Below are 54281 nucleotides of genomic sequence, written 5' to 3'. Positions count from 1 at the left end.
CAGTTACTATGTGACACTGTGAAAAGCAAAACATAAACGTTTCCAAAACGTAGAAATCAAATATAGTTTTCAGCTCGGCCATGATGTATTTCCTGGGTTTGTTAATGAGGTTTTAAAGGGATAATTCACCCCAAAATCCCAAATCCATGCTTTGCCTCCTGTTGTGCTATTTATCAATTAAGATCATTTTTGTGTGAGCTGCAGAGTGTTGAAGTTAATAAGGACAACACACATTAGTTACCCTGTGAACCCTACAACCTGCCAGCAAGTAAAAAAAAAAAGCATGTTAAAAAACAAGAAAAATCGCCAAAATCACACCATTCATTTTAGCCAGAAAGTGTAAAAACAGAAATTTTTGTTGGATTTTTTACAATTCTGACACTTTCAATGAATCGTGTGACAAATGTTTTGGTTAAGAAAAATAACTAAGGTTTAAATAATGATATTTAATCTTAATCACTTAATTCTACATGCCTCTTTTTAAATTTTGCTTAAAATAAACAGATTGCACTAATCAGATCCTGTAAAAAAACATTGAATTCTTCACTCCTCTGTGCCCGTTTCTCAAACATAATAGAAATTGATGGTTCTCATGAACAGTTCCAGCATTCTCCAACCTAAATGACAGAGTGGGTTTATTGTCAATATCACCCATAATGACCAATATAAGCTTTTGTCAGAGTGACACTTATGATCATTTCGCGGCTCAAGGTACAGAGCGGAGCGGAGTGTTCTAAAAACAATAGGAGGACAGACTGAAACATAAATATGAGTTGTATTTTGTAGTTTTTGAGGGGAAACCAGTCCGAAAGTTAAGTAATGCACCAGAGTTTGTATGTAATCAATGAAAGTTTGACTGACGATGAAGCAACGTAATGCTGCAAAATTTGTTCAGTTGCATTTGACAAAGTCACACAAAAAAACTAACCAATGGAGGCAGCTGCGAGCTGTGAGATTATTCTAAATATATAGTGTAAACTTAAACTAATATTGTTTTTTTTAAGGTAGCTAAAATACATTTTGCTGCTGCTACCGTCCACAGAAGTACATTGCTTACTTTCTGTGCTGGTACTCCTTTCTGCTTCTGCAAAAATAATTAAGTATCTCATACAATCCCACTTAAATCAGAACTCCCATAAAATTAAAAATATTGCACTCTTCTGTCTAAAACGGTGAAAGCATGGAAGAAATGTGTTACAAGATCGTAGAAAATAGTTTAATTTCACTTTTTCTAATGAAATACAAAAGTGGAAACAGGCAGGAGAAAAAAAATCTCATTCCATTTTATTGATATGATCATCATTATAAATATCATTACCATTATCATTGTTATTTACTAAATCAATTCACCTTCAATTTTGATTTGTGTGTAAAAAAAAAAAAAAAAAAAAAAAAAAAAAGAAATCATTGAGCACCATCAAAGTTCATAAATAGCTTGTTATTCTGTGCCAACATCGCTGTATTTTCGGTTGTTTCAGAGTAAAAAGAAACTCCCTGAACTCACATTTCCTCCCCTGATCTGATCTGATTCATCACACGCTTTACGAGTGTAAACTGGGATTCATTTCCACCATTGTCACGTTACGCCTCTGTCCAGCAGGACTCCAAATGACAATGTACAAAAAGACAAAAAAAAAAAGAAGAAAAAATCATTATATCTTTACCAGGAGAACAATAATAACAATAACCATACTTATAATAACAACAATTTCCCATAACAACGATAATAATTAAAAAAAATTGCACCATATTGTTGGAAACCGTACCGCTTACTGACACGTTGGACAAGCAGCTCTGCTCCTGTTCGACAACAAATGCACTGGAATGTTTGAAAACTGTCTTTCGTGAGTTTTTAAGAAAATATTTTTCCCGTCTGACTGCTTACACTGAGAAAAGAGTTTTGCTTGTGAATCAAGTTGCATTAAAAACACATAAAAAATGATTCTAGTTCATTTTTTTAGATGTTTTTTTGCCTCTAGCAACCTTATCTTGAGTCTTGCTTTTATGGAAATAATCCTGGATTTATAAGAAAAATACTAATCATACATCTCATGTGTGCATGTTAAAATAAATCTGCATCAATCAATCATAACACTGTGCATAAAGGACATGCTGCTATACTTCAGTCCAATCCATCCAACTGGGGGCAGGTGATAATTAACACAAGCATGGTCATATTTAGCATTTCAGGGAAATTTTTAAGGGTATTTTTAAACATTTTCCCACGTTTTTGCATCCCTTTTTCAAAAAACTGGGTGAGTGCTGCAGCTTGAAGCCACAAAACGAGCAAAACGACAATCGTGCAGCATTAATGTTGCATTTTGTCCTCCAAAAGTGCTTGTTTTTGCCGCCAACAGGCTCAGAATATTATTATAAGTGTTGAAAAGAACCCAGCAGAGATATTATGTCTGACTTGTCCCGTGACATTTTTTTATTGTGTCAAAGTCTTGTTAAAGGAGAAGTCTCCGTCTGAAATCTTGCAGCCTTGCAGCAGCTGCTTCATCCGTAAAGTTTGGCTCAGATAAATCCTGGCAAGTTTCATCCACATTGTAGAAATCAATCTAAATATTGACATGACATTTACATTTTTTTAGATAACAGCTTCACTTTTCAGAAACATATTTCAGAAGGAGAGTTCTCCATCTTTCCATAAAATTGGCAGATACTTAAAATAACAATCTGAGCCTTTCTGCGTCAAAAACAAACACCTTTAGTGGACGTACATTGACAGTAGTTGAGTTCTATCAACAAATTTCTATGTGCACTTTGAAGATTTGCATGAGAAAAGCTTGATGGAAACACCAAAATTTGATAAAATATTTGAAAAGTTTTTTTTTAGCTCGTTTTGTGGCTTCAGGCTGCATCGCTTTCACCCAATACTGGATTAATTTTAGTCCCTAAAACAACAATAACATGAGAAAATAGAATCCAGGTGGAAAAATAACAAGATTTCCCTTTAAACCAATTGGAGAGAATCCTTATTGTAACAGGGCTGGGGGTCGCTTTAAAATGTTCTGTATTTGTGCTTTTATGAAAGAAAATATCAGTACTTTAGTTTGAGAAATATTTGCATTTTTGTTGCTTTAAGAACATGAGCACTGTACAAGAACTTTGCCTTAAGAAAAACATCTTAAATTATCAGAATTTTGCTTTAAATCTGGAATTAGGAAAGAGGTTGTGTGCAGTAGACACATTTCAAGCAGTTATAAAGAACTATAAAGTCCGACACCCAGCCCTTCTTAGTGGTAGAAGTAAGAAAATGTAAGAAATACAGGAAACACCGCATAGTCGGATATCAAAGCTTGGTGAAAACTGTGGATTAACGAGCAAAAATGCCATGTCAATGTCAAATGAGTGAATTTCAGAAAACTCCCCCCCAAAAAAACAAACAGCAAATGTATTTCCGAGCAAAAAACTCTTAACAGAGATGATGAATTTCAGACAGCAGTTCAGCTGGAGTCGTCCAGTTAAAGGAGAGGAAGGAGGGAGGGATGTTTCTTTGGGAGAGGCGGGAGGAAGTTGTTGATGAGTCTCTTTGTATATTTCCCTTCTCTATGTGAGATGGTGGGTAAATCTCTGAACAGTACATGTAAATACTTAACATACAAATACACATTTTCCTGATTTCAGTTTCTAGGGCCTTTTTTCTCTCTTTTTGTGGCAGATACAAACCACCGAACACTTAACACATCGTCCCCCTCCAACCCCCCGTCTTTAATCCGATGGCTCTCCTCTCCTCTTCCATGTCTTCCTCCTCTCAGTTTCCATCTTCACCCGGCCCTCGTTCTCTCCCGCTCTCTTTCTGTCCCTCTGTGGCAGTCTGTGAATCCCCCTCGCCGCTGCTCTTCTTACACCTTGTCCAGGAGGGATCTCTGGCAGTAGAGGAGGCGTCGGGGCGTGCCGTACTTCCTGAAGAACAAAAGCGCTCCCAGGGTGACCACGACGAGCACCAGGAGCAGCAGAGGGATGACCACGGCGGCCGGCCCCGCCCCGCTCTGCGATTCGTCCACCTCGATGATGATCACCTCCTCTTCCCGACCCTTCTTGGGCTCGTCGCTCTCGCAGCCCATCCAGTCGCTGAGCACGGACTTGGGGTAGCCGGACTCCACCTTCATGTACTGGTTGTTAAACTTCCAGTACTTGTTGGCTTTGTAGAAGTAAGTGTAGGCTGAGGGAAGCGGAGAGAAAGAGATTTGTTTTAATTCAAAACACAACGACACAGCTGTTAAACTGTGGACGTAACCACCATGATGTCATTTATCAAGGTATCCACGCCCTAATAAATCCTGCTTTATTAAAATGTGACCATCATTTACGAAATAAACATCATGCTGTATTGAAGAAGATTTAAACTAACAATTGAGACCATAAACTCATTCGGAAAATGTTTATTGAGGTATAAATTAAGTGAGAAGTATGGTAATTTTCTCATAGAGTTGCCAGTTTAGTCGCCCCCTGCTGGCCATTAGAAACAATGCAGATTTACAATACCTTTGTATGTCATATACATTAAAATTAAATATTGTGGATCATTAAATTCTAAATTAGAAAATCACATTTACTTCATTGAGGTTTATTTAAAAATAGGTAATTTGAGTTAGGTTGAGTTTTTGCACAAAGCACACCTCTTATTATATGTGTTTACATGATGTCATTTAACCCTGCTTTATCTAAATGTGACCATTATTTACAAAATAAACACCATGCTGTATTGAAGAAGACTTGAACTAACAATTAAGACCATAAACTCATCAGGAAAATGTTTATTAAGGTATAAATCAAGTGAGAAGTATGGCCATTTTCTCATAGACTTCTATACAATCTGACTTCTTTTTGTAGCCAGTGTAGTTGCCCCCGCTGGCCATTACAAACAATGCACATTTAAGGCAGCAACATTTCTGCACATGATTTTTAAAAAATTGTTGATACTTTAAGTCTATTTTGATGCTGATACGTTTGTATGTCATATAATATATGTACATTAAAATTCTTAAATATTGTGGATTATTAAATGATATATTAGAAAATCACTGTTTAAGTAACAGTAGGTCCATTGAATAGGTTAGGAGTGTTTGCACAAAAAGCACCAGTTATTATATAATGTTTACCTATGCAAATAAATGGTTATGTTCAGGTGGGATTCATCATTCAACACACTTGCGTTAGAACAGATTTGGATGGTAAATTTTTGTTGCATCTGGAGTTAAACTCTATTTTTCTTTTAACAGAAATTTAAGAGCAAGTTGCTGCATGAGGCCCAATGTTTCGGTTCTGACTGTCTTGAAATATTAACATATATTTGTTCAGTTTAATGGAGGAAAACTTACATCCATCTTCGCTCATGATGGTAGCTTTGATGTTTTCTGGTGCGCCGGTCCACATGCTGATGGGTTTTGGATAACCGCTGTCCACGGTGCGAGTCTGCTCGTTGAAACGGTAATACCTGCAAATTAAAAATGAAGACACAAAATTATTAAACATCTATGGTGTGGGGCGTCCCGGTGGCTCACACCGGTAGAGCGCTAACCATGTATGCCGTGTGCTGCGGCGGAGCCGGGTTCGAATCTGGCCTGAGCTCCCTTTGCTGCATGTCTTCCCCTCTATCACCCCCTTTCTATCTCTCACTATCAATAAAGCAACAAAATGCCAAAAAAAATAATCTTTAAAAAAACATCTATGGTGTAGAGAAGAAACATCTTTGGGGGTTAAATCCTAAATCAGAGGTTGTTGGGGTTGATTTTTGGCAATGTTGAGGTGTTCTACCACTGATTCTGACATATTGTATTCTTAATGTCTTTAAATTTAGAGAGAAATATTTAATAAGACCTGATCTAATGATTGAGACCATAAACTCATCGGAAAAATGTTTATTGAAGTATTAATCTAGTGAGAAGTAGGGTAATTTTCTCATAGACTTCTATACAATCTGACTTATTTTGTTGCCCCCCCCCCCGGCCATTAGAAACAATGCAGGTTTAAGTCACATTTGCATTGGCAGAGAAATTATACAGTAAAAAGATAATTTTACTGCAGTAGTGCTGAACTAAAGACGGGAAGAGTGAGTCAGAGACCTGAAATGTGTTTGCAGATAAGCACGACAAAAGCACCAGTTAGAACAAGTTACGACAACTGTATGAAAAGTATGAGCAGTATTTGTTCCGGTCAAAGACAGAAAGATTTAATCCAAGCATGAGTGCTGCAGGAATGCTCACACAATGTTTTTTTTTAAAAAGTGTAAGAAGACGACAAAGAATTGCTCCCAAACTGGAGGAATAACTTGTTTTAACTTCTTTATAGAAAGAAAAACACACTTTTTTTTACTAAAGAAAAGATGCTTGTATCAGAGTCAAGTGCAAGACATACATAACAGATTAAATTGTACAAATAATAACTTCACTATAGTGCGCCACAGAAATTAGTTCTTAAACCAGGATGTAAGTTAGCATGTTAGCGTCCTGGGCTAACCTCTCAAACTCAGTGAGGATTTTGAATGTGTTGGTGGTTAGATGCCTCAAATAAGGTCAGTGGTTGACACAAGCTGAGAAGTTTTGTTGTACAACATAAAATATGTTAGTAAATACCCCAACTTGTGAATTTTGAAGTTTTTACGTGACCTTAAAACAGTTGGTTGCTAACAAGTGGCTAAACATTAAACGTCATCACGCAGGACACAGACACAAACTCTCTCACTAGTCCGCCTCACAGCCTCTAGTCATGTTTTTCAGAGCTCTTGTAAACTCTTGTAGATTGTAGATTATGTTAATAAACTGTTTATTAGGCTATGTATTCGCTAGCTTGTCAAAACAGCTGGTTAGCTTGTCAGAGAGCGTCTGAAGCTAACGTTAGTGAAGTGGAGTAGTTTGCTTTAGCATAACGCTTTTTACTGCTGTCGGCTGCATTAACGCTTCAAACATCATAAGAGTGGTGTTCATTTGTGTCAACCAGCTGAACAAACCGTGTCAGCATCAGAAACGTGTGTTTGCCACAGAGTTTATTTTCTGCAATGGTCCAAAATCCAATGCAAAGATCCCAAAGGCGAATTCTCAAAATCAATGGAGATGCTACTTCCGGGGGTAGCGTGTCTATGTTCCCGGGGTCCTGTGATCCCCTCTTTGTATGGGAATGGGGAACATTGGACCCTTTTTCCCCGCTTTTCCCAAAAAGGGTCCTATGTTCCCCGGTCTGTTACTTATTCCACCATTACTGCCAAATTCCATGGCAAATAGGCCTAACCCTAACCCTAACCCTATTTAAAAAGCCAAAAAATTAACTGCAAAGTAACCAGAAAGTAGCTGCTGTGCAAGTTTTGTGCTGCTTGAGCTAAGGTGGGCCATGCAACGGTAGGCCTGCTGGCCATGCTGAGAGTCTACCGTAAAGATTGATAGATTGCGGTGAACATAGGACCCTTTTTTCAAAAAAAGGGTCCTATGCTCCCCGGTATGCATTGCTACAGGGGAACATAGGACCTTTTTTCTAAAAAACATAGGGGAACATAGGTCCCGGGGAACATAAGGATGACCCCCTTCCGGGTTGGCCGACAAAAATACATTATTTAGTTTCCTCTCTTCACTTGTCAGATGTGTGTGAATAGAGGACGGACTCACTTGTTGCCTCTGAAGAAGTACGTCTGTCCGGTCGGCGTGTAGAAGAGAGCAGCGTCGATCTTGTCTTTGGGCAGACCGGTGCCAATGTCTTTCAGGCTCTTGGGGGAATCCTTGTCCATGCTGGACTCACTGAACACCCAGTACTTATCACCTGGAGCCAAAAAAAACAGAAACAGAAAACATCAGAGGGAAAAGAGATGAAACACAGCTGCAGTGAGTGACTGAATCATCACCAATCTGGTTTCGATCTAATCTCAGATGTACCTTTGAAGAAGACAAATTTCCCGTCATCTCTCTCGTAGGCGGCGTTGATGTTTGACGGCAGGCCTTTCCAGAAGTGACTGATGGTCATCGGGTAGCCTGCAAGCACCTTGTTGTTACGCACACGCCAAAACCACTTGTCCTGCAAACACACACACACACACAGATTAGAAATACAGGAGAATGTACTCCACGGTTTTTGCTTAATTTGTCTGAAATAATGCATATTCCGATCCCTAATACCACACTGTGAAATGAATCCACTACAATTAAAAGTCCTGCATTCAAAACCTTATTGAAGTTAAAGAACATAAGTATCAGCATCAAAATGTACTTAAGGTATCAAAAGTATATTATATTATATATTCCAATGAGCTTAAATATCCTCCACCTGTCATAATGGGACACTTAATGTCATTACTAACACCTGTTTGCTGTGAGAAAGGCCAATAATTTGGTCTCTGAGTACCTTAAATACAAACTTTTCCCCTCTGAGGACGGCGATGGTGTCGAAGTGTCCCTCGCAGATGTCCGGGCCGCTGTCGGGGTACGCCGGCTTCGTGGGACGAGGGCGAGGAGGGGGAGGAGGCGGAGCTCCAGACTTGCTTCCTGTGAGAACGATGTGAGTGTGAAATGGTTAGTAACATATTTCTGGATCTCTTTATTGAAATATGTCAAAAACTTCTGGGCGGATTGCCATGATGTCATTGTTCCTGGACGATTAATCCTACGGACTTTGGTGATCATCTGACGTTTGTGGGAAATCTTTTGGTGAAATCCTGTTTGGTTCGTCTGAATTCAGAGCAAAGTTGATCATTTTGGTTCGTTTTGTATTTAGTCTGGTTCGTTTTCACACTGTATAAATGTCTCACAGTGGAGGGGCATGTACAAAGGTGGAGAGATGATTTGTACCAGGAGCAGCTGATCGTCATCGGTTACTGCAGCAGCTGTTCTCAGAGCAGGAGGTTTTGGACTATTTGGCCATGCTGGGTATCCTGTTGTTTTATTACTTTATGGGTTATTAGACGTGTTTCCATTAGGTCCTTTTCCCTCTAGTGAGCTACTCTGGGTGTGACTTGGGAGAGACGAGCCGACCAACTTCACCAGTTAGCGGCTCAGAAAGTATCTGCCTTGGGTCAGTACTTTCTGAGCCGCTACTGAGCGGCAATTTTGCGCATGTGTGATTCATTTGCAGACTGGTGCAAACTGGACACTGAGGGGTTGACATGTCCTGCTCTGACTGCAGATGCGAGAGTTGTGAGTGCTTTGGGACGGCACCTGCTACTCGTTAAGAAGAGTAGGAATGAGTCTCCGAAAGTCTCCAATAACACCAGAAAAAGTTGGTAGATTTGTTGCTAGTAGCTTAAAAAAAAAGAGTCAATAGAGGGCTCTGAATAGTCGCTAAATATAGTAACAAAGTCGCTAAGTTGGCAACACTGCTTGCCGCATCGGTCTGTTGTCACATTCGGACTCTGTTGGTTAGCTGCTACTAAAGTACCTGTATGGAAACAGAGGGCGGAGCGGGCGGAGCCAAAACACTCAGCCGCTTTCCAAAACGTACTCAGAAAGTACTCAGTGGAAACAGGCCCAACCACTGTCCTTTTAATGTTTATATTTCTGTGGTTAATGTGAGAATCTCATACTATAGAAAATCAAGACGAGTTGTATGATCGAGAGAGAAGAACTATGCTGCGTTCTTCTCTCCACGCTGCATGGAGTTAAGGGTTTTGATGATCAAATAAATGGCGGTAAAGGGGTAAAATGTTGTGGATGTTATAAGAAACCCACCGTAGATGGCCTGGATGCCTCTGCGGTCGTCGTCTGGCAGCTGGAAGTTTTCCGTCTCAAACCACTGGTAGAACGGCGCCATGATGGCGGAGGGGTCGTTGGAGTGCTCCAGCCCCAGAGCGTGGCCCAGCTCGTGGACGGCCACCAGGAAGACATCGTTACCTTCAGAGAGAAGATGAAGTTTAGTTAATGGTAAATGGACCTGCACTTATATATCGCTTTTCTAGTCGCTTTGCGACCACTCAAAGCGCTTTACACTACAGACTGACTCATTCACCCTTTCACACACACATTCATACTGGTGGCAGAGGCTACCCTAAACGGTGCCACCTGCCACCATTGGGAATTCATTCACACACTGATGAACACAGCATCGGGAGCAATTTGGGGTTCAGTATCTTGCTCAAGGATACTTCGACATGTAGGCTGCGATGGTCAGGGATCGAACCACCAACCCTTCGGTTGGGGGCCAACCAACTCTCCCAACTGAGCCACAGCCGTTAATTTATTCATTCCCAGGCCTACATGTGGCCGTCTGTTGGTGCTTCTCTTACCCCCCTGGTCGGTGTTCCCGGTGGTCCACGGCTCAGCCAGGTCAAAGTGCGTGTCTCCCCCGATGCCGTTGCCTGGGAAGTAAGCGTGGGCCAGGAAGCCGCCCTCGCCGTCAAACGGCGTGCTGTCGCCATGGAAGCCTTCTGAGAACGAGAGCATGATGTCTGCGAACTTGTCGACCTTGTCCCTGATCTGGCTGTAGGGGATCTCCCGGAAGGTGAGCGGGATGGCGCTCTCCCAAACCTTGAAGGCTCTGCGGATGGCTTCGTATGTGGCTTGCTCTCCGATCTTGGGGGTGTAGTTCTGTATGCTGTCAGAAAGCACGGAGAGATTTAGCACAGACTCACAATGATATACTTCAGAAAAATAAGGATCAAAGTAAGCAGGTCAAGCAGTTTTCAAAATAAAACGTACTTAGTGCATCACAATAAAAGCCCTTAGTACAAAACGTCAAACATGACAGTTGACTGTAGATCAGTCTGCAGAAAAACGTGCCTGTATTACAATAAAGCTGATCACTCCACTATCATAAACATTTGTGCCTCAATTTGAAAAAGTTGCATTGATGTACTTGGAGGACAAAAATTGTACAAGCCAAAAAACTGCCACAATAACCACCAAATATTGATTTATTTTCAGAATTTTAGCATTTTAAATGCCAGTTTGTTTATATAATGCCAAATGGTTTATTTTAGATTGATAGGAGCTGATGCTAAACTTCCAAATTGGGAATAATTGAAAAAATATTAGAACCATACCTAAATGCATGACATATGCATTAAGACAGCAAGAAATTAAATAAATAAATTAAGTGTTGAGAAATAAGTCTGTAAATTTATAGAATTACATTTTCCAGTGTTTTTCCGATGCCTTTTTTTCATTATTTATTATTATATTATTTTTATTATTTATATATTTTATTTTGTAGACTCTTGATGTATCTTTTAAAGTTTGGATTTTGTGTTTAAGGAGTTTATAATTCGTTAGAGCTAAAAAAAGCAATATAATAATAATAATAATAATAATAATAATAATAATAATAATAATAACTTATTATTAAGAAAATGATAGGCAACAAGTTTGATAATCTGTTTTCAGTTGGCCTGACTTGTAAATTATAAATCTGCTATAATTAAAAAAAAAAAAACAGGATTTCTTTGGGTTTTGGACAACACAGCCAATATTAATATCACAACTTGGAGTCTAGGAAACTGTTATAGGCATTTTTCATATTTTTCGGACTTTTTAAAGCTCAAATGTTCAGTTGATTCATCAAGAAAACAATTCAAAGATGACTTTATATTAAAATAATTAGTTGTGCATCATCACCTGCATACTAATAAATCATATATTCATGTGAAACGTTAGTAGAGAAAGCCAAATTATCATGGGTGTGTACCTGAAGGTGACCTCAGACTTGTCCCACTTTAGACCCTGCACGGCGTATCTCTTCCTCCTCAAGTTGGTTTTCAGCTGCGGGCCGAACTTGTCGGGGACGCCACACCGCGGCCGGCTCATCGCCCTGCAGCAGCACAGGAAACATTTGTAAATGTTAAACTTGCTTTTTAATTCCTCTTTCAGTTCAAATCTCCAGTCATTTGAACCTTTTAAACCAATAAAAGCCCTTGCTGTGAGTCAGGACTCACTCTATCGTGTTGGAGTCGATGGAGCCGGTGACAGTCAAACCGTAAAACCTCTGCATGGCTGATATCGCTGATTCAACAGACTTTGGCGAGCGGATGGCCTGAGCTCTGACATCACCTGGAGGCAGGTAACCATACTGCTGCAGCCAAGCCTGAAACAGAGACAGAGACAGAGAATAAAGACGTCTGTGAAACCTCACAAGTCCAGGAGATTTTGGTTCAAATGTGTCAACTTCTTATGCATTAATTTCTGTCTGTTCAGCATCTTTCAGTCTGTCCTTACATCACATGCATGGCTCCTTTTTCTCCACACAAACTTGGCTATCAGTCAGATTTTTCATTTTATTTTAATTAACAAAGTATAAAGCTGCCAGGAACCCAAAATACAAACAAAAGACAAAGGTGTCTTAAAACCCATTTTTATTCACTGGCTTTTAACTCAACATGAGCCTTTGCACTGTTTTATTTGTTTTTATTTGTTCTTTGTAGTTTAAATTAAGATACATTTTAAAATTGAGATTCATTTTAAAACCCACTTTTATTTACTGGTTTTTACCCAGCATGAGACTCACTTTGTTTTAGTTGTTTTTTGCGTGTTCTCTGTTTTTATTGTTGGTCTGTCCTGCCATGTACAGCACAGCTAACGCTGTCTTAAAGGGCTCTATAAATAAAGTTGATTTGATTTGATTTGTGTCTATGGAAAGTACCTTTTTTTTAATTTTTTTTTTACCATTTATACATAAAAACTTAAAACAGCAGAAACATATAATAAATAATAAAACTGCAAAAACAGTCTATTTGCATATACATTTTAAAAAAGTAATAGTATTCATTGTAGAAAGAAAATTCACATTTAAAAATGGTCTAGAAACATAAATGTCACACTGTGAAAGCTCCTATGATTGAACTTTCAACTGGCTTTCTCAGCTTGTCTACATATCATATATAAATAAAGTTATTACTGTAAATAAAACATGTGTATTTTCAATAAATAGATGTACTCCAGAGGGTTAACAACTCTACAATGTCATTTTAGCAGACGTTTTTATCCAAAGTTACATACATTTGAGAGTTTATACAACAAAAGCAAAGATCAATTCAGTTAAGTTTGTGTCAAACAGGCCGTAGGTGCATGAGGACTGCAAATAGTTATTTTTCCCTCTTTTTTTTCATCCATGTAGATACGTGTGATGCTGTTCACAAAGAGCTGGATCTTTAGTCTCTTCTTAAAGACACATGGATTCAAACTTTGCTTGTTTGGACAGTTATTAAATTTCCTGTTGGACAAAGTTGAACAGAAACTTTAACGTCATGAAGATGATATCATGCTATTATTATTATTATTATTAGGGCTGGGAATTTTGCAATATCAGGTCCTGAACAATACTTTTTTAGAGACCAATATATATATATATATATATATATATATATATATATATATATATATATATATATATACTGTACATGTGACACACACTGTGGCCAAGCCTCTCAAAATAAACATACACAAGCTAGGTGAGGTTACCACTAAGTGAGGTTACCTCTAGGTGAGGTTAGCGCTAGGTGAGGTTACCGCTAGGTGAGGTTACCTCTAGGTGAGGTTACCTCTAGGTGAGGTTACCGCTAGGTGAGGTTACCTCTAGGTGAGGTTACCGCTAGGTGAGGTTACCTTTACGTGAGGTTACCTCTAGGTGAGGTTACCACTAGGTGAGGTTACCTCTACGTGAGGTTACCTCTAGGTGAGGTTACCGCTAGGTGAGGTTACCTCTAGGTGAGGTTACCTCTAGGTGAGGTTACCGCTAGGTGAGGTTATTGCTAGGTGAGGTTACCTCTAGGTGAGGTTACCACTAGGTGAGGTTACCGCTAGGTGAGGTTACCTCTAGGTGAGGTTACCTCTAGGTGAGGTTACCGCTAGGTGAGGTTACCTCTAGGTGAGGTTACCTCTAGGTGAGGTTACCGCTAGGTGAGGTTACCTCTAGGTGAGGTTACCGCTAGGTGAGGTTGCCTGTGTATACTGCAGGAGGGATGTTACACATGTCCTTATTCTCGCGATATAGCCTTTATTTTTAAACTTTTCTATAGTGATTATTCTATTTAAATAAATGAATAAACGTTTAATGTAGCCCTTATTTAGTTGTTTTTGTCCCAGTAATGAATTAAATGCTGACTCATCTATATTTAACACATTCGATTTATTACATCCCTAAAAATCAAGAGGGCTTCGAGACCAACCATGGATCTTTGGTGCCCCCCTGGGGGGGTTGGGCCCCCCCTGTTGGGTATCACTGAGCTAAATGACATGTAATGTAATGTAATATCTTCAAAGTATCAATCCTCTCAGCTGACTCTGAAAGGAAAGTGAATAACGGCACATTTCTCAAAAATGTCAAAGTTTTCCTTTAAGTCCGGGACCACCAGCAGCAGGCAGTGGAAAGAATAGGCTGGCCTTTCATGTGTAAAGATAAATAGTTTTGGTTTTGGTTGACATGAAGGCAGACAGAGAGAGGAGGAGGAGGAGGAGGAGGAGGAGGAGGAGGAGGAGGAGGAGGAGGAGGAGGAGGAGGAGGAGGACAGTCAGAGGCAACTCAAGCTTTGAGGAACTCAAATGTTGCTGAAAATGTTCCTTTTTTCCAGCGCTGTGACCGCCAGTTGTCTTTGGCTGCGATCGTCTAGACAGATTTCTGGGTCATTGTGACTAAAATGACATCAGTGTTTTCAGATTGTGTTTTATTTGGCTCTCGGCTCCTCTGTCGTCCCTCGTTATGACCCCACAACAAACGAGTCCAGCGTAAATCAAGGGGGCATGCGAGGATCTGGCGTTGGTTTTTTTTTAAGAGTTCATAAACGGGATAATGTCACAGTCACATGAAGCAACGACAGTAAATTTAAAGTGCTGAGTTACCTCAGTGTGTGTTGGCTGCTGTGGAGGAGAGCACGCAGTTAACAAGTCGCACAAAAAACCCACACTTTGTTTCTCTTATTCACCAAACAATCTGTGTGCTCCATCAGAGACGCAGGTCCAAACAAGCTCCGAGTAGACAAACAGCCACAAGTTCACACAAGCGGCCAATCCCTTCTTTTCTCTTGACTAAGATGTTTTCAGGTGGTTTTTCTGTTGATTCTGGCACGTCTGACTACGAGTACACTGAGCAACTCACAAAAAAAAGAGTTATTATGTGTTGCAGAACCCCTAATTACAGCCTAGTATAAAATAAAAGCCTCATGTAGGAACAATATTATTGTATTTCAGCTGATGAATGTGTTTTTCCATTTGTTTCCCCTTTTCAGCATGTTTTATTTTATGATAATAAAATGTTTTTAGGAATTATTGTGCTAGGTGGCTCAAAAAATAGAATAAAATACAGTAAAATCAGAAGAACACAACATAAGATAATCAGATGAATTAAAAATATGAATTTAAATCGGTGTCCTAGTAATAACTTAAAAGAAAATTGCACATAAGAAGTAATATTTCAGATGGTAGTGAACATATTAAACATGATATTCAACATGATAGTGAATATAGTATTGTCTAAATACTGCAAAAAAGCTAAATTATGAGGTTATTCAGACGTTAAAGCTGTTTTTCTAAAACAAATGATGTAATGCCACAGTGAACACTTTAATATTTACAATCAGGTTGTTTTCAGGTGGTTTTTCTGTTGATTCTGGCACGTCTGACTACGAGTACACTGAGAAACTCACAAAAAAAGAGTTATTATGTGTTGCAGAACCCCTAATTACAGCCTAGTATAAAATAAAAGCCTCATGTAGGAACAATATTATTGTATTTCAGCTGATGAATGTGTTTTTTTCCATTTGTTTCCCCTTTTCAGCATGTTTTATTTTATGATAATATAATGTTTTTAGGGTTTATTATCGCGTTTTTTAAGATAATCCTGAAGGAAATTATTGTGCTAGGTGGCTCAAAAAATACAATAAAATACAGTTAAATAAGAAGAACACAACATATTAATTTAAATCCTAGTAATAACTTATAACTTATTAAATAATTGCACATAAGAAGTAATATTGCAGATGGTAGTGAACATGTTAAACACGATATTTAACCCTCCTGTTATGTTTTTTTTTTTTTTTTCAGGAACAGCAATAACCCGGGGTATGTTTAATTTAATTATTAATTATTATTTAAAAAAGAGTCAGAGACTAGAATATCCCAATAAACATTGTTTATATTTCATCATTAACTCCATTTCAATCAATATTTAGTGTAATAGTGTTCTTTACCTCTCACAGATCAGGTTCAAAGAGAATAATACACTTTTTTTTTCTTTAAAAAAATGCATGTTAAAACTTTTTTTAGGCACATTGGAAAGACCTACATAAAAAATCTAATGGTTTTACATTACATTGTTTTTTTATTTTTTTATTTTATTTTACATTTTATTTTTTTACGAAAAAATATAAAAATCGGTGTCCTACTAGTAACTTTAAAAAAAAAATTGCACATAAGAAGTAATATTTCAGACAGTAGTGAACATGTTAAACATGATATTCAACATGATTGTGAATATAGTATTGGCTAAATATTGCAAAAAAGCTAAATTATGAGTTTATTCAGACGTTAAAGGTGATTTTCTAAAACAGAATGACGTTATAATGCCACACTGAAAATTTTAATATTCACAATCAGGTTGTCAGTCATCATCTTCTCTGGAGGCTAAAGTGATAATTTCTTTGATTTGTTCAGATTTATTGTATAATCCTGAGCCGTGTGTGTTTCCACTTCTATGTTCTATCTGCACACACGTCTCCATCTCCACCGCAGATAAAATCAGTGGAATTACCCTGAATTCCTTCGTTAGCGTCATCTAAACCTCAACATATCTCTCTTATTCCTCCGTCAGGGCTGTTTTTCTCTTCAGGCCTTCCTCCGACATGTGAAGGGAGAATGAGTGGGGGGAGGGGTGGTGGTGGTGGTGGTGGTGGTGGGGGGGAGGGATGGAAACGTAGCCGGGGCCGGACTACCTGGCCGTCCTCACACACAGCTTCTGTTAGTCGTGTGGTGGGCAGAGAACAAGGTTCACTTATGACGAGCTGCAGAGAGGCGACCCCCCCCCCCCCCCCCCCCCCCCCCCCCCCCACACACACACACACACACACTCTACACCCCCCCCCCACCCCCTCCCTGACAAGTTCTTCAAGATTTCTCCGGATTATTTAAGCAGCTAGTTAATCTAATTTATCCCCTGACTCTCTCTGAGTCCATCTGCCGCTAACACCGAACAAATTTACTCTCTGACTGCTGCTAGTGTGTCCTGTGGCTCCACTGCTTCTATAAACACACACACACACACACACACACACATACACACCGTCAAGACCTCCACTTCTCTCCCCCCAAGTCCCAAACTCCTCCACCGCCACCACCTCCGGTTGAGACGCCAGGTATCCCAGCATGCACCCCTCCTCCCTGGAACTCCCAGCAGCCACCATCAAAGCTTCTCTTTATTGAGACTGGTACATGGCTGCTATTGTTGGCCTCGGGGAAGGCTAGCTAGCGCGCTACACGGCCATGTGTGGTCAAAGGGCTGGCTGCTGGTTTGGTAAACACGCCGCTGAGTGTGTGTGTGTGTGTGTGTGTGTGTGTGTGTGTGTGCAGTGACGTGAGGTCTGAATGTATAATGCACAGACACTGAAACATGTAAAGTTAGTGGACGAGGTCGTTCGGTGGATCTGTGGGATGCATGATGGATTCTGTGACCCTACAGTAACCTCATGTAGAAGAAAAAAATTCAATTTAACTCTTATCCTGTTGTGTTCATTTCTCAGGAACAGCACTAATGTGAATGGGTCAATTTGATCAGGGCCTGTTTAATTATACAAAAGTGTCAGAAACCAAAAAATCCCAATAAACATTGTTTATATTTCGTTATTAACTCCATTACTAACCATTTCAATCAATATTTAGTGCAGTGGTGTTTTTTTACCTCTCACACACTGTAAAAACCTGTTGTTTTTTACGGTAAAAACGGCAGCTGAGGTTGCCAGAACTTGCCAGAACCGTAATAAATATGGTGCAACTTTTTCTAATATTACGGTAAAATTATATTGGCACTGTTGATTTCACGTTTAAGATTGCCATTTTATTCCATATTTTACCATAAAAAATAAAACATTTTCCCGTTAAAAGAAACGCTGTTCTGCCATATAACTGACAAAGAAAATACTTCATAAATGGTGCATAAATTAAAGATTTTACCATTATATATTACAGTATATTTTTGTTAGAGATATGGTGTTTAGTACATTTAACAGTGAGAAAAAGTATTTTTACAAAAAATAAATGCACAAATGACAGTGATGCTTGTATATATATTACAGTATATTTTTGTTGCGGATGTTGATGTTGATTAAATTTATTAAATCAAGCAGAAGAAGTTTCATCCTGAAAAAATACTTTTAAATATTATTTTTAGATTTTTTTTTTAATAACTTGCACAATTATTAGATTTACATGTGAATGCTACTGAAAAGAAGAGGTATATTGAGATAGTTACATCATCATTAGTTGGAGCTCTAATCCCAGTTACTTTCTGATAATTGATGAACTAATTAAAGGCACTTTAACTAACTAGAGCTCCCCAAAGTCATTAAGTCGACTAATTGGTTGTTTCGGTTGTTTTCTCTCGTCGATAAGTCATTTTTTAATGCTATTTTACAAGCTAAATGTCTTATTTCTGTGAAAATTAGGAGCATATCTCTAGTAAACACAAGCTGGCACCAAAACACTACAACAGATAATCTGTTATCTCAAAATCACAACAGCAAAATCTAATTATTGTGACATCTAAATCCTAAAAACAGACTTCCCCATGGCTGTATTAAGTGTCTCCATTAGCCCTTCATTCCTCTCACACTTTGTGCAATCTGTGTAACTTTATAAGCTTTATAGGTAATTACAGCGCTCCATAGCCCCCGGTTTAATGCCTGATAATTTGATTACGGAGGGATAATGTTCCACAGGCACTCTGCTCTGTTGTCTATTTGCAGCAGAGCACCAGGTGTAATCAATCTGATTTCACCACATCCGCTCTGATGAAGACCCTGTGTGGTCAGAACCAGAGGGCATTCTTTAACCAAAGGTATATAAAGATGTATAATTGCTCCTCGCTGTGTCTGATGCCTCATTTTCTCTGCATGGCACAGCTCAACTCCTCTCTTCTTAGCTCACTTTTGGTACCAGGTATGCTTCTAGATTCCGTTTTCTACTGCAGATCCGTCAGTTTCTGACCAGAGGAACGTCTTTACATCTTCAATTGACCATTTATTAGTCCCAAAACGGGGACATTTTCAAAATGTAAACCTAGCTATTGAAAAATGGCCTGTTTCTGCAGGAAACGGGACACATTGTCACACGATCTTTGACCGAGTGGCGACCAAAAAGGAACCAAGTACTATCTGCAACTTCTGTTAGTGGGAAACCAAAAAAGATCGTGTTGAGTAAAGTCAAGATCAGCCTCAACATGCAGTGAAAAAGAGGCATAAATCTCTTTAATCTTTTAAGTTTCCACTGCACTTATAACATGTGAAACTGCCTGTGCATGGGGCCTCCCCGTTCTTCTAGATAATTTGAATAATTTGCAACATGCAAGCACAAAATTTAACTAATAAAAGTTATTGAAAGAGTAGATTTGAACATGTATTAAGATATGGCATCAAGATCAGCTTATTTCAGCAGGTGATACTCTTTTTAAGGCCCTTAATTGTGTCATAATGTCAATTTAGTGCTGCATACACATTTTTTTAAAGCAAATTAGCATAAGCTAGTTGGCACACAGTCAACCTGGAGCTTTCAGGACCCTGCACAGTTGTCCAGTTGGTATTTCACAAAACAAAATCCCTCAATCCTGCAAGTATAAACACTCAAGAATTGTGACCATGATGCCGGGCAGCAGGTCCATCACACCACATGTGACCTATTATTCACATTCACATGAAACTGAGTTGTTTTCCCGGATACAAAAGCCAACCACAAGTTCCTACAAGAGTTAAAAACAAACTGAAAAAAAATTCCCCTGTGCATTTATAGCTTCTTTGGTAAAAACAGAACAAAAGAATGATGCCATTTGTTCGGGAAGTGAAACTGTCTGCGTCGGAACATCTGTCATGTGAGTGTTTGTCTATATTAATGCAATAGGATGTAAGTTTGTGCATATTTAAGCACATATACACTTAGTGTAGTAACGTGTGAGCTAAACAATGCCAAAGGTCGTCTTTTTGTGTAGAGCAACGCTGCCAACTGTCAAAACACTTATTTGTTTCAAGCTGTCTTTATAAACCTCCAGTTTTTTCTTTCTTTCTTACAGAATCTGTGTTTTTCCAACCCGAGAAATGAGCTGGATGCTTAAATCTCCCCAGGAATGAAGAAGGAAAACTAAGAGACGAGAGGCCGAAGGACAGAGGAAGATGATCTAAAGTGCAGAGTTACATTAGCGAAGGAGGTAAAGACATTAGAAAAGCGGTAAAAGAAAAAAGCAGAGAGAGAAAGAGAGAAAGAGAGAAAGAGAGAGAGAGGTTAGGAGTGCGGCTGAATTTAAATTTGAGGGACTGAGTCAGTTGTTCCTCTCGCTCGGTGCCAACGGAAAAAACTGAGACGACTTCTCATGAGTGGCTGAATCTCACATTGCCTTCATTTCTTGGCGTCTCTGACCCAGTTAGCACTCACATCAGCGCCGTACAATATTTATTCTGCATTTACAGTTCTGCTGGGTCAAACGGGTCAAATAAAATCACAGAGTGGAACCTCATTTAACTGATTGAAGCCAACAGTGACTGCTACATGAATATGTTTTCCGTGGTGGCAGCGATGCAGCTAACTGGAGCGATTAATAACTCTTTATTGCACAATAAGTGGCAGCACAGTTTACTCAAGTGCTGCAAATAAACTCAGTTTTGAAGTAATTGCACTTTATCTCAGTATTTTCAATCGTTAATGCACCAAATTTGACAAACCAAATATCAGAGAAGCTTATGAAATATGACGATATGTAAGAGAATTGTTGCAGAATAAACTTAAACATATATAAGTTATTGAAAAAACGTCAAATTAGGAATTAGCGCCACCTCCAGGTCAGGCATTTTAGCAGTGAAAGATGGAGAAAGAAATACTTTGGTCCTTTATTAAAGTAAGTAGCAGTATCGCAGTGTAAAAAAACTCAATTATTCAAAATAGTATGAACAGATTAGCAGCGAAATATAGCAGAATATATGCAGAGGGTCCTGTTTATATACATCATATGATCAGATAATTCCTGATGCATTAACATGGATATGCATTGAAAACTGAGTCAACTGAGCAAACTCAATCGGCTGATGAAGTTGTTTTATTAGGATGATCATGTACATTCATTAATATTGTGCCAATAACAAATATTGTGTATATATTTAGCTGTTGACAAATCTTTGGCATTAAATAACGACCAGCCTTTTGTCTGTGTGCCAAATATAAAATGCTGTTCACTCGTTCAGCATGTAATATATTCTCTTATAAATGATTTTTTGTATGAAAAAAACTACTTGTTTTTCTTTAAAAAAAATTGTTCATGTTATTTACAGGACTGTCTTCCTCCAAAACCATGACCATGTGAGGTCACACAAGCAGTTTATTCTGACCTTTTAAGGGAAAAACCTCAATTCAGATGTTGTAATATAAGGAGTGAGAAAGTCCGTGCATGCACTTGCATTGATTATTATGTAGAACTGAAATTCATTTAAATAGCTTTAATTAATCATTTAAGTGATTTTTAAGCAAAAGAAAGTCACATATAATCATTTCTACAATAATCATTACTTTGTCACAGAGCCTGGAAGTTTTGGTTGTAGTTTACTTATTTATGTTTTATTTATCTAGGATAATTTAATATTTCTTCTCCACATTTCAATTCCAATGTTTAATCTTCTCGGCATTAAAAAATTCATTGCTGTGGGAAAAAACGTACTTATAATGCTCAAATATTGTTATAAAGCTAAAACGATATCGACACGATCGTTTATCAGGATAGTTTCTGGGAAAATATATCGTCCTAAAAAATGTGTTATGGTGACAGGCCTAGTATTGAAATGGACAGTGGAAGATTAAAATATGATGCATTTCATGTTTGGAGGCCGCACAAAATGTTTCTGGGTCATTTGACTAAATAACAGATAAATATAGTGGAGCAACAGAAGTAAGCGGTAGAAGCATAAAGCAGCATCAAATGAATATCCTGAGTTATTTCCAACTCTTTTCAAAGAAAAGTTTTTCATCTCGGGTCTTTAAGCTCAATTTGGTTCGGCACATTTGGCCAGCAACTTTAGTCCAATCCAACCTAAAAATAGGTCAGAAATGCATCTATTTTCAAAACCTGCATACTAACATCACGATGGAAACTTTCCCTCTTTGATGTTAACAAGGTGGACTATTTTTTTAAAATGCAGAACAAAGATACGCTCCTTTTCTCCCTTGAAGTGCATCAGTTTCTCATTAGAGCCGATCCATCTGATTACTTTGACGTTCCTTGGGTGACAGCCGCCGCCTGTCAGAGCAGCGTGCTCCACTTCTCCAGCAAGACCTTTTTTCTTTTGATGCTGCATCAGCAGCCCCTCCAGTCGAGACGAGGAGAAGTGAACCCAGATGTGTTCTGACCGGATCTGTAACCCTGGGCTGCTGGGATCACCAGACATGTGTCTCCAGATGGCAAGGGGAAATCTCCAGATTCTGTTTTTTAGCCAGATATGGAGAGATCCTGTTTTAGACCCTGTTGTTTTCATTGCTGCCCACTTCCTTCGCTCACAAGGTCCCACTAAGCTTTTTATTTAAGTTAAGAAAGGTTAGACAAGGCAAAAGTGGTGAATGGAAACAGATGCCGGAGGCCTCGAAAAAGGTACTTCAGCAGAAGTCTTTTTCAGAGAAATGTGGAAGTGTCATTTTTCCCTTTTGGTGGAGCTTCTTTTTTCACTCAGCACGGATTAAGTGGGTTTACTTTGTGAAGTCAGAGAGGGATGTTCAGATGTTGAGCAACGCTGATAAACCACAAAATTCCTCCGTTTCTCCGTCTGCTTTCACAACCCTTTCAACACCCCCTCACAGCAGCTTCATGCACTTTAATTAAACATTCATGTCACTCAATTGGTGTTTTTTCTGCCATCTTCGCTTTCCCACAGCGAGTTGAATTCTTGGTGTTAAACTAGACATACACTAGTAGAGTTAATTATACTCTGGACAGAGTTCATCCATTTCTAATTAAATCTCAGTCGATTAATAGTTGTTGTCAAAACCGAGTGTAAAAGGGAAGTGACACTAAATCAAACTTGTAAGTGTAAATGTTTGAATATTAACTCTATACGTCTTACTCTAAACTCTGATCCTGTATTTCACACCTCAACTCAACTCAACTCAACTCAACTTTATTTGTAAAGCACTTTGAAAACAGCCACAGCCGCAACAAAGTGCTGTACATAAACAAGCAAACAAGAAACAATAAAATAAAAAAAACAGGAATACACACTAAAATAACGTTAAACGTTAAAATTTAACACAAAAAAGTGTCAAATTTACACTAACTTAGTGTAAAGGTACCAAGCAACACTTGAAAAAGTATTAAATTAACATTCCGAGGTATGGACCCATATAGACACTTTAAAAGTGTTAAGATCAACTCTTACAGTGTTAATTTGGGTAATGCTGATTTAACTGTGCACATCTATCTGTTGATCACAGGGTTCATATATACAGCAACTGATGTAATCCTCAACCCATTATCAAGGACTTACTGCTCTGTCTGACAGCATCCCGCCACTTTGCACACAATCTGTATGAAAATATAGACACTCAGCCAGTCCTGCACTGCTGGTTATTACCAGTGAGTGGAGGTGTTATAAACAGCTGTACACGCTCATGTTTTCTCACTCTGTTTACAGACATTCATCACTGTGTCGGTGTGTTCGCCGCAGGAGGGCAGCCGCCTGTGGCGTCTTATAAACTGTCTGACTCTCTGAGTTATCCGCCATGTCTGGCTTGACTCACACGCCAGCAGCTTGTGGTCAGTGACTAAGGTCCTCCCTCCCTTCCTCGTGCATCATGTCCACGCAGAACTGGAGCACCGACTGTCGTATATACATTTTAAATAAACTTTTTGATCTGTGAATCAACTTCCTGTGACAGCTTTCTATTAGTGGTACATCCTGTCTTTTATAAAGAAACACCTTGTATGTGCAGTTCCTGACCACAATGTTTCATGTTCACTACCACAGGGCCACATACAGGACCGTGCACCAGATAATATGTATATATAATAATGTATAACAGTATAAATAGGAATACAAAAGGTTTGAAGCAAATAAAAAATAACCACTTACTATGATTTCTTTTTTTTTTTCAGTGCAAGAACAGCAGACCAACATTAATTGCAAGAAGTAATTTTGTGCATTTCTACACTGCACTCAAATGCATGTAGTTGAGGGTCGCTGAGGGCCACTTCAAGTGAGAGTGCGGGCCGTATGCGGCCCCCGGGCCTCCAGTTACCCACCCCTGGACTAAACACTGGTGAGGTGTTGTACATGCCAACATTAAAATTGATTGATTGATTGATTGATTGATTGAGAATTTATTTGAACATAAGATAATAATAATAAATAATAATAATAATAAATACAAGACAACAACACAAAATGAAAAAACAAGTGGGAAGAAGCCAAAGCTTATTTAACCCCTTCTCCCTATGTTAATTTACTATATGCTATTGCTATATAAATAAAGTTATTATAATTAAAGTTATTATTATATAAGTGCTGTCCTTACTACGGTTTGTCATATTTAGTTATTTTGTAATGTTTGTTTTTCTTTTCTCATATAAATATATTTATTTCAGAAAAAGATTGGCCTTTTTTATTCTTTAGGTTATTTTTATTTAAGATATTTTTATTATATAATTGTGCACTTTATGGAGCTTTGATGAAAAAGGGTACTCCTGTTGTTATACAGTATTTATGTTCATTTAAATAAACAGTTTCAATAAAACTACTTGTGACATGTCATATTTGACTTTGACTGAATATTTGCTCTCACTTTGCAATAAAAAATATCAGGATATATATCGTACATCGATATTCAGCCTAAATATATCGATTTTAGGATATGACTTTTGGTCCATATCGCCCAGCCCTATTTTTAGCTCCACAAACAAAATTTAATCAGATAAAGCAGACATCTCTATGGCTTATATCTCCAACACATTAGAGTGAGGAATAGCACTCCAGGTTAAGGATGCACGATATTATCGGCACGTTATCGGTATCGGCCAACACGCCGATATAATAAAGTGATTAAATAATGGGGTGACATCACCTCTCTGCTGCACCTTGTTTGTAGCTCATAGAATTGTGAAGTGTAGTCTGAGCCCACCTATTTATTGATGTTCTGATTAGGGACTGAAGCTACTTATATTTTTTGTCCTTTTTGTGATTTTGTTTGCACAGTGCAGATTGAGTCGTCACATATTGGGCTCCTGTTTTAAGTTCAATTTGAATTTAAGCAGCAGTCTGTATATAAGGTACATGTAGTTTTATTCAATTTGGGTTTAACCCTCTGAGGTCTATGATCAGAAACAAACAGGTCACATGGAGCGCTGCTATCAACTTCACTCCAAAGTACAGACTTGAAACTTTCTCCCAATTTTTCTTTGACATTCCTACGTCATGTAAAACCAAAGATATGATAGTTTTAATTTGATATTGCAGAAATATTTGAGCTTTGGTGTGGCTCTCTGTGTAAATTCGCACACTCACTCAACTCGGATTTCATGATTTTTGGGCTCAATATGTTGATAAAGTGGGTTAAAATGAGAAAATAATTGTCAGATCATATAGGTGAAGAAAATGTATACCAAATATAGGTATAGTAAACATTTTTATGTGGTACATAAAGGGTTGTCAAAAGTATCGATATTCAAAAAAGTATCGATACTAAAATGTTGCATCCGAATACAATACTCATTTTCAAAAGTATCGATCCAACAACTTATTAAGCAGCTAAACCATACGACCTCAAAATATTGTTCTAATTGTTATTGTTTATTGTGTTTATTTATTTTTTGCACTACCTCAGACCTGAAGCTTGTTATCATAGTTGCAGTTTCTTTTTTGCACAACTGTTTTTTATTATAAATGTTTAACCTGTGGTTCTGTTAATTTTTACATGTTGCATTTTTCTTTTTAATAAAAATATTTCTGTAAAATTTTGGGGTCTTTGTTTTTATCCTTGTGGTATCGAAAATGGTATCGAGTATCGAATATTTTCCTGAGTATCGCTATCGAGTTGAAAATTTTAGTATCGTGACAACCCTACTGTAAGGTACATGTAGTTTTATTCAATTTGGGTTTAATTGCTGTACAGTTGCACTTTTAACATGTTCCCAGTGAACACAGGGTATGTTAACTTATTATGTCAATTGGGAAAGTGGCCAAATTTGCCCTGATTGTGGGTATTAGTTGCGCAGGGAAAAAATATTGGTAACCAGCTAAATGAGTTGTAAAAATCGGCATATCGGATATCGGCAAAAAATCCAATATGGTGTATCCCTACTACACACTGCAAAAAAGCCGACTTGTATTTTTTGGCCTAAAACAGTGATTTAATTTGGTAAAACTTGGCAATATAAATTACTGACATTTAGGGCAATAATGTAAGTTAGCACAACAAAGGAAGCCAGTTGTCTGCTCAAAAACAAGTTGGTGAGTTGTTGTTACTTATATCTTTAAGTTGGGGCTCACAACAAGGGACAATAGTTCTGATAACTCTTATTTCTTTGTTGTGAAATCTGGTCATTAGCGAAAGCTAGCGGCTAACTGATGCTAGCGGCACTGCTTGTTACAGCTACAAGAGTAGCCATTAGCGTATCAATGCTAACTCAAAATTGTGGTCACAACATTAGCTGACATTCATAGCGGCGTTACAATCGTGCCAGAGAAATTCAGAGTTGAGCAAACTCAAAAACAAAACTTAAAACATTTAGTTTAATTGTCCAACTTAAAATTTTATCGAAGTTTGTTGCCTTGAAATTTTGAGTTCACCCAACTTTTCTTTTTTTGCAGTGCAGGTAAGAGAAAAAAACTGTGTGTTTGATTCTGTGGTGCTCTCTAACACCCTTATGACCACTGGAACTAACTACTCAGAGTTTAAACTGGCCCGAGGCGCCCAGCGTGCTCATACCCAATCATTTACAGAGCTGCACCACACCAGATGACAAATATGTTGTTGAGTTGCAGGCTGCACTTTAGTGTCTCCAGGCCGCTCCAGCCTGAGGCCTGCAGGCTCCACGATGGAGCCACTCATGTCCGGCTTGTTGTGAATACAGACTGCCGGCCTGTTCAGTCTGCACCAGCAGATGAAAACCATTAACCTCCTCCTCCTCCTCCTCCTCCTCCTCCTCCTCCTCCTCCTCCTCCTCCTCCCCCGTACCACCACTGCACCCCCTCCTCCCCTTTTCCTCAGAACAAAGCAGCTCAGCTGAGGTTTCTGCGTCTCCCCCTCCTCCCTCACAAGCCACAAGAGTTTAGACTCATGACATTTTTCCTCTGGATGAAGTTTCATCTCTTGTTACAGATGGAGACTTTTAAACGGCTCTTAGTGCAGAAAGACAAGCAGGAGTGTTTGAGGGAGGCAGAATAAACAAGGGAGCATAAACACTTCCTCCCTCGCTGTTGCAAGATTGGACAAAAACTAGTAAACATTAGACAGATATCAGTATGATCATGACTCCCTGAAGTGATTTATTTAGACTTTCCTGCATGACACTGTTTAATCTAGATCCACTCTACCAACTGTGGTAGAGAAACCATTAAATAAAACATCTGAAAGTTAGGAAAATGGAAAATTCTGGTTGTTTACACACAACAGCAGTGGTGAAATGTACCATAAATAAGTATAAATAAGTATAAGTTTGCAGTACTTGTATTTTATTTGAGTATTTCAACTGCATGACATCTCAGAGATAAATACTGTACTTTTTACTCCACATTTATGTATGTCAGCTTTAGTAATTAATGTTAAATTATAATAATGAATGTATTATTAGCAGTATATAAACCTTTACCAGCTGCAGCATTAAAGTGATGCACACATTTTTCTTCATACATTATAATCCAGGGATATAATATATGATTCTGAAATAGATCTGACTGCTAAGTACTCAATTTTGGTACTTAAGGTATGTTTATCCTAATACTTTATACTTCTACTGAAGTAAGATGGTAAATACAGAACTTTTCCTTGTAAAAGAGTAGCATTACTACTTTAATTTAAGATTTGGAGACACTGGTAATAAAGATGTCTGCCTTCTCTTTAATGTAATGGAATTAAATTACACTTAAAGTGCTAAAAGTGCCAAAAAAAAGCACTTATAATTAAACAACAGCCTCTCTTTCCAGAAATCATGACCCAGGTAGTAGATAAAATCCACAGACGTTGTTGTGAGCAGTTTCATGTCTTTTCTTTCTACCGAACAACACCCACGAACGTAAATAAAAAATGTAATGTGCTGGAATTTGTATGATTTGTCGGAATAAGACCAGTCAACATTGTGAAACAGAATTATTTGGTTAGGTTTTGGCAGGAAAACTACTTTGTTAAGGTTAAGAAGGACTTTCCCTTGTAAAAGAGAAGTATTACTTCTTTAACTTAAGTGACTTAAGGGAGTAATTATTCCACCACAGCACTAAAACAGCTAATTGGACATACTTTAAATAGGAATATAGTCCTGTATGTCTCACTTTGCATTGGTTAAAGTGTATGAATTGTGATTTTCCATTAGACTTACCTCAGCTTTTAGTACATTTGCAGTGACGGAGGTAGAAGCGAAGCAGCAGAGACCACAGGCCAGGGTGACGAGCTGGGGCAGCATTCTTCTTTATCTGCAAACTGCCCCGAACAAAAAAAAATCTCAGGAAACTAACTTTTCTACTCACGTCCCGCCGTCCTGACGAAAAAAACAAACAAACCAAACCAAACAAGACTCGATCGATGCTACTCCGCTGTGTTTTGTCAAAACGTGGCAGAAAACTTTTTTCTCTCGTTTCCACTTGGACACTTTGAGCGCAGCTGGTTTTAGGTTTTTTTTCTCCCTGCACAAAAGCGCCTCCTTCACAGTCAGAGGGGAGTCGGAAAACAAAGTGCTGAAAGCATCAGGCAGCGGTGACAAATGCTCAGCTGGGGATCACTATGGCTTCATAGTTTCATAGTTTGACTTCTTGACTGTCCTCCGTGGGTCTGTCTGCAGCGTGTGGACGTGAGAGAGAGAGAGAGAGAGAGAGAGAGAGAGAGAGAGCGAGAGAGAGAGAGAGAGAGAGAGAGAGAGAGAGCGAGAGAGAGAGAGAGAGATGGATTTTCCTCTGGGTCCTCCTCCAGATGTGCATACGTCATTTTTTTCATGGCTGACAAGATTTATCATTCTCCCGATTAATGACACAGAGACAGATATTACAATATTATTATATTTATTTAGAATATAATAATAATAATAATAATAATAATAATAATTATTATTATTATTATTATTGTTATTGTTATTATTATTATTATTATTATTATTATTATTATTATTATTATATTTATTTACAATATATATTATTATTATTATTTTATATATTATTATATAATTCTGAAGGGATTCTACAGTATTATAGATTATTTGGTACGGACAAAAATAATAAAGCTTTATTTATAAATGCTTCACTTAGTTTGACTAATTTATATATTATATATATTCTAAATAAATATAATAATAAAAACAATAATTATTATTTATTATTATTATTATTATTATTATTATTATTATTATTATTATTATTATATCATTCTGAAGGGATTCTACATACTACTATAGGTTGTTTGATGCAGACAAAAATAATTAACCTTTACCTAAGCTTTTCCTTTTTTGCACCAGCTATTTTACTGTAGTATATTAGATATATTTAAAAATAATCAATTTATGACGTACAGGAACATACAGATATAACTATATTATTATATTTATTTAGAATATACATAATATTATATATGATGATGATAATAATCTAAATAAATATTATATATATATATATATATATAATATCATATTTATTTTAAAAATATTCTTAATATAATTTAATATAATAAATAATATTATGTTTTTGTAGAATGCATATATACATACTAAATAATTAATATTAACTATAGATAATAATATATATCATTATAAAAAAAGTATACATACAGAGTACTTAACTTTCCATTTTTAATACATGCACTGTATGAAAAGTAAATAAGCTCCAGAGTGGTGGACTCAGGCTTTCTGAGGGGTGGGGGAGAAAAAAAATGTCACCAGCTGCATGTGGTGGTTGCACCTGTGTGGAGGAAGTTTAATAGGATGTAGGTCAGCATATATGGCACCGCATCATGTTTTTCCATTTAAGGGCAACCATTAGTGCTCGGCATTTCATTTCCTTCTCTAGAAAGTCACTCTTAAAGACATCACATGGTTCCAGTGAAAAAGCACCCAAGAGGGCTCCTCAGCTCTGTGTCGGTTTTTTGAGAGCACATGAGAGCACCATCATTTTCAAATTATTTATTTATTTTTGCATTATTCAAAATTTTATTTTCTCATTTTTACATTTGTTTATTTATTTTGTCCTTGTATTTTATCTTTTTTTAATGTATTATATATATTTTAATACATTTGTTAATGTATTTATTTATGTAATTATTCATTTATGTATTATTTGTCCTTGGCAAAAATACATGAATAGAAAAAAAATAGTTAAATAGCAAAGTAAATAAATAAAGGAGTTCATGCAAAAGTAAAAAAAAAAAAAAGGACAAAATGAAAACACAAATATAAATTTTTGCATTTTATCCATGTAATAATGCCTACAAATACTTTTAATATGTCTTTTGGAACATTTAATGTCATATTTATTTATTGTTCTGACCTCTTCTGTCCTCCACTCTCCTCCTCCTCCCTCAATGCAAAATCCAGATATGAATGTGCAAAAAGTTTCCATTAGAGCACAGGAGGTTTTAAGTTTCCACATCAAACTTGTGTTGCCTATTTGAGCATTTACTGGCCTCCAAACAGTAGCCTCCAATGCTATCTAACCCTAATATTAAAACAACATAACATAAATAAACACAGCACTTAAGTACATTTACAAAGTTATTTTGGTCTTTTTATTTCTATATTTTTGTGAATTACAGTTTTTCTCAGTCGCTTTGATGCATTTCTCACATCACTATTTACATTTGCACAACAGTTAATGCATTTCTCAAAACAATTAGTACAAACTGCAAAACCTAGTTGATTACCTGCAAAAGTGTGTCACTTGCTCAAAATAGAGTCATAGCTCATTCCTCAAAACCAAGTATTCATGTCAGTAAAAGTGTCAGCATCATCAAGATAAAAAAAAGTCCTGACACCATGTTTATGAACCAGATAGTCAAATGTCTCTGTCATGTTTTCATTATGACAGTTTACTCTGGAATTGTTTTCCAATGCAAAAAAGTCAGATCTTGATGACATTACCTGAAAATGCTCCAGACAGACTATATACTAATAACACAGCCACTTGAAAACTACAGTAAAGTTACACATTACTGTATTTAGTGAGGTAACTGAGTACAACACACTGAATATGTATGTTTCACTTTTTTATTGCATATGCACTTTGCAATTCTAATTTGTTCACAGCATTGTGCAAAAGAAAAAATACACTCTTATTTACAACAAACATAAAGTCCTAGTCACTGTATTGTAGAAATGGTCCACACTATTTCCTGCTGATTCATATATGTTGTAAAGTGTTTATGGGATTCAGCTCTGTGTGATTGTAGAGAAGTGGCTTATTGTATTGGTATCAACTAATGCTTCACACAGCCTTCTCATCAGTGAAAGCTAAGGTTCATGTGAAAGAAATTATTAAATTCCAGAGACATTTTCAGTAAAAAAATAAAGACTTTAAAAAGATATATAACATTTGCTTGACAGATTTTTGTATGTAATGACTCAAGCAATGAAATGAGGACTATTAGTTTTATATGGAATGAATATCCAGCATTCACAAGTATAGTTAATTTTGACTGACATGTCATAAACAATGTTAATGTTATAAAACAGCAGAGAGTTGTATGAAAGCATTTGATGCATGTCCAAAAGCATTTGTAATGTGTTGGAAGGAATGAGGAACTGCTACTATGATGAGCACAAATGACTAAATGTTGTGGCGGTTGGACTAACTGTTGTGCAAATGTTAATATTGATGTGAGAAATGCACCAAAGCGACTGAGAAAAACTGTAAAACTAATTCTGTGTATTTCTATGAACCGACACTGACACCTTGTGGTAAGAAAGAAACATTTCACACTTAATCCATTAAGACATTAATCGCCCTATAGGAATGTATTTATATATATAGGATATACATAAGAAATGTACAGTATAGTTATAAAATGTATATATTCAGTGTAAACCATTTAATGTAAAGAAAAAGTTTTATGAATGGAAAGTAATCCGTTAAGCCCCGCCCCCTGACGTCATGCGCTAAAATATACGGAAGTGGCTCAGAACTTGTCAACAAGAAAGGCCGACTGACACGGTAACGTACTCAGCTCCTGTCGTTTTTTTGTCGTTTAATTGTGTTGTTGCCGCTTCTTGACTACATGTTGTGAGTTCCTTGGGTACTTAAATCCCCCGTGTCGTGTTTGGAAACCTTTTCTTGACGTGTCGCCGCCTGTAAAAACGCGTTTTAACGAGAACTGGAGTGAGGATGTTAGCAGTTAGCCGTTAGCTCCGCAGGTTAAAGCTCCGGTAGACTAGATCCATAGTGAGGACCATAGACGGCCAGCAGCGGCTCTCTGCTGCTCCTACAAACACAAACTGGCTCGCAACGTCAACACAGGACATATTGTAAACTTGTAGGTAATTAAATTTAATATTTATCGACCAGAATCCGATTATCCTCACAGTTTCACGTCACTGGGGATAACAGAAAGACTATGAAAGTGTTCGTGTGGGGAGGATTTCTTCTCGGAAATGCTAATAACTCGTTCCTGGCGTCATTGTTGAGAAGATTAGGGGAAGGAAGTCGCTGTTTGTGTGTGTGTGTGTGTGTGTGAGTGTGAGTGTGTTCAAGATCAAAATAACATCAAGCTCAAGAGGCCCTGTGTTGTTTTCCTGCCCGGATATCTATATAGCAGCAGTGGTTTGATTATAGATATACAGTCATGGAAACAAATTATTAGACCACCCTGGTTTTCTTCAAGTTCTTGTTCATTTTAATGCCTGCTACAGCTAAAGGTACATTTGTCTGGACAAATATTATGATATCAACAAAAATAGCTCATAAGAGTTTAATTTAAGAGCTGATATCTAGACATTTTCCATGGTTTTCTTGATAATGATTTTGGTTGTTATCAAGGTATCATTAGTAAATTTTGATATTATACATTTAAAATAGTAAAACTCTTAAACTGCAGACCCTTATATTCATATGGGTTAGTTTTTCTGATTATTTTCTATTTTCACGTGTAAATTAGTATTGTTCATAGTAAAATATTACTTTTTAAACATTTTATTAGCCCCCCTATGAATACAAATATAGTCATAGCTATTATTGAGTAAAGTTTGACCATATGGCTAAAATTAAATATGATATTTGCGACTAAATACATTGAGATGGCGATAACCATTGTTGCTTTCACAAATATTTACAGAAAAAAATAGATAATGTTTAGTGGTTTGTTTGTCTGTCTGTCTGTCTCTACCTACAGTAGTGGAGCAGTAGTCAAATTTGTATGCTTACCTTTTTAAGCTTCCTTGTTTTAACCAAGGAAAAATCCAAGAATTGCTTGTATTTGTACACAGTTTCCTAGCTATTAAAGCTGATTTGGACTTTGAATTGTTTGGGCTACAACTAGGAAAAACGGTCTGAGTTTACATTTTCAGATTCCTTGTTTTATTCAACCAATGGCTCAAATCCCTAAGATATTTAGTTTGGTGTCATAGAAGACCAAGAAACCTTTTCTTTGTAGAAAAGTACATAATAGCAACACACAGTTGCTTTCCTTTCATAGACTTAATGCTTTATTTCTAATCACAACTACTGAATGAGCTCTTCAGCTGTGTTAGCTGGCCTGTTTGTTGGCAGAGTACGATTGTAATAACATTATGGGGCTGTTTTATGGTTGGCAAATAAATCTAACACACCTCTTATTCACCATCTCTACTTTCACTTTGCAGATGATGTCTTCCTGAACAAACCTCCCAAAATGGAGCTACTCTGAAGTTTTTTTTAAAAAGCCCTTTTAAAGTCTTCAGTTTTTATATAATTTCCAACATTTTGGAGGAGAAGCACTACCACAATGACCGTCACTTACAACTTTTGTGCCCTCCTAGTTTTCACCATAACAGGTGAGTGAATACACATTAATCAGTTTGACTGTCTTTTGTCTGTCCGCGTATCTATCTAACTTTAAGTGTTTATCAAGCAAAGGTCGTGTTTGCATTTCTAATGTCATTCAGCATTTACGACCTGTGAGCCGTGGTGATAAAACACCTGCCTGACTTGCTCTGTTTTTGCTTATTTCCTCTGCAGCATGCAGCCGTTTTGAGCCGGCCCTCTGCTCCGGTAAGGAAACAAACTAGTCAGCACTTTATCACATGTTGTAACTGTGGATGCCATGAAAAGGTTTTTTTAAATGTCACTTTCTGCTTGCATACTTTTCTGTAACATGCAATGTGTCCTAATCATGGTAACAGTAGACATGCAGATCATATTAACAGTAGTTTTATTTCCTTTATGCCACACTACTTCTCCTAATTTCAACTGTCGTGTAATGAAATTAATCTTTAACACCTCACAGCTAGGCGTGTCACGATAACACATTTTATAAGACGATGTATTTTCCCAGAAACGATCATGATAAACTATAGTATGGTTGATGTTGTTTTATGCCACTGATATAATGAAATTAGAGCAAAACAATCCAAGTACATCCTTTTCAACAGCAATTATTTTTTAAATCTCAAGAATATTAAACATTGGAATTGAATTGTTGAAAATAAATATTAAAATATCCTAGATAAATAAAACATAAATAATTAAACTACAGTCAAAATAAATAAAATGGACTCGCAGGCTCTGTTAACAAAAAAAATGCACTGAGGTAAATATTTTTAATTATCTAACTTTATATTACAAATAACATAAACAGCTGGAATGGCTGCTTGGGAAATATAGGTTTCTTTCGGCATTCGACATTTGCAGCATTACCTTAAACACAACACAAAAAAATATGTAAAGGACGATATATCGAGTCCAGAAAAAACTATTGTGTCCATTTTATATATCGAACGATAAGTCGATATATAATATAGTCGATAGTAGTTATTGTGACGGGCCTTCTCACAGGTTCAACAACATACACTAACGGTTTAGTTATATTAAAACGGGAGTTATTTTGCCTTCTTAACCTTTGCTCCTTTTGTTCCAATGTCTCTCAGCCCGCTGTGGGCATTCCCTCCAAGTCTTGGACAACAAAGTGGGAGAGATCAGGAGTTCTATTTACCACAGCTGGTCCTACCGCTTCGGCCCCAGCTATGACTGCTGGATCATCGAGGGTCCGGAAGATGAACCTATCGTTCTCAGGTAAAGGCACCGAGGGAATGTGAACTACCGGCTATAATTGTTTGCTGTACAGGAGCATCTCAAAAAATTATAATATGATAGAAAAGTTTATTTATGTCAGTAATTCAATTCAAAAATTGGAAATAACACATTATATAGATCCATTACACACAGAATGAAACATTTCATGTCTTAATTTATTCAATTTATTCTAATTATTCTAATTATGGCTTATTTATAATGAAGACCTAAAATTCAGAGTCTCAAAAACTTGAATATTACAAAAGACCAATTTTAAAAAGTATGTTTAATATGGAAATGTTGGCCTCTGAAAAGTATGTCATCTATATGACTCAATACTTGGTTGGGGCTGTTTGACTTAAACTACTGGAAATTGACTTTTCCATCATATTCTAATGTATTGAGATGCACTTATATATCTGATGCTATCTGCAACAATAATGCACAGAATGTACCTGACTTTTATGTAATTCAGAGGCACAAGATGTGCTGTACTATTGAATGTCTTTACTACAGGGGAAATATTGGGAAACCTGATCTTGATCTTGCCTGATCATGTTCTTTGGTGAGGATGCAATGTTGAGGGTTCCTACAGGCTCTGGCAATCTTTGAAAACACAAAAATATTTTTGAAGTGGGTGTTTTCAGGATTTGAAAAGTGATGAGCTAGTGAATAAAGTAACTTATAGTTTAGGTTATAGGTTGACAAGTCTACTTACTAACAGGACACACGTTTAGAAACATTTTCCTTTCATTTTGATGTCACAAAAACATCATTTTATACTGTTATCAGTGTTACAATCAGTCTTAGAAATTGACTTTGGACCTCAACCTATCAAAGTAATAAATGCCACACCTCAACAGTGACACACAAGAGACATACCGAGAAAGAATTGATTAAACTAAGGTAAACACAGAATGAACAATGGAACAATGGCAGCATTAAAGCAGTGTATGGGTTTGTGCCATGTGTGCTGTGGAGGAGCTTTTTTCTTCTCTTTATAGCACAATAACATCTAAGTAAGTGTTATTAAGAAGTGGAATATAATGTAAAATATAAATTACAATAGCTGTAAGGTGTTGGAAAAGCTTGAATGTATAACTTAAAAATGCTTAAAGTGCTTGAATTTGACTTTGAGAAAAGGTTTTTGTAGCTCTCTTTATGGATAAAGTTATCAGACTGGAAGGTTTTAAATTAATCCAGCAAAATTAAAACCTGACAGATTAAGAATTTGATCACATTGGTGCCAAAATCGGTAAAAACGATCAAATATAGCCATTAAGCTGTCCTTGTCAGTGATTTGCAGCATTGCCCATTATGTCCTAATGCACCCAGAGATATTAAAGGAACAACTATATAGAGCATATTGTGTCACTTTCGTCCAAAAAAAATGCTGCCTCTTACTTGGTACTTTTATATAAGTAAGATTGTGTTCTTGCTAATTTCACTCTAAATCTTTTCTCAGCTTTTCCCAGTTTTCAGCGCGGTGTAGGAAGGAATGGGTGTCCATAAAATCCTCAGCTGGCGGTGAGCCCGTTGGCCTTTGTGGCTCCAAGTTGCCGCAACCGATGGAGTTTCCAGGGGGAAATATTACAGTGATGCACCACTTCCTCCCACATCTGTTCCCTGTGTCGTCCTTTCGGTTGACCTACGCCAGAGGTATGAGAGCATCACCTTTCTTTTTTCTCAAACATATTTTTGTTTAAACATTTTTAAAGTGCTGTCAAGGGAAAAAAATCGAGGTGTATCATGTGATAGGGCTGGGCGATATGGACCAAAAGTCACATCCTGATATATTTAGGCTGAATATCGATATACGATATATATACTGATATTTTTATTGCAAAGTGAGAGCAAATGTTCAGTCAAAGTCAAATATGACATGACATGACAAATATGTCACAAGTAGTTGTTGTTTTTGTTTGGTAATATTTTTATTGCATTTTTCAACATAGACAAAAACGACAAACAACAACACACTGGCCACAAAAAAACTAACAAATATCCAACTACTTATTATGTAATACAGACAATACAATGAAAATGCTCTGTCCAGGCCTGGAATTTCATCATTTTAGGGGCAAGGCCACTTGGCCTTTTGTGTTGTCAATTTTTTGAGGGCACAAAGGCCAAAAGCCAGGGCTATAAAATAAAACAATGATTTTAAGTCCACGTTCAAAATGAATTTAATTTAAGGACTAGTAATGACGCTTCTGAGGAAGATTGGAGCCTCGGTTGAAACTGTCAAACAGGTAAAGAAACATCTCCTTGTAAAGTAAAATGCATCAATCTTTTGCTCTTTGAGAGCTAAATGAGAGCAAACACCTCACAGAACATTTTTCACAGTCAGGAGATACTCCTATTATAAAATCTTTGTTATCCTACTGTGTCATTTTTAATTGCTGTCAACATGCTTTCCTCTAGGACATGGAGCAGCCAGCCAGTGTGGAAAAATGGCTGGCTAGATTTTTTTTCATAAAATCCCAAATTTGGTGCCTCTCACATATTTTAATGCCACTATTCCATCATATACTCTGATCTTAATCATTGCATATTTTAAAGGAGAATAAAGGTTCTTGTATATTTTATTTAAGGCCTCTTATTTTGACAGTCTTCTTGTAAATTCTGTGGTCGATTCTGTTAACACACTGTGCTCTTATTTTGAAAGCTGCATCCGTTTAGCGACAGGAAGTTATTCAAAACAGTAAATCAGTTTAGTGTGATTAAAACAACTTTAAAATGCTGTGTTTTTTGAAAGGAAATTTAAAAATGATAATAAACAGAAAATGAATGCCCTGCCTTCATAACCCAAAAACATCAGTTAGCCAGTTTCCCTCATTGCCATCTATCATCCCTTTTAATACAATAGTTGAGTCTTTTACCAGCGTATTAAAAGAAGGGTGCCCAGATCTTTAAAAAAAATCATCCATCTTACACTTACATCTGTGTGTTAAATATGACACAAGTAGTTTTATTGAAACAGTTTATTTTTAATCAAAGCTCCATAAAGTGCACATTTAAATAAAAAAAACTTAAATAAAAATAGCCTATGAAATAAAATAGGCCACTCTTTTTCTGAAATAAATATATTTATTTGAGGAAAGACTAACGAACATTACAAAATAACTAAATATGGCAAACCCTAGTAAGGGCAGCATTTATATATAAAGAAAAAATAATTGAACTATATCAATATATGCAATATGGTCTTTCCATCTCCCATTTAAAAATATATCGATGTATTTTTTATATTGATATATCGCCCAGCCCTATCATGTATTAACCCATTGAAGCCTGGAAAGCGTTTACGTCGTTTTGTAGTATTTTGTATAAGCTCTCAAATACTTTTTGAATTTCATTTCTATCTGCTACAGAGGCTGAAAAATCTATTATTCAGTAGAAGAGTTCACACTTTTTTTTCCAGAATTTTTCCAGAATTTCCAGAAAATTAGAGGCTTATTTTAAAATCGCCCAGCGGTTTTTCAGGCCTCAATGGGTTAATGTATTCGTATGTGGAATAAGTAATAAGAAATTTGCATTTCTGCTGCATGTTTCAGTTGTTGTTGTTGTCAAACTCTAATCTAGATTCTTCTCTTCTCTGTTTCTTCACATCCAGACACCGGTGACTGCCCGGTCACATCCTTCGAGTGCCTGGGCGGCCGCTGCCTTCCCTTCTCGTGGCGCTGTAACGGCCAGGTGGAGTGTCTCGGCGAAGGCCGCGGCCTCGGCAGCGACGAGCAGGGCTGTGGTGCAGAGGCGGAGACCCCAGAACCCCCAAAGTACGGCAGCACACAGACAGAAGAGGCCAAAGCAGAGGCGTACACAGAGAAGAACCACGAGAGGGACTCTGAGAGACATTATCTCACAGATTCTGAGTCTGATCTGTGGGCGCTGCTGAAGGAGAGGCAGGAGGAGGAGGAGGACCAGGAGCAGCCTCAGACCCACAGGGAGCCCGTTGTGACGCCCACTCCCATTGAGTGGCCCTGTGGAGGACACCTCCAGACCTTCTACGGGACCTTCTCCCCTCCAGCCATCCGGGGCCCTGCACTGTTCTGTGTGTGGACTCTGGACCCTCAGGACTCGAGGCCACTGAGACTGGACCTGCAGCAGCTGGTGCTGGGGCCCGGAGACAGACTCACTGTGTACAACATGGAGCAAGGCAAAGGAGACATTATCAAAATTGTGAGTTTCTCTTACGTATGTAGCCAAATATTTATAAACCCTCCTTTTTAAAAAAACAAACCAGTCGGCACGTTTCCATTCGGTACTTTTCCCTCAAGTGAGCCGCTATCGGTGTGGTTTGGTAGAGAGGATCCGCCCAAGATCCACCCAGCTTCATCGGTTAGCAGCTCAGAAAGTAACTGCCTCAGTAGCTACTTTCTGAGCCGCTACTAACTAGTCGACGCTGATTGTATTTACATTACATTACATTACATGTCATTTAGCAGACGCTTTTGTCCAAAGCGACTTACAATAAGTGCATTCAACCTGATGGTACTAGACATAGACCATAGGAATCGAGTAAGTACATAACTTTAAGAGCTAACTGTCATTGCTACAGGAGTGCTATATGTTAAAGAAGAAAAGAATAGAAAAGAAGAAGAAGAAGAAGAAGAAGAAGAAGAAGAGCAATTTTTTTTTTTTTTTTTTTTTTTTTAAATATATATATGTGTTAGGTGACCATGGCTTAACCGAGGTATTGTTGGAAGAGATAGGTCTTCAGCCTGCGGCGGAAGATGTACAGGCTGTCTGAGGTCCTGATGTCGGTGGGGAGCTCGTTCCACCATTTGGGAGCCAAGACAGAGAAAAGTCTGGAGGTGGTTTTGAGGCGAGTTGACCCGCGGAGGGTGGGAGTCGCCAGCTGTTTGGCTGATGCAGAGCGGAGAGGACGGGCAGGGGTGTAGAGTTTGACAAGGTCCTGGATGTAAGTAGGACCTGAACCATTAGCAGCAGAGTACGCCAGAGCTAGAGTCTTGAAGCGTATCCGAGCAGCCACAGGTAGCCAGTGCAGGGAGCGGAGGAGAGGTGTTGTGTGTGAAAATTTGGGAAGATTGAAGACCAATCGAGCAGCTGCATTCTGGATGAGTTGCAGAGGTCGGATGGCTTTGGCAGGCAGACCTGCCATGAGGGAGTTGCAGTAGTCCAGGCGTGAGATGACCAGTGCCTGGACCAGGACCTGAGCTGCCTTCTGAGTGAGAAACGGACGGATTCTCCTGATGTTATGCAGCAAGAATCTGCAAGATCTTGAGGTGGCGGTGATGTTTGTGGAGAGGGACAGTTGGTTGTCAAGAGTCACGCCAAGGTTCTTGGCGGTTTCTGTGGAGACAACCACTGTGTTCTGCACAGTGATGTGGAGGTCAGTGGTGGGGGAGCCCTTCCCTGGGAGGTAGAGTAGCTCAGTCTTGCCCAGGTTGAGTTTGAGGTGGTGCGAGGACATCCACTGGGAGATGTCGGCCAGACATGCAGAGATACGTGCTGCTGCCTGTGTTTCAGACTGGGGAAATGAGAAGATTAGCTGGGTGTCGTCGGCATAGCTATGATAGGAGAAGCCATGCGAGTGGATGAGGGAGCCAAGGGAGTTGGTGTAAATCGAGAAGAGGAGCGGACCAAGGACCGAGCCTTGAGGGACCCCGGTGGTGAGTAGACAGGGTTCTGAAACAGAACCCCTCCAGGTTACACGGAAGGTGCGGTCCTTGAGGTAGGATTTGAGCAGAGACAAGGCAGAGCCAGATACTCCCAGGTGATGAAGGGTGGAGATGAGGATCTGGTGATCCACAGTGTCAAAAGCTGCAGAGAGGTCCAGTAGAACCACAACAGATGAGAGAGAGGCTGCCTTCGCCTTGTGAAGCTGTTCAGTCACAGCGAGAAGGGCAGTCTCTGTTGAGTGGCCCTTCTTAAAACCAGACTGGTGAGGGTCAAGGAGGTTGTGCCCATGCAGATAGCAGGATAGTTGGTTGAAGATAGCCCGTTCCAGAGTTTTGGAGAGGAACGGCAGGAGAGAGACGGGTCTGTAGTTGTCCACTAAGGATGGGTCGAGGGTGGATTTCTTTAGGAGAGGATTCACCCTTGCTTCCTTCAGAGAGTTAGGAAAGCAGCCAGTAGTCGAGGAAGTGTTGATAAGATGGGAGAGGAACGGGAGGAGATCAGGAGCAATAGACTGAAACAGGTGGGAGGGAATAGGATCGAGCTGACAAGTGGTAGGACGGGCAGAGGTTACAAGGCTGAGCACTTGAGGAGGAGACAGTGGAGTGAATGCTGAGAGGGAGGGAGACGCTGATGGGGAGGGAGGAGAGGCAGGTTGTGAGACTGGATGGGTAAATGACGAGCGTATTTCCTCAATCTTTTTCAGGAAGTGGTTGACAAAGTGGATCGGTAGGAGGGAGGAGGTAGGAGGGGGGGTTGGAGGGACCAGGAGATTTGTAAAGATTGAGTAGAGCTTCTTCGGGTTGGAGAATGAAGATTGAATCTTGGCCTGATAGAAAGAGCTTTTTCCAGCTGAGATCAGAGATGAGAAGGCAGCAAGAAGAGATTGGTAGTTGCGTAGGTCCTCAGGGTGTTTAGTTTTCTGCCATTTCCGTTCTGCTGCCCGTAGGGGAGCTCTGGTGGCACGCACAGAGTCCGACAGCCAAGGGGCAGGGGAGGACTTGCGCACTTTCCGAGGAGTGAGAGGACAGAGTGAGTCAAGAGAGGAGGAGAGGGTGGCAAGGAGAGTGTCGGTTGCAGAGTTGGGCTGCAGAAGTGAGAATGAGTCTGATGAAGGGAGGGATGAGAGAACAGTTGAGGCCAGAGAAGGAGGAGAGAGAGAGCGAATGTTGCGGCGGACCAGTGTGGTATCTGTCGGTGAGGGCAGACAGTCCGATCGGGAGAGTGGGAGGGAGAACTTGATAAAGTAGTGGTCGGAGACATGAAGTGGGGTTACAGAGAGATTGGTAGTCGAGCAACTCCTGGTGAAAATGAGATCGAGGAGGTTGCCAGCTTTGTGAGTAGGGGGTGATGGAGTTGTAGTTGTATTTGGTTGTAGTTGGTGGCTTCGCACATGCATGACTCAGTTGCAAACTGGATGCTGAGGGGTTAACATCCCCTGCTCTGACTGCAGCTGGGAGAGACTGCTGCAGGAGGACTGGGCCGCTTGTGAGTGCTTTGGGACGGTACCTGCTACTCGTTAAGAAGAGTAGGAACGAGTCTCCAAAAGTCTCCAATAACACCAGAAAAAGGAGCTAGATTTGTCGCTAGTCACTTTTTTGAAAAAGAGTCGCTAGAATGGTCTGAATAGTCGCTAAATATAGAGACAAAGTCGATAAGTTGGCAGCACTGCTTGCCAGTCGGTTTGTTGTCATATTCGAACTCTGTTGGTTAGCCGCTACCAAAGTAACTGAATGGGAATATATTTTGTGTAGGTTTCTAATGAATGAAGCCGTAGCTTGAGGCTCTTAACGATTTCCTTTCTCCTAATCAAAATTTAAAAAAATTCACACTCGACTCTGACTCTGGAGAGTTAAACTGTTTTTTAAAATGAATTTCTTTTATACAAGAGCCTCGATTATACGCATTAAACTCCTCCCCTCTTTGTGTGAGAATCGAAGGCAAATAAAGGTGCGCTGCTACGAGGAAGTAACTATTAGAGTCACATATTTTCTCAAATATTTCAAGTGCAATATAAATGACAATGAATGCAAATTATCTGCACACATTTAAATGAGAGGAATCAAATAATTATCTTGTTACATTGCTGCAAATATTGTACATATTCTTTTATCCCACTACAAAAGTACCTGTTTGGGAACCGAGGCCGAGGGGGAACTAACTAGTGGGCGGGGCCAAAACACTCAGCTGCTTTCCAAAAAGTACTCGGTGGAAACACTCCTAATGATGATGTTTCCTTTTCTCTTTACAGATCACCAGCTCTTCCAATTACAAATCAGTCCAAGTTGAGTCCCACACCGGCCTGATGTCGATGACGTATGAGACTCTTCCCAGCTCGGAGGGGAGCGGCTTCAACGCCACGTTCCACGTGGGGACGTACTGCCCCCCGTGGGAGGGCCGGTGTGGCGGAGCGGCAGGAGGCTGCTACACCAAGGAGCAGCACTGCGACGGGAAATGGGACTGTCCCGAGACGGGCAAGGACGAGGAGGGCTGCCGGGGCTGCGGCATCAACCAGTTCGCCTGCGGCGTGGCGGGGCAGCGAGCCGTGGCATCCAGTCACTTCGCTGGCAGACCGGTGTGCTACCCGGTCACAGAGAGATGCAACTACCAGCTGTACTGTGCTGACGGCAGCGACGAGAGGGACTGCACCGTGTGTCAGCCGGGGACCTTTCATTGTGACAGTGACAGGTCAGTGTCTGAAAATCTGTTAATCTGGCTCAGAGAGGACAGCTGTCTCATTCTCTTCTGGACCCTGTGAGCTGCAGTTGACTAAACAGTTTTTCTCAAGGGTTCAATTTGAAGCCGTTCTGGGTCTTAAGCCTGATTTCCACCGGGCACGTTACTGCAGCGTCACGTCAGCGTCGCGTATGACGTTGCAAATAGGTAACACTCTAATCAATGAGAGCATTTCCACCGGGCGCGTAGCGTAACGTTACAGCAGCGTCACGTCAGCGTCTCTACGCGAGCATTTCCGCGAGACGCTGCCAAACCGCGTAAATCTCAACAGAGCAGATCGCACCAGACAGGAAGTCCGACTCAGAATCAGCGTAAAACACTTCCGCCCCTTTCAAAATAAAACACAATACGCAGTTCATGCAGCCTAAAACTATTTCACATCAACATTATGTTATGACCGGGGCACCAGATCAGCAATCAATCAATCAAAGGGTCTCAGAGGATCGGCGACACGGACGACAAGAGACTGATTGTTGAAGTGGAACATCATACAATCATTTATGACATAACATATTGTTTTTATAGGGATAGATGGTCAGATCAACATATCTTTCACCTCAGAGAGGCAAAGTAAGTTGGTTTTTGTTGTTGTTGACTTTATACACACAGTTTATCCATAGACTGTATAAATAGAGTTTAAAGTTTATCATGGGATCTTGCGGTCTCCCGTATGGTCAGGATTATCGCGTGATCTCGTTATCTCGCGTGTATACGGCCGGCTCGCTAAGCTGACGTGCTGCTGCTGTAACGCGTCCGGTGGAAATCCCCAGTTAGGATCTGATCGCAGTACGTGCTCTTTGTTATAGAAGTAGATGATTAAACTTTCAAACCTGTAAGACTTCCAATTTGACTTGGTGTCAAAGGCTTATTTGTCATTTTGCAGAAAGACAAAACTGTTGATTTATTGTCAGTTCAGCTACTATTTTTTGTTGTTGCCATAAATGCTGATATGGTTTGTGTCAGGTTAGTTAAGTATCAGTTTCTAGGTGTGTCTTGGTTATAATAGAAGTGTGTGAGTCAGAGGGTGTGTGCAGAAATATGACCGTCTCAGAGCAAATTGATTTTTATGAAGTATGGGACATTAAGTCGATTTTGTGGGTTTACAGTTGTTTTGATTTTAGTGGAAAAAAAGGTCTGCAATGTATATTCAGTGCAGGTTTCCAATGAATGAAGCCGTAGCTTGATGCTCTTAACGATTTCCTTTCTTCTAATCCAAATCAAAAAAATTCACACGACGACGCTGTAGAGTTGAACTGTTTTTTTGTTTTGTTTTTTTATACAAGAGCCTCGATTATACACACTAAACTCCTTCCTTCTATGTGTGAGAATTCGAAGGCAAATAAAGGTGCGCTGCTACAAGGAAGTAACTATTGGAGCCAAATATTTTCTCAAATATTTCAAGTGCAATATAAATGACAATGAATGCAAATTATCTGCACACATTTTAAATGAGAAGAATAGTTATCTTATTGCATTGCTGTTAATATCACAAATATATTCCTTTTAAAATTCAGTTTAAATCAATAAATCAGGTAAATGACTGCCTGGTTTTTAATTTTTATGGTTATATAATAGTGATTCATTCCACACTACTGTAATTAATACAGAAAATACAAAAAAATACACTTTTACATTTTAACATTAAACAACACGTGGGTAAATGACAACATCTAAAAATGTTTATGTATATATAAACAAATACATAGGCACCCTTTTCATACAAATACTCTTGCATGAGTATATATATATATATATATATATATATATATATATAAGCATACTAAAAATTGGGGATAGTTGTTTGTACATTGATTGTAGTTAAATTTAGTTTGGACACATTGGAACTTATTCAATGTTTTTTCTTTATTTCTAAAGACATCAAAGCTATGAAAGAGCAATGAGAATTTAAGAATAAATAAGAAAATAATTTAAACAAACTAGAATGTTTTTATATTTTAGATTATTTAAAGTAGCCAACGTTTCTGGTTTGTTTAACACTTTTTTTTTTTAACTACATAATTCCACATGTATTCCATCATAGTTTCGATGTCTTCAGTATTAAACTACAATGTTGAAAATAATAAAAAATAAAGAAAGAAAAACCATTGCATGAGAAGGTGTGTTCAAACCTTTTGGTACTGTGTGTGTGTATATATATATATATATATATATATATATATATATATATATATATATAATTGAAAAATATATTGAATGGAGTAATTTTTGAAAAAAATTGTGTTTTATTTAATTTTAAGACACCTGCGTAAAAAAATTAAATAGAAAAAAAAAAATAGAAAACAAATAATTAAAATTAATATATAAAGGCAAACAAAAAAATCTGAATAAATTAATAAAACAGCAATAAATAAATTAAAATAAAAAGACAAAAAATAGGTTTGTTCTTTGTGTAACCTAATTTATGTATATATATATATATATATATATATATATATATATATATATATATTACATTGTTGTATTATATACATTGTTGTATTTATATACAGTGCTGTACTGTACATAGAAGGACACACTTGAGATAAAACCCAAGGTCCAAACATTTAGTGCAACAATAGAAAGACTATAAATACAACGAGCAGTAAGCCGTAAACAGCAGCTGGAGTTATTCCTGCTCCTCTGACACACAGACGGCCCTTTGTTCCCTCTGCAGGTGTGTGTTTGAGAGCTGGCGCTGTGACGGCCAGGTGGACTGTAAGGACGGGACGGACGAGCTCAACTGCACCGTCATCCTGCCCCGCAAGGTCATCACCGCGGCAACGGTGGGCAGCCTGGTCTGTGGGCTCCTGCTGGTCATCGCCATGGGCTGCACCTGTAAACTGTACTCGCTCAGGACCAGGGAGTACAGGTAACCAGTTCTACTGCAACAGAGCCCGTTCACTGTCCACTCACTAGCTTTTGGGATATTGTTTGAGGCAGCATGTTCACCACTTATTGTCATTCACAGTTATGGGCTGAAATATGTGCCACCAGAAACTGAATTTGAATTATTTATATTTGAATTTGAGTTGCTTAACTTGAATAACTGCATTACAAAACTGAATTTGAATCACATAATTTGAATTTGTACTGTTCAGTTTGAATCATTGCAGTGAGAAACTAAATCTGAATTGTAATTTGAAATTGAATTTATTAGTTTGGAACTGAACATTTAGTTCTCACAATTCAAATTCAGTTCACAAAATTCAGTTTCAATTTTCTGCGACGAACATCCCGGTAGTTGAAGCAGAGCAATCAACTACTATTGACGAACCTGTCAATCGTAAAACTAACTCACGTGTGATTATACTGTAAAGATAACGTCAAAGAGTTTTCACAGTAATCTTGCATATTTAAATGTGCTTTGTGTTTAAATAAGTTTTGGATAAAATTTAACCCAGTAATTCATGTTAGCAAGGTTTGATACACTAAGCTAATTTTACTCAAATTAATCCTCTTGTATTTCTGTGTGTTTTATAATTGTTATTGCAACTTTCAGTTTGCAAACTGTAGCTTTATCCAACTTAATTCTCAGCTCATTATTGACGTACGGCCGCAGAACTTAATGCTTGGCCGTGTTTCAGTTCAGTGATACTGATACGCAGTCAAAGATAACATTAACTTAAAAAATGCAAAGATTGATTAAAAAATTCCATGTAATCGACCAAATTCTGAACGACCAGTAATCGATCATCGATTAATTATTCCCATCCCTAGTTGTTGGTGCTGCACAACAAAACAATGTGGCATCAGTTGAGAGTGAATCAGCAGTGCAGCGGTGTGTGTGTGTGTGTGCATCTAAATGTGTGTATGTATGTTTTCTTGCAGCTTGTTTGCTCCGATCAGTCGCCAGGAAGCGGAGCTGATCCAGCAGCAGGCTCCTCCCTCCTACGGTCAGCTGATCGCACAGGGCATCATCCCCCCAGTGGAGGACTTCCCCACAGAAAACCCCAACGAGGTGAGAAAAAGGAGCACCAAAGTCTGTTACTGATATCTGACAATCAATGATTAGTTCAGTCTTTTCAGCTGATATTTATACATGATACGTTCAGACTAAAGCAACCTGTCGAGCACCGCAGCTTTTAAAATGTGGATGTTTTGCTTTTAAGTTTTTTCATCTGATCATGTGTGCAGCAAGTACAGAGATGCTGTTGTTGTTTATAAAAAAATGTTTTGCCTCAGGCTCCTCACAGCAATATAAATATCTGCAGTCATGGAACAAATTATTAGACCAGCCTTGTTTTCTCCAATTTCTTGTTCATTTTAATGCCTGGTACAACTAAAGGTACATTTACTTAATGATTTTGGTTATTACCAAGAAAACCATGGAAAAAAATGTCTAGACACTTATGAGCTCTTTTTGTTGTTATCATTATATTTGTCCAAACAAATGTACCTTTAGTTATACCAGGCATTAAAATGAACAAGAAACTGAAAAAACAATGGTTTAATATTTTTTTTCATGACTGTATAAAAAGAAAATCATGCAAGTAAAAGCAAAATCCGAGTCCAAGACATACAATTGGCCAGTTTAAATAAAGTCCTGAAATTAAAACAAGTGAAATATATAAGTAAAGTAATATAAATGTGTGTAGACAGGATTGAAAATGAAAACAGACTTTAAACAGGAATGTTATGTCATAAATGGCAAATAAAGGTGTTTGGTGGTAAAGTGACTATAATATTGAGCTCGGGCAGCTTTTTATATTGGCTCGATATATTCCTAAAGAAACTATCTCCTGCTACTAAAACCACCGTCATGAAGTGAACTTTGGAGTCTCAGCTCAAATGAAGCTCCCTTCATTAGAGTCTGGGTGTGAATACAGCAGCCAGCTTCACAATGAACTTAAATTTAGCCTGCTTTTAACAAAGTACGCACAATGTAACAGCTTGAAATGCATGCAAATGCATACATGGGCAAAATAAAAGCGATATATCCATCCATCCATTTTCTTCTGCTTATCCGGGGCCGGGTCGCGGGGACAGCAGGCTAAGCAGGGCATTCCAGATGTCCCTCTCCCCAGCCACAACAATATATATATATATACACAGTTCTAGCAAAAGCCTGTTTTGATAGCAGACGCTTTTATTTTAAAAGGACGAAAATAGACTTCCTGTCGACTGTTAAACGATCTCAGTGAGATTAAACTATAAGGAAGACGTCAAGTTTCAATGTTTCATGTTTTAGCCCCCGAAGAGGCATGAGGTTAGTTTTCACAGTAATCTTGCATATTTAAATGTTTTGTGTTTAAATAAGTTTTTGATCAAATTAAACCCAGTGATTCATGCTAGCAAGGTTTGATACAGTAAGATAGTTTTCCTCCAAATGAATCCTCTTGTATTTCTTTGTGTTTTTTAATTAGTTATTGCAACTTTCAGTTTACAAACTGTAGCTTTATCCAACTTAATTCTCAGCCCAAAATTAAAATAAAAAATATACAGATTGGTTAAAAATTCCACGTGATCGACCAAATTCTTGACGACTATTAATCGTTCATTGATTAATTATCCTCATCCCTAGTAGACACATCCCTCAGACTACAAACTGACCATAATAAGTCAGTTAAATGCTTAAAGATTTCAATAAATGTGACTGTGAGAACCTCATGTCTCTACCCTTCACTCTTCAGCTGCTGTAATCTATAGTCAGCCTTGTTGTCTCCGTCTGTAAGTCACATGTTTCACTGTAGCAGCCGTATTAATCAGCCGTGGGCCGAAGAAAGGAGAGTGTTAAGATGGAGCTAATGTGCTGTTACCATGCAGGTTCACTCTGAGGTGTTTTATTATTAGTTGGTAAGGAGAGCTGAGGTTGTGGAGGGATTAAGAGAATAAAACAAAGCCAGCTCTGTCTGATGGGACGCTGCCAAGCTGCTCTGAACTTGGTTTGAAGTCGCGTGTCTCGGCCTGTCACGATAATTACTATATCCACTTATCGTTTCATATATAAAAATGGACACGATAGTTCTTTTAGGCACAATAGTTATTTTCTGGACTCAATATATTGTTTACATGGGTGACTTTTTGTGCTTTTTTGTGTTTAAAGTAAAGCTGCAAATGTTTGACAGGCAGGACGAATTTGAAGAAAAAAAAAATCTCAAAGCCATAAAATGTGATGGAGTAGTTATTTCAAGTAATAAAAATTTCTAGGGGGCGCTATTAGGTCATTTCTCAACATCCATTCCCACGAATACTACGTAAATTTCACGGGAGATTGACGTATATTCCAAATATGGTGTGTTTTGGAATATGAAAAAGCCCCCAAAAAGGCGATTCATTAGGGAGATGAATAATAATAATAATAATAATAATAATAAGTGGACCTTCGGTGCTCGGTCCCTAATAATAATATTAATAATAATAATACATTGACTTTTTTAAGTACCTTTCTAACACTCAATGACACTGTACAATAGTTTAAACCAGACAAATGTTATTGTTATGTTATTTTAATAATAAAATAATAATAATAATACAATATGATATACATAATATATGATTATCTCTGAGCCTAAAAGTCTGTTTAATTTGTTTTGATTGTAGTTTATTTATGTTTTATTTATCTAGGATATTTTAATATTTCTTTTCCACATTTTAATTCTAATGTTTAATATTCTCGAGATTTAAAAATGCATTACTGTGGAAAAGGATGAACTTATTCTCCTCTAATATCGTTATAAAACGAAAACAACATCAATACAACGATACTATGGTTTATCATGATAGTTTCTGGTAAAATATAAATGTTATGGTGACAGGCCAACGCGTGTCGAGTTGCTGAAGGTGTTTTAACGTCTCCGTTGCTCCTCCTCCTCCTCCTCCTCCTCCTCCTCCTCCTCCTCCTCCTCCTCAGACCTCGTCTCTGTCTCTGAGAGGAATCCTCCAGCTCCTCCGTCAGGACGCTGCCAACTCCCCGCACCGCAGACGCCGGCCCCGATTCATCCGCCGGGCCGTCCGTCGCATGAGGAGGTGGGGCCTGATCCCGCGGCCTCCCTCCAGGCCCAGCCAGGCGTCCAGCTCCAGCCAGCAGCCGGCGGACGCTGCTCCCTCCGGACAGGAGCCGGCTCACTCCACGCCCACCTCCTCCTCCTCGGCCGTGGAGGCCGTCAACCAGCCGGTGCCTCAGAAACTGGGCCTGTTGGCTCAGTCGGAGCAGCAGCAGCAGGAGGCCCCGCCTCCTCTCCTGCCGCTGCCCCTGCCTCCTGTCGCCTCCCCTCCTCCTCCTCCGTACGCTCCGCCAGCTCCGAGTCCAGTCACTCCCCAGACTCCTCCTGTGGCCGTCCCCCCCAGCAGCCCCTCTCTGGCCTCCATCTTCCACACGCTGGGCCTGAGCATCTCCCTCTTCAGAGCCTCGCCCTCCTCCTCCTCCTCCACCAACTCCATGCCCCTCTCCGCCTCCCCGTCTTTCTCCTCCTCCTCGTCCTCGTCGGATGACGACGTGCTGCTCATCCCGCTGTCCGAAGACACGACTTCAGAGGACGACGTGCCCATGCTCACCTGAATGACTTCCTCACCCCCCCACACCCCCTCCTCCATCTCCTCCTCCTCCTCCTCCTCCTCCTCTACTCACAGATGATAAACTGAAACCCAGTCTTTCCACGTTTGTTTGAACTCGAGCACAGGAGACTCACCTGCACTGTGCAAGTCTGGTGCCTTTTTGAAATTGCTTTGCGTTGGATTTGTTGACTTATGGAATCAAGTATTTGATTTTTTTTTCCTTTTTTAAAGACCTCCTGAAAAAGTTTTAGACGAAAAAAGCATGAGAGTAAGTGTAGGTGAGTATTGGATGTGCACTTACTTCCTGCTAGGCTGCACATTGAAGGTAAACTTTTGCACAGAAGAATCTTCCCTATCCAGAAACTGAGGCAGGCTACTGTCAGATTGAGTGATTAGTTTTTAGATTACATGATGGAAAATATTGTGTTTGTATGACTGCAACTGTGTGAATGCATTTGCATTTTAGGCTATATTCACACTAATGTGTTTTTGTTTTAAAACTCATAACTTTGCTACGTTGACTCGGCGTTTTTGAACCCCTAAAACAGAGAGTTTGGAAAACTCTGCTGGGAAAAAAACCCCCCATTATTTCTGCACATTCAGACTAAAACTGTCGCAGAAAACTGTGAAACAAATACAAACAGAATGTTTCAAATTCAGCGTGTACATTTATAAAACCAAATTTATCAGTTTGGACATAAAATATATTGTCTTTGTACAGTTTTCAGTTGAACATGTGCCAAAAAGGATTACCAAATTATAGCATTCTGTTGTATTTCTGTTTTCACAACTTTTTGGGGGTAATAATGATTTTCAGCTTTCAGAATCCTAGTGTAGTTGTACAAACCTTGTCTTCCTCTGTAGTATTTTTTCTGTCTTCTCAACCCGAAGTAACGTTAGACAATCTGCTTTCTCTTTGCACCGGCACATGCATGCCCGGTGTACGTGAATAGTCGTGTGATGTGCGTTTTCAGGCGGTTGTAGATCTCTGATTCGATGCTAAAATGTTGGAAATCCATTTTAAAATGAAAACGTATTTGTGTGGATGTAGCTTTACATTGACAGTGAAGTATGTTTGTAGATGTGGATTATCTCCACATACTTCTGCCACTTGCATCCATGTTTTACCACAGATAATTATATATATAAAAACCAACTAATTCCCCCTATTTAAGTGCCTTTTTGAGGAGTTTCCCGTAGAGAAACACACTGCACACCAGAACACACGGAGGCACACGTTTTCTCACATCTTAGCACGCATCCACACATCAGTGGCTTTATTATCACATGAAAATAAAACGATGCATGTACTCTGCAAGCTGGCAATAACTTTTTGGGACCCCTAGTGCACACGGATTGCAACATAACTGTTTTGAGTACACACACATAGACACGTGTACCCTTCCCTAGTGAATGTATGTAATCTACAGAAGCAAAATGTGTCAAAAGACAATCTCTCCGGTGCCTGATTTAAGGATGTGTGTGTGTGTTTGTAGTGTGCACGGGATAGATGAGGCGCCCTGGCGATGAAACGGCGGGCGCGAAAATTCACAAAAATAACCTCAACTTGAATCTTCAACCCTTGAGGGGAATCATTCTGTCACACTCTGACACAACAGACTCGTGGTGTGCCATTTGTATTATTGTACATTTTACGGTGTTTTTATTTCAGGCAAGTTACATTTTGTTTTCTCTCCTAAGTTGTTGTTTTTTTTTCGCTTTGTTGAATGTATTAGGGTCGACGTGGAGTAGCCGCAAGTTTTAAAATTTGCATTGTAATGAGGTAAATGAGAGAGAGAAAGAGTCATTTCTGGTTATTTAGGGTCAACTTCACTGTATATAAGTAAAAATGTGGCTGAGATTAAACGATTTGCACTTTTATGTGTTGGGTGTTGTGTCTTTATGTGTGTGTGTGTGTGTGTGTGTGTGTGTGTGTGTGTGTGTGGGTGGGGGGGGGGGGGGGGGGGGCGGGTGTCACCTCAGAGTTGTTGCATTGTGCTTTGTATTCAAAAAGTCTCTATGGAGCTTCACAGACGCCTGAGAGAGCTCTTCTTCTGTGGTGCGACGAGAAGACAGGCAGAAGTTGTTGAGACTATCAGAGCAGCAGAGAAAATGAAGCTGTTCGCTCTGGAAGAATGATACGACACAGAGGGAACGAGGTAATTAATACTTTGATTTTAGTCACTAGTGCTGCAGGAAAGTCATTGTTGGCAATGAAATTCACTCTAAGAGGAGCTGGAGGCCACTTTAGTTCTACTGTGGTGTTTTCAGTGCTTGAAAAGTGCTTTAAACTAGCTTAAATTGAGCTTATATGGAACAAAAAGTCTTACAAACAGGAAAAAACATGAGAAAGTATTGTGTTTCCATTTACTTTTTGCACCATTCTGTAGAATTATGTTACAAAACTGACATTTTTTTGTTGATTATAGGTCAATAAATCTTACTTTAATGGCATGAAGAAGCCAAAAATTTTTTTTAAGGGAGGTGGAGAGTCTGTAGCTACATAACCAGTGGTGGAAGAAGTATTCAGATCCCTTACTACAGTAAAAGTACTAATACCACACTGAAATTACTCCACTACAAGTAAAAGTCCTGCATTCAAAACTTACTGAAGTAAAAGTACAAAAGTACTTTAAGGTTACTTTAAATTTACCTTATATAGAAGGTCAAGTCTTGACATTTGAAACATGAAAAAAATTGTTTCCATTTAATTTGGCACCCTTCTTTAGAATTATTTCACAAAACTGTTTTTTCTGTTTATAGGTCAATAAATCTTACTTTAATGGCATGAAGAAGCAAAATCTGTTATTGTAGTGTAGAGAGGAGAGTCTGTAGCTAAGTATTCAGATCCCTTACTACAGTAAAAGTACTACTACCACACTGT

General features: G+C 38.5%; 2 protein-coding genes across 4 annotated transcripts; one reads left to right on the top strand and one right to left on the bottom strand.

Annotated features, from left to right (window-relative positions):
• Positions 1-1202: 1202 nt before the first annotated feature.
• Positions 1203-29099, bottom strand: mmp14a (matrix metallopeptidase 14a (membrane-inserted)). Its single transcript, XM_059355243.1, has 10 exons — positions 28666-29099; positions 11852-12000; positions 11605-11727; positions 10208-10515; positions 9654-9815; positions 8335-8474; positions 7869-8007; positions 7605-7755; positions 5328-5443; positions 1203-4168 (listed from the first exon to the last, which is right to left on the bottom strand). The coding sequence occupies exons 1-10, from the start codon at positions 28747-28749 to the stop codon at positions 3849-3851; spliced, it is 1692 nt and encodes a 563-aa protein (XP_059211226.1). The 5' UTR covers positions 28750-29099; the 3' UTR covers positions 1203-3848.
• Positions 29100-32431: 3332 nt separating this feature from the next.
• On the top strand, positions 32432-53278 carry lrp10 (low density lipoprotein receptor-related protein 10). 3 transcript variants are annotated; one of them, XM_059355229.1, is made up of 10 exons: positions 32432-32473; positions 34117-34287; positions 34472-34504; positions 35380-35524; positions 36990-37183; positions 39141-39706; positions 43419-43855; positions 46578-46772; positions 47732-47861; positions 50754-53278. In XM_059355229.1, the coding sequence occupies exons 2-10, from the start codon at positions 34239-34241 to the stop codon at positions 51399-51401; spliced, it is 2397 nt and encodes a 798-aa protein (XP_059211212.1). In that variant the 5' UTR covers positions 32432-32473; positions 34117-34238; the 3' UTR covers positions 51402-53278. The 3 variants fall into 3 exon arrangements, with proteins under 3 accessions (XP_059211212.1, XP_059211213.1, XP_059211214.1); XM_059355230.1 differs by lacking the exon at positions 32432-32473 and adding an exon at positions 32513-32796; XM_059355231.1 differs by lacking the exon at positions 32432-32473 and adding an exon at positions 33105-33174.
• The last annotated feature ends 1003 nt before the right edge of the window (positions 53279-54281 follow it).

This window comes from Centropristis striata, chromosome 17 (assembly GCF_030273125.1).
Source record: "Centropristis striata isolate RG_2023a ecotype Rhode Island chromosome 17, C.striata_1.0, whole genome shotgun sequence".
In the NCBI taxonomy this organism is placed as follows: Eukaryota; Metazoa; Chordata; class Actinopteri; order Perciformes; family Serranidae; genus Centropristis; species Centropristis striata.
Note: the sequence above shows the minus strand (reverse complement) of the source record. Positions and strands in the feature narration are given on the sequence as shown.

Bases quoted from the DNA above. Each gene is read 5' to 3' on its own strand.
- mmp14a (XM_059355243.1), bottom strand. From the start codon at position 28,749: ATGCTGCCCCAGCTCGTCACCCTGGCCTGTGGTCTCTGCTGCTTCGCT. The intron at 10,516-11,604 runs GTACACACCCAT...GCTTTCTGACAG, and splicing joins AAGTCTGAGGTCACCTTCAG to CATACAGAACTACACCCCCA. The intron at 5,444-7,604 runs GTGAGTCCGTCC...TTTAATTTGCAG, and splicing joins TACTTCTTCAGAGGCAACAA to GTATTACCGTTTCAACGAGC.
- lrp10 (XM_059355229.1), top strand. From the start codon at position 34,239: ATGACCGTCACTTACAACTTTTGTGCCCTCCTAGTTTTCACCATAACA. The intron at 35,525-36,989 runs GTAAAGGCACCG...ATCTTTTCTCAG, and splicing joins GATGAACCTATCGTTCTCAG to CTTTTCCCAGTTTTCAGCGC. The intron at 47,862-50,753 runs GTGAGAAAAAGG...CCTCCTCCTCAG, and splicing joins CCACAGAAAACCCCAACGAG to ACCTCGTCTCTGTCTCTGAG.